Source organism: Boleophthalmus pectinirostris, unplaced genomic scaffold, assembly GCF_026225935.1.
Source record: "Boleophthalmus pectinirostris isolate CB_2022bp ecotype Guang Dong unplaced genomic scaffold, ASM2622593v1 HiC_scaffold_8, whole genome shotgun sequence".
NCBI lineage: Eukaryota > Metazoa > Chordata > Actinopteri > Gobiiformes > Gobiidae > Boleophthalmus > Boleophthalmus pectinirostris.
The window spans coordinates 8509673-8577017 of NW_026571515.1; the positions used below are offsets into that span (position 1 = coordinate 8509673).

A 67345-nucleotide genomic window follows, 5' to 3' on the forward strand; every position below is an offset into this window, starting at 1 on the left:
TCAAGAAATTTGTTTGCGAACTTCATAGGTGCAAAAGTGAATCAGATGTGTGTGACTGTAAACCTCTGTTCAAACTGTTTCCCTTCCCAACAGAATTGAGAAATAGTGAAAGGTGAAGGCGATGGGCAGGATTGATCCACAGAAAGGATGAAAAAGGAAACGTCTGACTGCCTAAAAAATAATCCTGAGTTTGCAGTGAACATTTTGTATGTGGAGCGCCAACAAAGCAAAATCCCGATCCCTCGCTCAACCTTGGTTACAAATTTAAAAAGTCAACGCCAAAGCGAAAGGCACCAGCTGTTCGCCAAGAAACACCTTCCACTGCAAAGAGACCAAGATGTGGTGTTGCTGTAAAACCACAAGAACAAGAAAATCCGAGCTCAGCCTGTTTGTCTTCTGCACCTCTCGCTTAACAAACGGGATTTTGCTTTGATGGAGCTCCACATACAAAATGTTCACTGCAAACTCAGGATTATTTTTTAGGCAGTCAGACGTTTCCTTTTTCATCCTTTCTGTGGATCAATCCTGCCCATCGCCTTCGCCTTTCACTATTTCTCAATTCTGTTGGGAAGGGAAACAATTTGAACAGAGGTTTACAGTCACACACATCTGATTCACTTTTGCATCTATGAAGTTCGCAAACAAATTTCTTGAGCTGTTTTCCGCTGTTAGGATCCAACAACCACACAATTAACGATGTCCGAATCCCAAAACTAAAATATGACAATATTAGAACCAGAAACAAAAGGGATATGATTCAAAAGACTAGAAAAGACCAGGTTTGTCATCCCACTGGGAAAACAAACATGGCAGTTTGATGCTCACTTTTTTGGAAAATCCTTCCCACTATGCATCGTGCAAAGACTGGAAATCTGAATTTTGTGATGCATGTATTGGCAGCTGGAAAGGGGCGTTGCTTATTATTTAAAAACCCTGTGAACCTTCTCCCTCACTTTCTCTCACTCCCTGTTGTCTCTGTCCTGGTCAGTAGGAAGCAGCTCACACTTTGCACTTATAATACTCACTGTAAATGTTAAAGAGGATGCTAATGTTGTTTTAACTGACTGTCTGTTACTCTCTCTCTCTCTCTCACACCCTGCTTGTGTCTCTGTCCAGACGAGGTCCCCGGGCAGTCTTAAGACGTGTCGGCCGCTCCGTGGGTGAAACTGGGGCACGCTGAGTCCATGGTGCAACACTAACTGTCGATTGCCCGCCACGGAGCCACTCTGACCCGACCAAATGCCCGGACCTCTGGACAAGCTCTTAACAACCTTTTTAACAAACTTGTTAACCAACTCCTTCACCCCTGGACATACAGAAACTGCTGAAATATTATAAATAAAACTCTTAAAGCTAAACTCTGCTGTCCATAGTTCTCTGGTGATCCACAATACCTGTTGTTTGAGGCAGTCGAGCCCTTAGGCGACATTACATTTATTTACTGACACTAAGGACGCATGTGCATGTTAACTTAAAGTGGAACTAAACTCCTTCTACAGCCACTTTGCAGCTTTGTTATTATGTGACTGTAAAACTACAAAATCAAAAAGATGCACAGTATATATGGAAAAAGAAAAAAAGGAAGCTAAAACAAAACATGTAAGTTATGTTTTAATGGACAACAAGTGTGGCATTTTCATTTTAATATGTTTTCTTCTTCCCTCTCTTTGTGTTCACTGACTTGCATGAAGTAGATAAATGAACTAAAATAAAACAAATGAACGAATCCGGGGCTAGGAAGTAAATGCATGAAAAATGAACATATCGGGAGCTCGTCACAGTCACCAAAATACAAAAATCAAAAGGAGAATACATATGGTTGAGAAGTAACAAACAACAAAATCTATTTCCTGCATTGAATGTTGTCATATACGGGATGGTCACTGGGTGCTGATGTCAGAGTGTAGATCACTGAAGCATAAACTGTACTGGCCCATTTGTGGCTGAAGTCCTCTTGTATCTCATACAGGCCGTCCACCTGCAATGTAAGACAAATGTAAGAAATCAAATCTCGCTTTTACAACATTGTGACAAACAAACCATACAAAAGCTAAACCAAACTAGATCTAGTGTTAAAGCTTATATATTACAGAAAATTGACTCTTGTGAGCTTTAAGCCATGTTATAATGTTGTTACCTCAGCAAAAGCAGACCTGGGGTTACTTTTTGTTTCATTCACACATGAGTAACCCTTTACTATTAGTCTGTCTATCTTCAAATCTCAAAATACTGTGTTCTACCTTGTGATGTCATATAGCGAGTTTCCAAGAGAACAGCTATCCTTTTTTTATTAACTCACTGGAGCACTTCCTGTATTACCAAATACCATCACAAGGTGGACCAGAGTGTTTTCTGTTTGAGAAAAGAACCGGTCTGTTTGTGATGAGGAAACAACAATATGACATAAATCAGAAAATAATGCATTATGGGCCCTTTAAAATTTATTGTTTTTGCTTTTAAGTCTTGCCCCATTTAATGAAATCACTTGTAGAGCAAACACAATGAAGTTAAAAGTTAAAATTGAACTCACTTCTGGTATTTGAATGTTGTTTGTATTTACAGGATTCTCTGTCCAAAACATAAAAAACATGAAGTTGTTAAAACATGAAGTTGTTAAAACAAAAGTACTTAAATATATTTTGTGTGTGTACCTTCTGTTCTGTTTCTGTTGCTTCTCATGTATAACAACAATAAAATCACAGATAAACCAACCACACAGACTAACATGGGAACAGCCACAAAGTACAACATCCCTGTGAACAAAGAACACAACACAAGTCACTATCTGTAACACGTTTATCACTTTAACAGAATTTGAACCTTTATAATTTCTTAAAGCCATAGTATGCAACTTTCTAGCCAAAAATAGATTTTTCATTACGGATGTTTTTGTTGCACTAAAAACGTTAAAAGTAAACAAACATTTATCCATGCCATGAGTGGGCTTGCATCTCCACAAACCTGACAGGCCCTTCTGCTTGTTTCCATGGAATTGTTGTTCCTTTGTCTATAAATTATCTCATAAAACCCATCTATCTACATGGAAAATGTTCCAGAGTATGGTTTTAACTCTCTCTTTCCATGCAGTGGACTTTCCACCTCCAGAGAGTAACATATTGTCTCTTTAATAAAAGTGCACTGTGTAACTTTTCTGTTGGTGGGGCTGCTGTCTGCATTTAGATGTTATTGTATTGCCTGGAATATTCCAGTCTTACCTTTTTTATTCAAGTTGCTTTTATTTTTCAATACTTAGAAAAGCATGTGTTTGTCTCTCCACAGATCTGACCTGTAAACTGGCTCAGTGACCTGCTCTTTTCCATCCAGATTGATAAGTTTAATGTTGTATTGTGGTAAACCACGGTAATGGTAAGCTATGCTACTAAAGTAGCATAGTGCTGAATTAAAGCCACACTATGTAACTTATCCTAAAAAAATAAAGATAAAATCATGTTTTGTTTTTTTTCATTATGAGTGTGTTTATTGCACTCTGAGCAGACTTGCATTTCCACAGACTTGACTTATATCTGACCTGGAGGAGAACCTCCTCTTGCTTGAAATGTTGTTCCTTTTGTTATAATCTTCTACAGAATGGTATCTATCTCACTCTCCATGTTCCGAAGTGTGGCTTTAACTTTCTATTTCCATGGAATCATGCAGCTGACTTTCCACATTCACAATCTCTTTAATTAAAAAATCACTAAAACATTAGGTACAAAAAAGTTATTTTATTTAAAATATCAAGTGTGAGTAGCTTTTTTTTAAGTCACCTCGACATGTTTCTGAATTGATAAGAGTTGTTAAGTCTAAAGAGTGCAGTACCTGCTGGTGCAGAAGGTGGCGCTGTTGAGGGCTGCAGAGGTGTTGTGTTTTCAGTTTGACTAGGCTCTGTGAATGTAGTGAGAGGAAGTGTCTGCAACTCAGTAGATCCACAGGAGGGCGAAGGTGTGACACTGGGTTTGAGAATAACTTTTGATTTTGGAACAAATTCTGTAAAAGATGAAGTGACGATGCATTAAAAGACCAATATTACACTGTTTTCCTGATCTTTGTTATAATGTGGTTTCCTCATCACAAACAGACCTGGAGTGGAGTTTTGTTTTATTCACACAAGTTTAACACACAAACCCTGTGTCCTTTACTCAAACAGAACAAAGTCTGTTCCACTTTGTGATGTCATGTGGTAATACAGGAAGTGCTTCACTATGTTTTTAAACACACAACCCAACTCCAGACATGTTTCTGATCAGGTAACTACATTATAACTTGACTTAAAGCTCCAAAATCCATTTTATATAATGTGGGATCTTTAAAGTTGTGTTTTGATCTGTATAATTGTCTGGTATATAAATATATATAAATATATTCACTTACCTTGAGTGACTTCAATTATAAATTCATAGTAACCATTTTGAATTGATCTTTCTAACACACACTGGTATTTTCCTGAATCCGACTTGGTCACATTTTTGATTGTCACATCCATTATATAAACTCTTTTTATCCAATATTCGATGCTGTATCTTTTATTCCAGTCTTGTATTCTTGAAGTCTGCACCAAAATGTCCTCTTTATTTTTACAGTCATTTTTGCAGAAAACTTTTTTGCTTCCAGGGAAATAAAACCAACAACTGACGGTGACGTCTTTTCCTTCAGTTACAGAAATTATGTGTCCTGTGGTGAGTTTTGGACCGTTCCATAAAACTGTTCAAAAACACAAAGGGTTCAATGACACTGACATTAAGTGCACAGGACTTGGTTTGGTGGAGTTTTATCTGTGGTAAATATCATAGTTTCACATGTTAAATGTCATTTCAAAAGTACCAAAACACAGGAAGTAGCAATGAGTTCTGCAATGGAATACCTCTGTCTGTCATTCTCACCAAACATTCCATCCAAAATTTAGAGATAATTTACTCACAAGGAGGGCATCTTCTGACAGACTAAATGTTGATTTGGCCCTTTTTAACACGAGGGCTGCAGTTATGGAATTACTTCTATGCACAGTCACAACCAGGGAGTAAAATTACTCACTTGAGCAAAATGGAAAAAAGTAAAAACTAGTCTAGATTCTTTATAATATCTTATAGATCGATATTGATGTTAAAGGTGCAATGCAGAACATTTGTGGTGGGGGGTCCTGCTTGTCTCCATGGAGATGTTATTGCTTTGCTTGGAATGTTCCATGGTATGACATTAAACATTTCCATTACATTTATTCATTACAGGTGTTTCTATTGCTCAAAAATACATACATTCCTCCACAGATCTGAACTGTAATGTAGCATAGAGCTGTAACCTGCTTGTCTCCCTTTGATAGATAAGTTTACTCTCGGCTGTGGAACATTCTAGACAAAGCAATAATTTGATTGCTCCACCAGAAAAGCTGCACACTGCACCTTTAACTAAGTTTTTGTGAAATGTGTAATCTAGTCATAGACTATTGTGTCATAACACACACATATGTACACAAAACACACAGTTTCTATAAATGTAGTAAACTCTTTTTTTATGTACTCACCAAAAATGAAGATAAAGATTTGACAGATTTTCATGTTGAGATGGTAAGTCTGAATTGTGCATCTCATTCAGGAAGTCAGCAACATTTCTTTTAAAGTCCAATGAACAAAGCAACACCTTTGCTAGACAAATGACCTCACAAAACCACAATATTCTTCTGCTTCCGGCCACTCCACAGGTGTTATAGAGTTACTGCTGCACAATGTCATAGTTTGTATTTGTATATTGTATTAAAATAGCAGAGAAATTATATTCATTTAATGTAGTTTACTTATATTTTACACAGTTTTTGACACTGATATTAAAACATTATAATAATTCCTCTGGTAGAAGTTGAATCTACTCAAATAAAGTAAAATATTCTTAATTTGACTCATTTTAACTAAGACATCTTGCTTTTTTGCAGTGAATATAAAAGCACATTTCCTAGCTGATTACCATTAAAATATGAATGTAAGTCACCTCCAGGATTCCATGGAAATAAAACTGGAAAATGGAAACAAGGAGGAGGAAGCCCTCCACCAGACCAAGTGAGAGTCAGGTCTGTGGACATGCAAGCCCACTGACAGTAAGGACACATGTTTTTCCACACTTTTCAATGCAATAAAACAGACAAAATAAGAAAACATGATTTTATTTCAGTCACTATATTATCTAGAAAGTTTCACAGTGGAGCTGTAAACAAATCTTATCATAACAACGTACCAGCCTGATATAATGACCTACCAAAAATGATCAAGCCATAACAGTGGAATAACAAAATGAATATAAAAATACCAAAATATACTATACTGTATCTTGTGCTTTGTACACGTGCAGGCTGTACAGCAGGCAGCCACTAGGGGTCAGTAAACTAGGCCCACACAATAGACTTACTCACTGTCTCTTGCCACACAGAGGCTTTGCTCAGGGCTGTTTACCCAGAACCTGGAGCAGAACCATTTTGACACACAACAACGTGAAAAAACAACTAAATTATTGCAGTAAAATACAACAGATTATGACTTATATGGTGTTTATAAGAAGTCACCTCTGCATTTGCGGAAGAGCAAAAAAAAAAAAAAAAAGTTTAAATTTAGAACTTTCTGCCACGACATGTCTCATAAGTTAAATGCAGAGTGGCTAGTACTGACACTCAGTGTTGTGGAGTAACAGATTACATGTACTGGAGTTACATAATCAGAGTACAAATTATGAGTAACTGTATTCAGTTACAGTTACTGTTTCAGTGAGTGGTAATTGGATTACAGTTACTTTGTTGAAATAAATGGATTACACGGCGGTATTTTCCTGTTTTTACATTTTGGGCTATACCCCCCCTTTTTTTTTTCTCAGTAATTCCACTCATTGCAGGAAACTAAACCAGGTCTAAACCAGGACTAAACTAGGACTAAGCCAGGACTAAACCAGGACTAAACCAGGACTAAACTAGGACTAAACCAGGACTAAACCAGGACTAAACTAGGACTAAAACCAGGTCTAAACTAGATCTAAACTAGATCTAAACCAGGACTAAAACCAGGTCTAAACTAGATCTAAACCAGATCTAAACCAGGTCTGAAACAGGTCTAAAATCAGATCTAAACCAGGACTAAACCAGGACTAAACCAGGACTAAAACAGGACTAAAACAGGACTACATTACATACCCCAAACTACATTTTGGGGTATGTAATCTGTAATCTGTAGGGGAATACATTTTAAGAGTAACCTTCCCAACACTGCTGACACTAGCACTGGCTGGTAAGAAGGTTCTGAGTTTGATTCCCAGGCCTTTATGTACAAAGTTTACAGGTTGTTCTCTTTTTGTCTGGGTGGGTTTCCTCTGGGCACTCCGGTTCGTGCCCCATAGGTATAATACTCCACACTAAAGTGTTTTTTTGTTGTTTTTTTTTGTGGCAAATGGAGAAATTCAATTTGTCAACTGGACAAAAAATTTGAAAAAAGGATGGCAGAGGCACTCTGATTTGCAGTGAATTTATTAATAGTCACGCCAACGTATTTCGAGTACTTAGTCTTCATCGGGGCTCTGGTCTGATGAGCACCTGTATGCGCAGGTTTTTTGATCCAGTGTAGTGCTCCAATTTTGTTATTTTTATGGACAAAAAATGATTTGGTTGAAGACGTTTCAGAGCTCATCCAAGCTGCTTTTTCAGTTCTGGTCAGACACTGGTTGACACTTCCTTATATCTGCCTGAAGGGAGGAGCTAACTACACTGAAACGATTCTGAAACTAACACATCTACTTGTTTACAGTTTCTGTTTGTTAGTTAGGTCCATTGATCTTGCACTGAGTGTGGGGTCATATTAACATAATCATTCAAGGCCATAATGGAGCTTTCAACTGTGGACGTGACCTGGTTACCCCTATTTATATTTCTTTGTTTTGATTTAGGTTTGAGGATAGAGTTGTAGATGGGAGACAGATGTTGCCTGAGTTCCCAGTTTCTATTCAAAGATGGATTCTCTTTCTTAACAAAACAGCTTCTTTAACTCCCCTGTCAGTCCAGTTCTTTGATGGAGATGTACAGCAGACTGAGGTCCACTGCTGCTCTCTCGTCTGTGTTGGTTCATCCTCTTCACGCTCACTGCAGTCTTCACTTCACTGACTGGAGCAGATCACATTGTTTTGTTTGTGGCTCGGTGTTTTGTCCTTTGGGTGGACCAGTTTCTGTCTTAAAGTGTTTGTAGGTTTATCGTTTTTCAGAAACACCAGCCATGTAAGGAATAGTTACAACCGTTCTCCAGGGTTTTCATTCTCTGTCGTCTTGTTTTTTGTTTTTTTTTTAGCTCTCTTTGTTTTATTGAAAGCCCATTTTGGATCTCCACAAACAGAGAGGGCTTTCTGCATGTGTTGTTCTTCTTTCTTCTTTCCCTCTGTGCTTATAGGAACCATTTGGACCCTGTGTTTTAATGTCAGAATAAGTCCAAGTTGGTGCTGCAGTGGGTGGTGTGAATCAAAAAGCAGCTGGTCCGTGTGTGGGCTTCCTGAAGACCTCAACCTGGGTCTTCTCCTGTCATTACTGCTCAGTCTAAGAAGGCCGATGTGTGCTCATTTGCATCTACATGAGTGAATTTGATATTCAGATCTACAGCATTAATATGTGCAGTAAAAGGTTTCAAATCTTGAGTTTTCATTTTAGAAAAGTTATCCTCCACATATCGATACAAATGTGCTGGTAGAGATTTTTGAGAATGAAATGCACTGACTTTATGAAAGAAAGTCAGCAATTAAAGGGTTAAAATATCTGAAAATAAAACATTTAAAATATAAATCATAAGGTGAGGTGTTGGTTGAGCAAATAAAAATAAAAATATTAATCCTCTGATTTTAATTTTTGTAGCCAAATGAAATTCACTGCACAAAAATTTGATCTAATAACGTATTTTTGTAAAGATTGAGGGTTAAATAAATATAATAATCAGAAAAACAACTTTTTGCAGGCAACTACTAATATTAACAGTGTTGTGGAGTAACAGATTACATGTACCGGAGTTATGTAATCAGAGTACAAATTATGAGTAACTGTATTCAGTTACAGTTACTGTTTCAGTGAGTGGTAATTGGATTACAGTTACTTTGTTGAAATAAATGGATTACACAGGCAGGTATTTTCCCGTTTTCACATTTCAGGCTATATTCCTTTTTTTTGTTTTTTTTGTTTTTTTTCCAGTAATTCCACTCACTGCCGGACACTAAACCAGGTCTAAAACCACGTCCAAACCAGGACTAAACCAGGTCTAAATCCAGGTCTAAACCAGGTCTAAATCCAGGTCTAAACCAGGTCTAAATCCAAGTCCAAACCAAGACTAAACCAGGTCTAAAACCAGGTCCAAACCGGGACTAAAACCAGGTCTAAACCAAGACTAAACCAGGACTAAACCAGGACTAAACCAGGTCTAAACCAGGTCTAAACCAGGTCAAAACCAGGTCCAAACTGGGACTAAAACCAGGTCTAAACCAAGACTAAACCAAGACTAAACCAGGACTAAACCAGGACTAAACCAGGTCTAAATCCAAGTCCAAACCAAGACTAAACCAGGTCTAAACCAGGTCTAAATCCAGGTCTAAACCAGGTCTAAATCCAAGTCCAAACCAAGACTAAACCAGGTCTAAACCAGGACTAAACCAGGTCTAATCCAGGACTAAACCAGGTCTAAACCAGGACTAAACCAGGTCTAAACCAGGTCTAAAACCAGGTCCAAACTGGGACTAAAACCAGGTCTAAACCAAGACTAAACCAGGACTAAACCAGGACTAAAACCAAGTCTAAACCAGGTCTAAACCAGGACTAAAACCAGGTCTAAACCAAGACTAAACCAGGACTAAAACAGGACTAAACCAGGTCTAAACCAGGTCTAAAACCAGGTCCAAACTGGGACTAAAACTAGGTCTAAACCAAGACTAAACCAGGACTAAACCAGGACTAAACCAGGTCTAAACCAGGACTAAAACCAGGTCTAAACCAAGACTAAACCAGGACTAAACCAGGACTAAACCAAGACTAAACCAGGACTAAACCAGGACTAAACCCGGACTAAACCAGGTCTAAACCAGGACTAAACCAGGTCTAAACCAGGACTAAAACCAGGACTAAAACCAGGTCTAAACCAAGACTAAACCAGGACTAAACCAGGACTAAACCAGGACTAAACCAGGTCTAAACCAGGTCTTAACCAGGTCTAAACCAGGTCTAAACCAGGATTTAACAGGACTAAACCATACTGCATGGACCTTGTCTCCTCTTCTTCTATCAATCATATTTTTAATTTGTTTAAGTAAAGTCGGGGCTTTTTATTTTCTTTTATCAGACAAAACTTCTTATGTTACGATTTCCTCGTCTTTGCTTCTCTACAGCAAATCAAGTAATCCAAAGTATTCAGATAACATTACTCCCTCTAAGTAATTTAATGGATTATGTTACAAACTACATTTTGGGGTATGTAATCTGTAATCTGTAGGGGAATACATTTTAAAAGTCACCTTCCCAACAATGAATATTAACTAGTAAGATATTATTGCAACAAGAAACGTTCACTGACTCGAGACTGAAAGGAATCTGAAGACTCACAGTGTTTATTACACATCCTACAGTAGGATACATGGTGAGTAGTTTTATTTACAGAACAGGGAACAGTTTATTATGAATAAGTTTGGGACAGATTCCTTTCATCTGGTGTGAGGAGTAATGTGAGACTGTCCCTGCGTGTCCTGTGGAGTTTGTCTTTGACTGAGGCCCGGGGTTTAGGGGACGCTCCTCACGTGTTTACAGCGGAGAGTTTAATAAATGTATTTAATTCTGTTCAAATTGTGTGTATGTGTGTGACTGTGTGTTTGTGTGTGCATGTATGTATGTGTGTGAGTATTTTTCTTTTTAGGTGAAAACCTAGTTGTCACTGACTGCAAAGAGCCCGACAGGAGAGGTGTGACTCTGCAGTACTCAGTTAGGCTCTGTAGGCTCGAGTCCTGCTCCTTTCAGCTCGTCATCGGCAGTGTTGGGAGTAACGCGTTATAAAAGTAACGAATTACAGTAATGCATTACTTTTTGCTGTAACGCAGTAATGTAAGGCATTACAGGGGAAAAAATAGTAATATTTTACTCGGTACAAATGTGAGTAACGCGCATTACAATGTTTTTTTTTAACCTGGATTGAAGTGGTGGGTTTTTCTTCATACAAATTCGCTAAAATCACCTCGATATCAGCAGCGGTGAAACGCCGGAGATGCGCCCTCGTAGACCTTCAGGTAACCGCGGGCGAAAGGACTGACAAAGAACTCCACGCTGTTTAGACCTGGTTTAGACCTGGGTCAGTTCTGGTTTAGACCTGGTTTAGACCTGGTTTAGACCTGGGTCAGTTCTGGTTTAGACCTGGTTTACACTCGTCCCTCCCTCTATCGCAGTTCACTTTTCGCTGTCTCGCAGATTTTTTATTTTTATTTTTTTTGTGCAATTTTGCATGCCCTGTTTTTTTTTTTACATTGTATGAATGCGTATTGCGTTCCTCCCGCTGCGTCCTGACTGGCCAAGGGACTCCTGTCTCCTGTACAGTACAGAATGTGTTCAGCTGCCAAATTTAAATACATGTTCAGTCTCTAGCAGTGTGATTCTGAAGTGCTGTACGGTTGCAAGTTTTCTCCCCGACGAAAACCCACAACGTCGACGAAACGTTCTGCACCGACAAAGGCTCCTGCGCTCGCACCCAAAAGACAGAGGAAGATGCAAACCATCACACAAAAAGTTGGACTTCTGGACACGCTGAAGGAAGGTAGAAGTTACGCGCTGTAACAGACTCTTGCACCGGCTCAGGTACCTGCAAATAGTTGCTGAAATCAGGGCCGCGAGCCCGAGCAGCAGGGTCCATAAAGAGCGATCGGGTGACAGCCGCTCTTACCTCCGTGAGGTGCGGAGCAGAGCCGCTCCTTTCTCCTGCGTCACCTTCGAGCCCGTCCCTACAGTGAGTCCTGTTTTAGTCCTAGTTCACTTCTGGTTTAGTCCTGGTTCAGCTCTGGTTTAGTCCTGGTTTAGACCTGGTTTAGTCCAGTTCATATACAGCGCAAAAGTTATTTTGGTGAGAGTAACTTAAAGTAATGCAATAGTAATGTAATGCCTTACATTTTAAATGCAGTAATATTGTAATGTAACGAATTACTTTGAAATGACAGTAATAGGTAATAAATAACGCATTACAGTTTCAAAGTAACTTGCCCAACAGTGGTCATCGGGGAGTAGAAACCGGGGCAAAAGGACCAAAGTTTCAATAAATCAACTGTTACTTTAACCCAAGTAACAAGTAGACGAATATCATTATCTTCAGTGTGCACACAATCAAAATAAACTAGCACCTGTGGCACTATAAACAATTACAACACATCAGTTCAACAGCAGGAAAATATTACAACAATATATTCAATTGTATTCACGTTTGGTATGAATAACAACTGTGTCGTTCAGCAAATAAAAAGCTTTGTAAACTACATTCAAGTCAAAAGTGCTTAGCTTAAACTTAGTAAAGGCATTTAAAAATACATAATGAATAATGGAACTAATTTAGACAGCTTCAAGTAGTCTAATTTTGTAACTTGTCTTTATAGTCCATTTTAAAATCCATTGGCATAAGAGTATTTTTGCGTGACACTCTTTTCTCGTCAGTAAACAAAGAAAGTAAGTACTAAGGATTGTCATGTGTCTTTTTTTAGTTATTAAGCTTGTTTAATTTCTCTTCTCACGTGCTATTACTGAAAATGTATGCCAGTAAATGACTTGGTAGAATGCAAAGTAATTATAGGTCAATAGGTTCCTCATACATGTGATTTTTCATTTCCTTGTAGGTCAGCTGTCATTGCTGAGATTTAGTCTGACCTGGCCCAGCCTGTTTATCCAGATGTTGTCAGAGCTCGCGGCCTGTCTCCAGCTCCGCATCGCCTGGCGCTCCCCGTTTGTTTTACCGCGTGTATCTTCCATATTTGCGTGTCCCGTGTGGTACCTGACATCTGACTGGTGGGCCGTGGTTCCGTCGCTGTGAGCTGGCTCCGACGTCAATTGTGCTGTGGTTGGAGGATCGACGTCCCGTTTCTCCAATCCCTTCCCTACACATCTATCGCCTCGACCAATAGAAGTGCTGTGTGCCTGTCCCTCCGGGCGGTTTCAGTTTGCCCCTCACACTAACAGACGTTCGCTTGTTACCTCTCTTTTGATATTGTAAAGTGTGTGTTAATAGGGGTTATTAACGACCTATAATTTTGGGGGATTTTTGGTAATTTTGTTGGGCAGTTGTTTTCTTGTTGATGTTAGCTACCCTAGTTTAGGAGTTGTTTATTTAACTTTGGAAATTCTGATTTATCAAATGTAAAACACTTTGTTTTTTTGTTATTGTACTTACTTACATTCACTTTATAAAAGCCGTTTACTTTACATCATATCTGGTTTGTGTTACTTTCCTTTGTCCCTAACACTGGGTTGTAACAATGTAGTTTCCACTGCTGATTATTAGTCCAAAGCCTTGAAGAAATAATGTAGAGTCAGTATACACTTCAAGCCAAATCTTAAAAGTATAACTTTTCTGGTGGAGGGTCCGTCACCTGCTTGTTTCGCTCTGCCTGGAATGTTGTGCAGTGTGACATTATTAAACAGTTCTACCTTACATTTATTCAATTACAGGTGGTTTTACAGCTCAAAAATACCTAAAAAAAAACAGACATTCTGACTGTGAGTGGGGTCGCCGCTCCACAGATCTGACCTGTAGCTTGGCCTGGTTTGGTTTACATGAAAATAGAAAGGTTTAATACCACACTGTGACACATTCCAGACAAAGCGATAACAAAGCATTTGACAGACCCTCCACCAGAAAAGTTACACAGTGCACCTTTAATTTCTTTACACATGGAAGACAATCAAATGTGTGACTCTTGACCTTCTACCTTGATGAAGTCTCCTGAAATGTTTTCATTTCACAGGTCAAGGGAGGGTACTCAAAAAAACAAAAAAAAAAAACTAAGACTATTATTATTACATTCCATACAAATGACTGTAACTCTATTAATTATTATGCTTCTTAAGGATGTGACAGTCATAAGCCGATGTGCTCTGTGACTGTTGTTATGCACTGTGAGATTTACAGGAAAAGGTCAGAGGAAGTCGCCTGTTTCTCTGATTAGTTTGAAGTCATTTATTTTTCTTTGTTTTAGATATTTTCTTAACATGTTCATCACATTTTTGTTCGGTGTTAAGAACCAGTCTAAGATATTTACATTCAAAACTGTATTTTATCATTTTGCAAAAGTACATAAAGGCACATAGCAACTGTTTTTTACCCTCTCAGACTCAAATTAAGTTTTAATAACAGGAAAAAGCTGATATTTGGGGAAAATGATCACACGGGGTAGTAATATACAATCCAGACTTTTTTTTGAGAGAGACTTTCACAGGCAGTGCATTCTGGGATGTTGCAGATTTGGTCCAGTGTGGTAAATTAACACTGAAGACTGAAAATTATATGAATGCTAATTTGTATACCACTTTTCATAACAATGAAAGCAAAAAGCACAGTGTAACGGTGCTTCACAGTGGCAGAACAACTTGGTATAGATCACTTTTTCGTGTGGTGTTCCAAGAAACAATTTTTATCCTTTGTAAAGCACAAAAGTACTTTGCACTTCTGGCAGGCCATTCGCGTGTAGCCACTCTTGCATCATCCACGTTTATCAGCATGGATGGGAAAAAAGGCTCCTGAGTAAAAAAAGCTAATAAAATATGGATTTGGAGTAAGTAGGTAATTGGCATTTAACTGTTGCAAATCTGCAACGCCTGCCTGGAGAGGGTTAATAAGAATAATATGGTGTATGAGGTAATGACTAAACATGGAAACAAGTGTGGAAACAGGTGTTGATGAAGACACCTTCTGATTTATATGATCATTTAATTTCAAGTCCTTGCTGCATGTTGCTGTTATTTTGTAATTCATAATTTGTAAGAACTGCTGGTAATGGATTCACTAAGGCTACGCTCAGACTGCAGAGCTGAATTCCGATTTTTTTGTAAAATCCGATGTTTTTGCGATGTTGTTCACATTTCCAATTAAATGTGACTTGTCTGTGAATCTCCAGTGTGAACGTTAAATGGCCCGAAAGTGTCCCGCATGTGCACTGGAGACACGATGACGTCAACCGCAGCGAGCGTGCTCTGTGTTTACAGAAGTTGTCCAAACATGGACGCAGCATCGAGCACCTGGAGATTTTAAAGTTCCTCTCATACCGGAGCCAGAACATGAACAACTTACTTGTTTTAAGGAGGAGATTGAGAAGGAGAAGGACGAGGTTTTTGGCCGTGGTGTTTTGTGGGACAGCGGCAGCGACGTCCGTTGAAAGGAACGTGTGGATGTGGAGACGGAGACAAGAGTGGTGAGTGGTGATGTGCTTCACTTCAGTGACACGTTTGTCGCTTGTTGATAACATGTAGGTGGGATTCATGCACTTTGACCGTTCAGACTGAAGTTGCATGTCAAAAGATCGGATATGTATCGGTTTCAGGACCATATTTCGAAGTGACCTGGGGTTGCATTTGAAAAAATTATATCTGTGTTGTTCAGACTGTCAATAAAAGATCAAAAGATCAGATACAGGTCACATAGGGGCCAAAAATCGGATTTGGGTCACTTCAAGCTGCAGTCTGAACTCAGCCTATGAGTGCAAAGGCAGGAGGTGCTAAAATATTCATATCAATATTTGACATATATTTGTGGAATTACAGGCTCCACTTCTCTTCATGGTGAACCAGAACAAATGGATCAATTGGTTCTGAACTTCTATAACATATTTTAAGGCTGTTATACAATCCTAAATTCCATGTGCAGTGGCTCGCTCATATATAATTACAAAACTCCTCCCATTGTTACTTTTTAAAAGTGAGACATTCCTCCATGTCTCCTTAATCCTGTGTGTTGATGTGCAGGTTAAACTGTAGTGAAAACTATGAAACAGGCATCTCTTGTCATGAACAGTCTCTTCAGGTGTGGGGTCTCAAGTCACTGGACCTTTTAGAGAGCTGCTGTCTTATCTTCGTAAATAAATCAAGTGAATTGTGTAACATTTTATTTTAAATGACTGGAAAAGACTAAGCGCTATTTACCTGAAGTAATGTGTTGTCTGTTCCTCAAAGGAGTAAAGTGAGAAATGAACTATTGAACTATGAACTATTCTTTATTTCATTTGTTTTCTGTGTCCAGTGGCATTGTTAGTTTATTTTGGTTTATTTGATTTATCATTATATTTAGTCGGTGAGCTCCACTCATTATGTCACACACAGCACCGACACAGACTTGGTCAGAGTGGTCAGTGATCTCAAAATAAACAGAGACAATGTAAATGGTCACATTTTTATACAGCTTTTCCACCTTCAAGGCACTTAAAGAGTTTTAAAAAGAACATTAAAGAAGCACTAACCCATTCACACACATTCATACACCAGTGTACACACACTCTGGGGCCAGGGGGGTTAAGTGTCTTATCGCCAAGGAGGTTATGTTTTTGCCGACATTTGTCTGTTTGTTTGTTTGTTTGTCTGTTTGTTTGTTTGTCTGTTTGTTTGTTTGTTTGTCTGTTAGCAACATAACTCAAAAAGTTATGGACCGATTTTGATGAAATTTTCAGGATTTGTTGGAAATGTGAAAAGGAAGAACTGATTTCATTTTGGGGGGTGATCCGGAAGAAATCCTGGATTCTGGATCACTTTGAAATTTTAGTTAACATTGTGGTAAATGGGGCCAAAAATTTTGTTTCTCAATATCTCGGTTAATTATTGACCAAACCCCATGAAACTTGACTCAGGGATGGACAATCGGATCCTCTTTCATATTCCAAATTGAAAGATACGAGACAAATATTTATGGAAAACACAATTAATATGAGGGGGACTGTAGTCCTTGGCGGCTTTTCTAGTTTGTCTTGTTTTATGTTTTAGACTGTTGGTCTGTGGAAGAAAATGTTACAAAATTTAAAATCCCTTTAAAATCCTTTTAAAACCCTGTAAAAATCAAATCTTCTGCTTAGTTGGATGAGAACCATGCGGAAAGAAGCATTAACAAATTCCTTTTCCAGTTATTTCTTTTAGGGTGTAATAATAGCCATCTTTATATGTGCAACGCTTTAGAAACTGTTTTGTTTATAAAATGTGCTATATAAAGAATTGAATTTATATTTGGCTTTGATTTTGAGCCAGCTTTTGTCCTCAGCTTGTCAAAACTGAAACGTGACCAAGCACAATAATCTTCTGTAAATGGACAATGGACAATTTAAATCTAATTATTGTGCTGTTTGGGAGGTCAGACTAGTTTGCCTCTCTTACAAAGAACAAAAGCAGGAGGTTCCGTAAATATTACCTTAATATTTATAGAGAGTACTTTGTAATTCAAGTTAATTTGTATAGCACAATTTGTACACAAAGTAATTTAAAGTGCTTTACAGAATAAGAAATACATTAAAATCACAATTAAAAACAAATCAAAACATAAATCATCATCATAAAATAAAAAAATAAAATAAAATAAATTAGAGCGAAGAGTGCGGAATGAAAAATTAAAACCTTTCAGTCGCATGCAGCTAAACAGAACAGTTTTGAGCCTGGATTTAAACAGCTTCAAAGTAGAGGCCTGTTCCACATGTTCAGGAAGACTCTTGCAGGTTTTAGCTGCATGAACCTGAAACTCTGACTCCCCTTGTTTAGTCGTGACTCTGGGCACCAGCAGGAGGCCGGTCCGTGAGCTCCTCAGAGTGTGAGATGGTTCATATGACACTAACATGTTACAGATGGACTTTGGTGCTCGGCCATGGAGACACTTGTACAAGCAGAGCTGCTTTAAAGTTTATTCTCTGAGGCACAGGAGCCAGTGCAGAGACCTGAGCACAGGACTTATGTGCTCGTACTTCCTAGTTCGAGTCAGGACCTGAACTGCAGCGTTCTGGATGTTCTGCAGCGTCTCACAGCTCGTTTGGAGAGACCAGTGAGCAGATCATTACAGTATCTAACCTACTGGAGACAAACGCATGGATAAGTCTCTCCAAGTCTGATTTAGACAGTAAACCTTTGATTTTTGCTATGTTTTTTAGATGGTAAAAGGCTGCAGATGTCATTGATTTGATGTGGCTGATAAAGTTCAAGTCTGAGTCCATTATTACCCCGAGATTTCTTGCCTGATTTGAGGGTTTTAGAGAGAGAGAGACTGGAGGTGACTGCTCTGTGTTTCTGTGGACCAAACACTATGACTTCAGTCTTGTCAGAGTTTAGCTGGAGAAAGTTGATTTACATCCACACACTGATCTGTTGGTCCACTGGTCCATTATTTCCTGCTGCCAGTGAGACATAGATCTGAGCTTCGTCTACATAATTGTGGTAGGACACGTTATTGCTGCTTATTAACTGGCCTGTAGGGGGCAGCATGTAGAGATTGAACAACAGGGGGCCCAGGATCGACCCCTGGGGCACCCCACAGGTCAGGGCCATGTGATCTGAGACACAGTTTCCAATTTCAACAAAATACTTCCTGTCTTCTAGATAGGACTTGAACCAGTTTAGTACAGTACCAGAGATGCCCACCCAGTCCTCTAGTCTCTGTAAGAGGATCCCATGATCGACAGTGTCAAAAGCAGCACTCAGATCTAACAGGATCAAGACTGAGACTTTGCCTGCATCAGTGTTCAGGCGGATGTCATTTGTCACCTTGATAAGAGCAGTCTCAGTGCTGTGGTGGGCTCTAAAACCTGACTGGAAAACATCAAAGGAGTTGTTCATTTGGAGAAAGTTCGTAAGCTGTTGGTAAACAGCTTTTTCAAGGACTTTGCCAAAAACGGCAGATTTGAGATGGGTCGGAAATTGTTCAGTACTGTGGCAATAAGACTGCTCTTCTTTAGGAGAGGCTTAATGACCGCAGTTTTCAATGCGTTTGGGAATGTTCCAGATTGAAGTGACATGTTAACTATGTGAGTGAGTGGTGAAAGTAAACTGTTGAGGATGGACTTTAGAAATCTAGTGGGTAACATGTCCAGGCAGCAAGTAGATGAACTCAGACTGGTAAAGATCTCTAAAACAGTTTTGTCAGTTACAGGTGCAAAGTGCCTCAGCTCTAAGTGTCTCTGTGGCTGCATGCTTGTTATTTGTGTTGTGGAACTGATGCATTTTTGATGCCCTGAACTTTGTCATTAAAGAAAACTGCAAACTCATTACATTTAGATGTGGAAATTAGTTCTAACAGCAGTGGAGGTGGAGGGTTTGTTAATCTGTTCACTGTTGCAAACAGGACATGAGAGTTGTTACTGTAATTTCCAATAATTTCCAAAAAGTACCTCTCTCTTGTTCTACCCAGACTATTGTTATGCATGTGCATCTTTTGTCTGTAAATCTCATAATGAACCTGAAGATTTGACTTGTACCATTTCCGCGCTGCCCTCCTGCCTCCCCTTTTCTGTGCCCTGACCAAGACATCATTCCTCCACGGAGCTTTTTGCTTATCTTTAACTATTTTATCCTTCATCGGGGCAAGGGCAGAACATTCAAAACACTTGAAGAGTTCAAGAAATCATCAACATTAGAACATGAGGCAATTTCAAAGTGTATCATTTCCATGAACAGTGCATCTGTGTTCTCATTTATGTGTCTCCTTCGAACAACTGTAGGAGCAGTCGGTGGTTTGTGAATAACAGAAAGGTCAAAGAGGACACAGAAATAATCAGACAGAGCATCATCAACCACAGTGACATTTGAAATATTTACACCCTTTGTAATAAGTCGGACCAAATTTTTCAAGGACAACACTGGGCTCTTTTTTGTCACACACATTATCCACCCGTACATTAATATCACCTGCAACGACTAAACCATCAAAGTCTGTGCATAAAAATGTACAATCTTTGACTTATATTTGTGAAATGACAGGCTTCACATCTTTTTGTGGTGGACCAGAACAAATGGAACAACTGAGATCTTTGTTGACATACTTTAAGGCTGTTGTATAAGGCGTGACTATTGAGGCAGTGACTCTAACATTTTAATTACAGTACCTCTCCCTACTAATTCAATTATGACCTAATTACACGTTCAAGTAAATTATTATATTAACTTTTTAAAATCGACATTTCATTGCTAAAACATGTAAAATTTCGGAGAATTTTAAAGGTGTAAGTAAGTTTTCAGGTCGAGGGTCTGCCACATACTTGCCTCCATGGAGATTGCATTGGATGGCATTCAGGTGGCATTTTTAGGCCAGATCTGTGGAGAAGTAAGATTTATTATGACACCTGCCACTAGAAAAGTTACACAGTGCACCATTAAGTAAGATTTACCTAAAAAATATTGACAGTAAAAGCTATGGTACAGGAAGAAATGAATAAAGGGCTCCATCACTTTCAGAATCTGATGTCATCATTACTGCAGACACCTGTACAACAAGTACGGGAAGCTGGTTAACAATAATTACTTCATAACAATACAACTGGTTGATACTGCTTATTATTTCTAATCGGGTACGTCATTACTTAGTCATTCCTGATTTATTATATAAAGGCTTCCTCAGCAGGTCTACTGAGTTCTTTGAATCCTCAGCAACAGTAAGTCACGGTCACCCAGTAAATTCTGAATTATAACATTTTTAATCAGGATTTTGTCTTCTTCAGATGGCAGCGCTCTGGGCTCAGATCCTCTTCCTCAGTTTTACCTGTGGACTTTTGGCTGGAGCTGTAAGTACAACACTGTTTTAATATAACAATATACTTCATGTCGTGTTTACAGGCTTCAGTGTAGGACAATGGTAAGGATTTTTATTTCTATATTTCTTTTTCAGAACGCAGCCCTTAAAGACAGATGTCCTAGTTTCACGACTCCCCCTCCTACTCCTCCTACTAATACTACTACTCGTACTACTGCTACTACTTCTCCATTACACACGAGATGTACACCACAAATTAATACAACCACAAGTACTAATACTACTACTACCACTCCTACTCCTACTACTGTTACTACTTCTCCATTACACACGAGATGTACACCAAGATTTAATCCAACCACAAGTACTACTACTATTACTACTACTCCTGCTCCTACTACTACTCCTCCTCCTCCTACTACTACTACTACTCCTACTACTGTTACTACTTCTCCATTACACACGAGATGTACACCAAGATTTAATACAACCACAAGTCCTCCTACTACTGCTACTACTACTCCTGCTCCTACTACTACTCCTCCTCCTACTACTACTACTACTACTCCTACTACTGCTACTACTACCCCCCGTCCTGACCCCACAACTACTACTACTCGCAGCTGTTCCAGAATAAAGAAGTTTTTAGAAAAATACTGGCGAAAATGTTTCACCCCACCAGGTAATTTCTCATCTTTTTTGCTTGTGTTTTTCACTAAAACTTGTTTCTTTGGCTGTAATATTCCATAGTATGGCATGAATCTTATCTTTGACCATAGAGAATGTTCCAAAGTATTTTTTTTTAACTTTCTATTTCCATGGACTCATGCAGGTGATGAGTTACATGGTGTTACTTTAAATGACATTTTTACTATTGAGCTTTATAAATGATGCCCTAGTAACACTTAACACATTTATTAACACAACATGACTGTATATTAATAATAAATCAATTGTTAATAATAGTTCAAAGTGTGTAGATGTGTGTCACTTTAAAGATTGGAGTTCAAGATTAGATTATGTTTCATTAAAATCCTCTGAACCGAGTTTTAAAAAATAAATATTTGCACTTAATGGACATCTTGGTTAATTTAACATTCAACAGTGTTAATCGATACTTGTTCATTATTTACTGAAAGTTTAGTGGCACACAGTTTAAATTATTAAAATGTATTAGTAATGTCCCATTATGTACCATTTGATGATAACTACACCTTACTTAACCTTAGCAAAGACTTGATCAATTAATGCATAATGAGGAAATAACCAGGAGAAAGGGTGTGACTATTCCTTAGGTGGGTGCTGTTTTGAAAAGCCGCAGAAGATTTCCAGACAACATGAAATCTATTTCAAACCAACAAACACTTAAGACAGAAACTGGTCCATCCAAAAGACAAAACACAGAGACACAAACAGAAATGTGGCCCACTTCATTTACCCCATTCAGTGTTTCATTCTAAAGCACTTACATAAAATTACACACACTATTACTGTCACAAACTTGTATAAATAATGAGTTACTTAATGAATTCAATGTTGCTGTGCTTGTGTTTGGTTGTTTTTAGCAAAAGGATGTTGTCCTGAAGGATGGACTCGCTTTCAGTCCCGTTGCTTCATGTTCTTCCACGGCCCAAAGACATGGATCGACGCAGAGGTATTCACATTTTGTTGCTTATCTCAAAATATGTCCTCTGTTCTTTTTTTTTTCTTTTTTATTTCTTCCGATTTTGACATTAAAAGTGCATCGCGCAACCTTCCTGGTGGGGGTCCGTCACCTGCTTGACTTCGTGGAGAAGTTATTGTTTTAGAATGTGAATCCACAGTACAGATTAAAGCTATTTATGTCAAGGAATACAGCTATAGGCAGTGTTGGGGAGTAATAGATTACATGTACCGGCGTTACGTAATCAGAGTACAAATTATGAATTATACTGTTTCGGTGAGTGGTAATTGGATTACAGTTACTTTGTTGAAATAAATGGATTACACAGCGGTATTTTCCTGTTTTCACATTTTGAGCTAAACCAGAACTAAAACCAGGACTAAACCAGGCCCTAAACCAGGACTAAACCAGGACTAAACCAGGACTAAAACCAGGACTAAAACCAGGACTAAACCAGGACTAAACCAGGACTAAACCAGGACTAAAACCAGGACTAAACCAGGACTAAACCAGGACTAAACCAGGACTAAACCAGGACTAAAAGGACTAAACCAGGACTAAACCAGGACTAAACCAGGACTAAACCAGGACTAAACCAGGACTAAACCAGGACTAAACCAGGACTAAACCAGGACTAAACCAGGACTAAAACCAGGACTAAACCAGGACTAAACCAGGACTAAACCAGGACTAAACCAGGACTAAACCAGGACTAAACCAGGACTAAAACCAGGACTAAACCAGGACTAAACCAGGATAAACCAGGACTAAACCAGGACTAAAACCAGGACTAAACCAGGACTAAACCAGTAAACCAGGACTAAACCAGGACTAAACCAGGACTAAACCAGGACTAAACCAGGACTAAACCACCAGGACTAAACCAGGACTAAACCAGGACTAAACCAGGACTAAACCAGGACTAAACCACCAGGACTAAACCAGGACTAAACCAGGACTAAACCAAGGACTAAACCAGGACTAAACCCACCAGGACTAAACCAGGACTAAACCAGGACTAAACCAGGACTAAAACCAGGACTAAACCAGGCCCTAAATCAGGACTAAACCAGGACTAAACCAGGACCTAAACCAGGACTAAAACCAGGACTAAAACAGGACTAAACCAGGACTAAACCAGGACTAAACCAGGACTAAAACCAGGACCTAAAACCAGGACTAAAACCAGAACTAAAACCAGGTCTAAACATTATGACACTTGAAGGCAGCAGTGATCTCATATAAACATTTCTCTATCAATAATATTTGAATATGGTTAAGGAAAGTCTGGGCTTTTTATTTTCTTTTAGCAGACAAAACATCTTAGGTTAAGATCCAAGTTTTTGCTTCTCTACAGCAAACAACTGAATTTTCAGGATGTGGTTGCTACATTCATGTAGTTTTAAAAAAAACATGACAAAATCAAGTAATCCAAAATATTCAGATTACGTTACTCACTTTAAGTAATTTAATGGATTATGTTACAAACTACATTTTGGGGTATGTAATCTGTAATCTGTAGGGGAATACATTTTAAAAGTAACCTTCCCAACACTGTCTATAGTCTACATTACAGGTCAGATCTGTGGAGCAACAACCCATTCACAGAGAGAATTATTGTATTTTTGAGCAATAAAAACACCCGTAATGAATAAAAGTTAGAAAGAGATGTTTAATGTCGTACTATGAAACAATACAGGTAAACATCCCCATGTAGACAAGCAGGTGATGGACCTTTCACCAGAAAAGTTGCGCAATGCACCTTTAAATACCAACACTTAAAAACAAAGACAGACAAAAAAACTAAACAAAAACCCTCCCACTCCCGTCTCCACACTCAATATACACATAAAACTACACACACACACATACATACACACAAAAAAAACATACACAAACATAAATAAAAACACTAGGTTTACAATCATCACATGTGTTATGTCCTCTTTTGTATATCAAACTGCGCATTTCACTAATCGTCATGACAGCTCTAAATTTGCATGTTGTTTGAAATGATAAATATGTGGCACTACTTGTATTGCAATCGGCCTTTAAAGGTGCGCTGTGTAACTTTTTGGTCGGGGGACCGTGCATGTTTCTATGGAAATGTCATTGCTCAGCCTGGAATGTTCCACAGTACACTGAAAAAAAAAAAGGTTGCTGGATTTGCAAAAAAGTTAACACGGTTGCACGCAATAAATTACTTTGAAACTTTTCGATCCTCTACACATTTAACATGAACATCACTTTTCATGTTGATGAAATTTGAACAAATCATGCTGAATATGCATATTTATCTTATGGTACTTATCATGAAATGTATAAGTATGTATAATTTAATTTAATTGATCAATTCTGTAAAAGAATACAAAAACAGTCTTTAGTTTTCCACAGTTCTGATTGTCTTAAACAGAATCAAACACAAAGAGACATCTGACAGTGTGTTTATTCCAGTGAGAAGCTCACAAGAATAACACATGATGATCACATTCTGATGATCTACTCTGTACATGTTTAACACTTATAGCATTTTACTACAATATGTCCAGCATTTGTATCTGCATCTTGTAGTGGACAGTCAAACAATGAAGACATTAACTCTAATTTCAAATAGAACAATGTTCTAGTAATAAAATCTTGAAAAGTCTCACCTAGATAGCTCCATAATTCCTGCTCCAACTGTGTGTCTCATCTGTCCTGTGTCCTGTTACATTTGAATTTTCAAAGTTTTGGGAATTCAGAAGCACTTAAATAAGCATGTTTCTCATGATTAAACATGCAACATCGCAATCAAGAAAGATTTAAACATGCTTGACAGACAAAAAAGTGATGTTATTGTTGTCTCAATTTGAGCATCGGACCGTTTTTTCAGTGTAGGACATTAAACAGTTCTACCTTACATTTATTTTCTCAAAATCACCAAAAATACCTAGAAAAACAGGCATTCTGACTGTGAGCAGGGTCGCCTCTCCACCGATCTGACCTGTAACTTGGTCCGGTTTGGTCTCCATGAAGATAAAAAGGTTTAATGCCATAATTTGAAACATTCCAGACAAAGCACTAACATCTCCATGAAGAAAAGCATCTGACAGACCCTCCACCAGAAAAATTACGCAATGCACCTTGAATACTCTTGAATACATTTACCTCGGCATCTCATGTTTCAGAAAATAAAATAATGGAAATTTAAAAAGCACACATTATTCCACAACTTCAGTGCTCCCCATACTGGCATCTACTGGCAAGAGAGGGAATTACCATGAGGTAGTTGCAAAAATGTAACTAGGTCATGAGTAACAAACCATGACAAACCATTTAATGATGGCACTGATTTAAGGATTTATAACAAGGGTGAGCAATTATTTTTTTCTTAGGGCCACGTGAGAAACAGAAAATATTTTGGAGGGCCAGGCCAAAAGGCTTAAAGGTTGTATGGAGGATTTTTTTTTGTTTCAAGTTGTCAATGATAGCATTATAGAGGTGCAGTAGCCTTGTAATTATGATGACCAAAAAAAAGAGAATAAAAAATTCATCAACTCTGGACGTGGTGGGGCTAAACATTTGCCAATAGATAACGACACTGCCTCGTTATCTGTGAGCTGACAGGCTGTCAATCAAACTCCCTACGTTTCTAGCGTAACTGACTTGCCTGCGCGCCGCCGGTACGTGGTTTACGTACGACTGTCACGCAGTCCACAGACGCAAGACGCACAGACGCTGTTTACTCCACCAACGCAACAGTTCTTAGCGGCTTTTTTTGACCTATATCTTCCTCGCAGTTCACACAAAGTTTGTTGCAATGGCGACAAGAATCCAGGAGCAGTTCGCCGCAAAAGAAAGTCCGTTTTTGAGGTCGCTGAAAGAAGAAGACAAGGGGAAAAGCAGCGAAGCCAAACTAAGGTGATTCTTGAAGATTCATTCCAGCGATGGCGCGACTGAAGCAGACGCAGGGTCTAAAGACTGACGCACTGGTCCACAAATTACTCCTGGACAGGTCACTTCTGCTTATTATGAAAACGTACTTTATTTCCAAGAGCTAGACAAACGTTTTTCAGGACACGAAAGCGATATCCTATGTCTGAAAACGTAATTTTCAAGGCAAAGAAAGAGTCCGCTTGCTGCTGCGTGTTGTAGCTAGTTCATTCGCACGGAATCTCCGCGCAACCTTCTCTGCACCCCTTTCCTGCTCCTGTCCCCGCTGCCCGATCCGCTCTTCCCCCTGCTCCTCACTTCTCCGGGCACGGAATCTCCGCGCACCGCTCCCCTCTCCTCTCTCCTCTCTCCTCTCCCTGCTCTCCTCTCTCCCTGCTCCTCACTTCTCGTCCGCGAACGAAATGTCCGCACACCCGCTCCCCCCGCTCCTCACTTCTCCGTCTTGCCTAACCAACACTGTAGTTAGTTGTTTACAAGTCATGTGCAGTGCACCGGCTGTAAACAAACCTGTTTCTGGCGTAAGGAGGAGGCGGGAGGAGGCGTTTCTACGTAGGAGCTGTAGGGGAGGGGGGGTGGTTTCACGCATGCGCAACATTTGAAAAAGGACAAACAGTCGCTGGATTTCTCGTTCCTTGGAAAATCCTCTATACAACCTTTAAGTCAATTCTGCATAATATTAATTGTATTTCTTTATAAAAAGCAGTGAATAGCATTGTCCTGACAAACTGATGAGACTGGTAAGAGTTTATGTTATGACTAAGCAGTGAAAAAGTGAGGTTGCCTTACAAAAACTCTTTGTGGGAGGAGAAAGTGCTGAGCAAAGCCAAGTGTCTCCTGGCTCAAGCCCCTCCATCCTCTGGCTCCTGATTTTATCCTGATGCCTTCGGTTCGTCGGTTTTACGCTCCGATACGAAAGACAAACCGCTTCTCAAATTCTTTTGCGCCCTCTGCTATTAAGTTGTTAAATTCTAAGGGTACAGTTTTCTGAATGTCGTGCACTGTTAATTTGTAGTTTATTATCGAGTTCCACTGGTGAACTGTAATGGACCGACCCACTGTGTGTGTTTATGTTTGTGTGCGTGAGAAATGAGAACTGCTCTGAGATGCTGCTAATGAATTGCCTTATGGGACCAATAAAGTTTTCTGAATCTGAATCTGAAAAACTTAAAAAAAAAAAAAAAAAAAAACACCCCTAAAATAAAACCAAAGCAGCATGAGGTAAACCACAAGGCTGTACGTGGCCCAGGAGCTTTACAAGGCCCAGGTCTGATTTATAAACTACACATGAGTTTCTACCTGTGATGCGACAATCCTGAGAAAATTAAAATTTTGTGTTTTCTGAAACTCAGAGGCAAAGGACTATTAATGAGGATGAATGAAACCGGCATGAATGAACCTAAATACACGATAAAGGAAGAATATTATAACAGGATAAAAAGAAAATATATCTATACATATTGCAAAATGTGTGTTCTTTAAAACTTAAACCTTTTGCTCAAAATGTTAGTACCAAAAATTATTATCTGTTTCTATCTCCAAAGCTCAAAATGCTCTGTTCCACCTTGTGATGTCATGAAAAGGTCTAGTTTTCATGTTAACAGAAGAATTCAGAAGAGATTGACAGTTCCAGGGCTGAAATTATCCAAATGATCTAGTGAGAGTGGATAGAGTTTAAAAACACAGTGGAGCATTTCCTGTATTACCACATGACATCACAAGGTGGATCAGAGTGAGAGTGTGAAGAACATGTGTGAATGAAACACAACTCCAGGTCTGTTTTTGATAAGAAAACAACATTATAACATGATCAGAAAATAACGTGATATATGAAGATGAAATTAGAAAACTGAAAACTCTCTGGTCTGGAACATATATTTGGAACAGTGTAAAATTTTAATCTTGTAACATCTGCTTTTCTCCAGCTCTCCTGCATTGAGATCGGTGGAAACCTGGTCGCTGTCCACGACAATGAAGAGCATGAGTTCCTCCGAGACCTGGTGCTGCGCGTGACTGGAACGTACCCGATGACTTGGATCGGTGGACATGATGCAGTTCAGGTAACATAGCTTCTTGTAGTAGTGTCTTTATACGTGTAACTTTTTGGTTGGGGGTCCGTCACCTTCTTGTTTCAATCGATACGTCACTACTCTGCCTTGGAATGTTCCACAGTATGACATTAAACATCTCTACCTCACATTTATTCAATCACAGGTGGTTTTATAGCTCAAAAATACAAAGAAAAACAGGGATTCTGACTGTGAGCAGGGTCGCCTCTCCACAGATCTGACTTGTAAATTGGTCTGATTTGGTCTCCAAGATAGAAAAGTTTAATGCCACACTGTGAAACATTCCAGACACTGCAATAAAAGCATCTGATGGACCCTCTACCAGAAAAGTTACACAAAGCACATTTAAAGTGCTTAAACACAGTTGAGATCATTCATCATGTTTTTAGATTTTTGCAAAATCATTCATGCTTATTTTTTGGCGTTGTTTTAGATTTAAAATTAAACACATGCTAGGGCAGGCATGTCCAAACTAAGGCCCGTGGGCCAAATGCGGCCCTCAGACAAATTTTTCTTGGCCCTCAGGCTTCCAGGTGAATTGGCCCAAATTACTTTGCATCAATTAAAAATGAACTTTTTAGTGCAAGTTTTTTGAAAATCTACCCTGATAAAATTAAGTATTAAATATTAGTGTGTAGTTTTAAGGATCTTAGCATGAATAAAGATTCATGTCTCATTCTAACGTGTTTAAACATGCACATATTTCAATTATTCACTGTATTGAGCACCAGTCTACAGCCCTCGATCGGCCCTCTGCTTCGTAAGTGTTTAGACATGTGGCCCTTGATGCAAAAGGTTTGAACACCCCTGTGGTAGGGATCCCATAACTGTTACTATATTACTGTTCAAAACACCTCTAATGTACACACATTTTATTATCTGACGAATAGTATCAAAACATTTTTCAACTATTCATCACAAACTGCTTCTTGATTGGTCTAAAACCATAATTATTTACATATTAATAATAATAATAATAATATTTACAATAGTTATAATGGAATGGCATTTTTCCTATTTATTTATTGAAAACAAGACTTGGTAGGTCAACAGACAACAGACAACATTAGAACCCATTCAGAAAAAGATTAAACATTAAACATCTACTTGACTTTGTTTGGTGTTTTCGTGGTAAATCCAGGAGGCGGTGTGGCAGTGGAGTGACGGGACAGCATTTGACTTTAATCTCTGGGCCTCTGGAGAACCTGATAATCTCAACGGAAATGAACACTGCCTCCACATAAACCATAAAGGTAAGCAACATGTTCTATAAGTCATATTGTTGGGTTTCAGATGGCATCACAACATTCTACAGGCCAATGTTACTTAATACAGACTGGGGCAATTATGTTGTAATACAGTGAGTAATTCGGTTTAGTCAATAACTGAAAATACCAGGTTCAACATTTGTGAATTTACCCTTTGGATATTTCATGGCAAAAGATTTCATGGAACTCTACCCTTGCCCCCATCTGGGAGTATGAATGTGATGATACTGTACTTCCAAATAGGATCTGGGTGTGAGAGGAGACAGTTTTTCCATTTGATTACATTGTACCCATGAAATGTTGGAAAGGTATTTCCCAAATATGGATCCTGATCATTTCTATAAACTTTAACTTAGACTTAAACATAGACTTCAACAAACCTTTTTGATCCACAAGGGAAATTACTTGGACTCAGTAGCTCACACATCACATTATATCACAATAACAAGTAAATAAAGAGTAAAAAAAATATAAAAATGGTAATAATACATTCTAAATAAGTAGCAATAAAAATGGCAAGAGACTGGCACAATTATATAAATGTATATGTACAAGTAAAGTAAAAAAAATGTAAATATAGTAATACAAATACAGTATATCCAGTGTTGGGAAGGTGACTTTTAAAATGTATTCCCCTACAGATTACAGATTACGTACCCCAAAATGTAGTCTGTAACGTAATCCATTAAATTAATTAAAGTGAGTAACATAATCTGAATACTTTGGATTACTTGATTTGCTGCAGAGAAGCAAAGACTAGGATATCGTAACATAAGATGTTTTGTTTGCTAAAAGAAAATAAAAAGCCCAGACTTTACTTAGCTGTATTAAAAATATTATTGATAGAAGAGGAGGAGACAAGGTCCATGCAGCATGGTTTAGTCCCGTTTTAGTCCCGGTTTAGATCTAGTTTAGACCTGGTTTAGTTTCCGGCAATGAGTGGAATTACCGAAAAAAAGAAAAAAAAAAGGGGGGGATATAGCCCAAAATGTGAAAACAGGAAAACAGGAAAATACCGCCATGTAATCCATTTATTTCAACAAAGTAACTGTAATTACCACTCACTGAAACAGTAACTGTAACTGAATACAGCTACTCATAATTTGTACTCTTGTATTACGTAACTCTGGTACATGTAATCTGTTACTCCCCAACACTGAGTATATCTCATCTATATACGGGGGGTCAAAAGGAAAACAGTGCAAAGATGATATGATCGTTGACATGACATAGGTTTATGTGTTACATAAAGGAGTTGTTGTACAGTTGTGTGAAGTATTATTGACTAGACCCAAGGCCATGCCATATTACAACAGAAATCATTTTACCTGCCCACATCTGTATTAAATAATATTGACCTACAAAATTCTGCGATGTCGTCTGAAACCAACAATTGGCCAATTTAAGCTTTATCGTCTTTTGTAAATGGTAAATTGTCCATTCTCTATCCACAGAACATCACTTGTGGAATGACCGTCCATGCTCGCTTAAAATGCCCTATGTGTGCGCCAGACGCCAAGTTGCAGAGAGTGAAAGTAATGACAATAGTGACAGTAACGAGAGTCATGACAGTAACGAGAGTAATTACAGTAATATGGGCCGTGACAGCAGTGAAAGTCGTGGCAGCAGTGAAAGTCGAAGCAGCAGCGAAAGTCGAAGCAGCAGCGAAAGTCGAAGCAGCAGCGAAAGTCGAAGCAGCAGCGAAAGTCGAAGCAGCAGCGAAAGTCGAAGCAGCAGTGAGAGCAGCAATAAGAATCGTGGCAGGCATGGGAAAAGATACTTAAAGCTGCCAATTTAATTTAATTTAATTTAAGATATTTGTTATGGAAGGCTTTTCTATTTACTGTAAACTATATTCTCAAATCAAATCATAAGAGATGTAATTTTTGTGGACACTTATCATACAAAAATAAAGACTTGGAAAGGCTACTTTTGTTATTCCTACTGTTGTCATTGAGTAAAAATAAATGAACCCTGAAAATGAACACGCAGGGTGACTTTCAGTAGGGTGCTTTCCAGTAAAATCAACACAATATACACTGCAAAAACTATAATCCAGCCAAGTTAAGATGACTTGAATTAAGAAAGTTTTATCATGATTTGAGTAAATGTCAGTAGTGTAATTATCTACCAATGGAACAAAACTTAAAATATGAAACTATAGCGTTCTTCACTTAAGATTAACAAACAACAAGTCTTTGCCTGTAAAATAAGAAGAAAAATCTGATGTTGCTTGAATTAAGAAAAACACACTTATTACATTGGTAGATAATTTTACTTGTCAAGTTGAATCTACTAAAGTCAAGTAAAATGCTCTGAATTTAGGTTATTTTAATTTAACTAAATGTTGTTTGTTGCAGTGATGATAGATGAGTTTTGAGCCTGAATGTAAACAGGCCAAAGTCTGTGATAATGCGCATATGAAAGCCTAAGATTTGGAGCTAATCTTCATCTCAGCCACTTCACACTCGGCTGCAAACTGCCCCAGTGCACGCTGCAGGTGCGGGTTTGATGGAGCCATTAGGGCAACATCATGTGTGAACAGCAGAGATGAGATCCTGTGGTCCCCAAACTGGACCCCTCTGGCCCCTGACTGCACCTAGAAATTATGTCCATAAATACAATGAACAAAACTGGTGACAAAGGGCAGCCCTGGCAGAGTCCAAAATGCACAGTGAACAGGTCTGACTAACTGCCAGCAATGCGAACACAGCTCCTGCTCTGATCATATAGGGACCAGACAACCCTTAGCAATTCCTAATTCTTGCACCATCTGACAACATCCCCACTTGAGGTCAGCAGCTCTCCACCCACATTCTAAACGGTGTTGGTGAAGAACTGCTTCCCCCTCCTGAGGTGTAGAACAGTTCGCCAGAATTTCTTTGAGGCCTAACGATAGTCCTCCTCTGTGGCCTCCCTAACCTCCTCCCAACCCTGAGTTTTTGCCTCTGCGACCGCTTGGGCTGCAGCATGCTTGGCCCGCTGGTACCCATAAGCTGCCTCAGGAGTCTCACAAGCCAGAAAGGCCTGATAGGACTCCTTCAGCCTGATGGCATCCCTCACTTCCAGTGTCCACCCTACTGGGTTCGGAGATTGCCCACTCAGACTCCATGACTCCAGCCTCCTCGGGATCCAGTTGTTGAGGCCCCAGCCTTTCACTGCCACTCAGATCTCACTTTGCACCAGCCCCTTATGGGTCCTCCTGTGGGCGGCGTGTCCATGGGAGGACGGCAACACATCACTTGTCCAGGCCGTGCCCATCTGGATCCTGTGGGGGGAGGTCTGGCCACCAGATGCTTGCTGCCCACCGCAGGTCTGGCTCCAGGGTAGGGCCCCGGTGACGCCAATCTGGCCTCTGTGCAGTTCTCATCATGAGGGGCTTCTGAACCGCTCTTAGTTTGATTCATCCCTCAGGACCTGTTTGCCTTGGGTGACACTACCAGGGGCATAAAGCCCCGACAACAGAGCTCCTGAGATCATTCAGGCACTCAAACCCCTCCACCACGTTAAGGTGGTGGTTCAACTGTAAACTACAATTTACAGTACAGTATGTTTAGCTTGACAGTAATTTGTTAGTTTAACAGTACAGTAACTACAGTATGTTACGTTTAATCATGAAAACTCATAACTAAATAAAATGTAATTTGATTTATTAAATTGTCAAATTACTGGCTTAAATATGGCTTATAGTCCTTAAGCTTTAAGCCTTTTTATAATGTTACCTCTTCCAAAACAAACCCTATAATTTCAAAATTATAATAATGAATATGGTTTTATTGTCGTGTAAATTTCCAGACATCTTTTTGTTATGTTTTGCTTTTCACAATTAGTAACATTGCTTTATATTGGTGTGTTTGTCCTACTGACTGGTGAGGCGACTCCGCCGGGAGCACAGAGCTCCACTAGGCTCAACACTGCCCTCTGGTGGCAGACAGGCAGGTTGGACGGTGTCAGGGAAGGTGACGGGTCTCTCCAGTTTCCAGAGAGATTTCAATGTTATAAGACAATTACTGTAAGACAATTATTTTAATCAACATACAAGAGTCCATAAAGGTGCATTGTGTAACTTTTCTGGTGGAGGGTTGTCAAATGTTTTTCTTCATGGAGATGTTATTGCTTTGTCTGGAATGTTTCACAGTATGGCATTATACCTTTCTATCTTCATGGAGACCAATTCAGACCAAGTTACAGGTTAGATCTGTGGAGAGGCGACCAAGTTCACAGTCAGAATGCCTGTTTTTCTAGATATTTGAACTATTAACTATAAAACTTCCTGTAATTGAATAAATGTATACATGTAATGTATTCCAGGCAGAGCAATGACATATCCATAAAAACAAGCAGGTGACAGACCCTCAACCAAAAAGTTATATAGAGCAAGATAACTTTATTGTGATGTTAACTTTCTGTTTAGTTTTAGATAGTAGTGGAGGACGCTGCCTGTATGTCTTTATATGTATAATAATACCACAAATTATATATATATATATATATATATATATATATAATATATATAATATATATATATATAAAATGCTTTGCAATAAATAAATAAATAAATAAATGTTTATGTGATTAATTGAGTTCTTTTTGTAAATGGACAGCACTAAGATACAGTATAAATAGAGATTCAATAGCAAGGATCAGAGCACAACAATAGTATATGATTAAGATATTTATTGATGTTATGGATAAATGTGGTGGCCAGTATAAAGAGGGGCTTCTGGGTAATGGAAGGTGAGGTTGAGTTGAGCTTTGATTCGATGGAGAGGAGCAGAGAGAGTTTGAGGCATGGTCCTGAATCTCAGTCAATCATATTATAACATGTTTAATGGTTATTTTGATTATAGACGTGAAGGGTATGTCACTATTCGTTGATATGCTTCTTGAACTGAACTACTGTCGCCCAATTAACAGTTTCCACATGTATTGATATTCAAATGACCCATGTACGTCTGTAACAATGTGTGTATATATTTATTTTATTTTTAGGTGAAAATCTGACAGTCCCTGACAGAGATTAAATAGATCAAATGTGTGCGTGTGTGTATGTGTGTGTGTGTGTGTGTGTGTGTGAGTATTTTTCTTCTTAGGTGAAAATCTATTTGACACTGACTGAAAAGAGCCCCCTACTGGCCGGACAGGAGAGGTGTGACTCTGCAGTACTCAGGTAGGCTCTGTATCTGGGGTGGGCAAACTTTTTGACTCATGGGCCACAAAGGGTTCTAAAATATGAAGGAAGGGCCGGACCAGGAGCAGATGGATGGAGCTTTATGGTAATCAGCCTCATAAGAGAAAAAAATAACATAGAATATGTAGAAAATATGTCCCATGTTATTGAAATATCCCATAATTGGAAATCATTACAACAAAATATCTGTCTTTCAAGTCCCACGGTTTTTACTATTTATTGAAATGACTTTGAAAAACACTGAAAATTATTATTATTATTGTTCTTCAAGTTTGGCGGGCCGGATTAAAAAGATTAGTTTGCCCACCCCTGCTCTACAGGCTGGAGTCCTGCTCCTTTCATTTCGTCATCGGGGAATAGAAACCTGGTCTGGGCAGCAGGAGCAAAGTTTCAATAAATCAACTGTTACTTTAACCCAAGTAACAAGTAGTAATATCCTTATCTTCAGCGTGCACATGTAACAGATTCCGGCTCGGAGCCTGTTGGGCAGATTAAATGTTTCCTGTAAATCAGAGGGAAAGAATGAGACAGGCGACCGCGAAGTTTCTCTTTGCCTCACTTCTGCAATATTACAGACGAGGACCTCAGACCTCACAACAAATCTACTCAAATTAGACTTTCCCAATATATACAAAAATAAAACATAATGTAAATACACATTACTGAGTGTTACACACACAGCAAAGGTAAACTAGCACTAGTGGCACTTTAAACAATTACAATGCATCAGTTCAACAGTTAGAAAATATTACAACAATTGTATTCATGTTTGCAAAAGCTTTATAAACTACATTCAAGCAAAAAGTGCTTAGCTTAAGTGCTCAGGTAGTTACAACAGTCAACACTGGTTAGTAAAAACACTAGTACACATAAAACAAATAATGGAGCAAATATAATCCCATACATCATAAGATTTAGACAGCTTCAAGTGGTCTCATCTTTATAGTCCATTTATATATTATTTGCCTAGTCATTTCTACGTAAACAAAGAAGGACGTACCAAGAATTTCAAATATTTTAATAGTGAAGTTTGTTTAGAAAAGTCCTCCTCTTCTCGCTAACGAAAATGAGTGCTGATAAATTACATGGTGGCATGCAAAGTAATTATAGTCCTGGTGTCATTATGGTACATGTTCCAACAGGTGGATTTTTATTTCCTTGTACGTAAATTGCCGGTGTTGAGATTTGGATTGATCTGAATTGGCCTGTTTTTCCACTTGATTGATTGGCAGTTGATTGATCTCAAGCCATAAATTTTTTCGATCAATCTATAAATAAATACTCTACAGTATGTTGCCTGTTTACTCTACCAGACAAAACTTAAAAGGAGAGTCCGTCACCTGCTTGTTTCTATGGATATGTCATTGCTCTGCCTGGAATGTTCCACAGTGTGACATTAAACAGCTCTGCCTTACATTTATTCACTTACAGATGGTTTTATTTATAGCTCAAAAATACCTCAAAAAACAGACATTCTGACTGTGAGCGGGGTTGTCTCTCCACAGATCTGACCTGTAACTTGGTCTGGTTTGGTCATTTCTTTACACATGGATGACAATCAAATATGTGCCAAAATGTATGGAATTATGTAGCAAAGTAAAACTCATTTTAAATACAAATCCTCAAAATAGCCACCATTTGTTTTGTTGACAGAGCCGCAAACCCTTGACCTTATGTCTTGATGAAGTTTCCTGAAATGGTTTCACTATCTAAAACTATTATTACATTCCACACGCTTCATACAAATTGCCGAAACTCTCTTAATAAGTATATTTCTTAAAGTTGTGAGAGTCAGTGTGTCCAAACCTTTGACTGTAGTGTACAGTGGACAGTGTCAGCAGTCACCTCCAGTCTCTCTCTCTAAAACCTTCAAATCAGGCAAGAAATCTCGGGGTAATAATGAACTCAGACTTGAACTTTAACAGCCACATCAAATCAATAACATCTGCAGTCTTTTACCATCTAAAAAACATAGCAACAATCAAAGGTTTACTGTCTAAAGCAGACTTGGAGAAACTTATCCATGCGTTTGTCTCCAGTAGGTTAGATACTGTAATGTTCTGCTCACTGGTCTCTCCAAACGAGCTGTGAGACGCTGCAACATCCAGAACGCTGCAGCTCGGGTCCTGACTCGAACTAGGAAGTACGAGCACATAAGTCCTGTGCTCAGGTCCAGTGTTGTGCATGAACGAGTTCAAAAGAACTCGTTCATTGAACACGTTCATTTTCAGTGAACTTTGAACTGAACGCAACACTTTTGTAAATCAAGAACTTGAACGTGAATTTGTTCAAATTATGTGTGATGAACGACGTACGTCACTGTTGGGGTTCAGTTAAACGTCGGAATTTGTTTTCACCTGACATGAACATGAACAGGATGGAAGAGGGAGACAAGATTAAAGGCTGACGATCTGCTCGCACTTCACCTCACGAAACCACAGCCGCGTGTCAACGCGACGGCGACTCCACCGGCAGCTTTAACGGAACGTACGGGCTCTTGTGTCTCTCAATGGGAAGTCAATCAAACTTGACTGGGCGCGTTTAGCTGCTTGTATTTACCTTCTGTGCAGTCTGACCACGGCAAACGCAAGGATTTCAAAAGTTAATTTCAAAGCACTAATTAACAGTGTATGTGGATCTGGGCTCTTTCACATGATACACAACTGCCCAGGGAGCACAATGTGCTGATGGTAAATGCACAAATACAACAATAGATACATGCTCTCTGTGTATTTTGACGGGGATACGCGCCTACGCTCGTGTAGAGCGTCAAAAAATAGGATGGATCCTATTTTCTGAAATCTACACGCACAGGACGTGCTGCTCCACGCGCGTATTATTTTACTTGGTACATATGTCAGTAACGCGCGTCACAATGCTTTTTTAACCTGGATTGAAATGGTGGGTTTTTCTTTTTTCTTCATACAAATTTGCTAAAATCACCGCGATATCAGCAGCGGTGAAACGCCGGAGGTGCGCCCGCGTAGACCGTGATCCCGAGCGAAAGGACCTGGTTCAGTCCATATATGGCGCAAAAGTTCAGTATCTTAACAGTTCTTTTGGTGAGAGTAAATTAAAAGTGCTGCAATAGTCGTGTAATGTTTTACATTTTAAATACAGTAATATTGTAATGTAACAAATGACTTTGGAATGACAGTAAGTCATAAATAACACATTACAATTTTAAAGTCACTTGTCCAACAGTGTATCTTGTAAAGTTGTTGTAAACTAGAAGTCAGTTTGAAAAATAAATGCAGCCTTTCATTTACAGATCTCACCTAAATATAAAATGAACTGAACTTTGAACTAGTTCAAAATTAAAACTGTGAACTATGAACGTGAACTATTCACTTTGAACAAGTGTGAACTGAACTTTGAACTAGTTCATGAAAAGTGTGAACTTGCACAACACTGCTCAGGTCTCTGCACTGGCTCCTGTGCCTCAGAGAATAGAGTTTAAAGCAGCTCTGCTTGTACAAGTGTCTCCATGGCCGAGCACCAAAGTCCATCTGTGACATGTTAGTGTCATATGAACCATCTCACACTCTGAGGAGCTCAGGGACCAACCTCCTGCTGGTGCCCAGAGTCACGACTAAACAAGGGGAGTCAGAGTTTCAGGTTCATGCAGCTAAAACCTGGAACAGTCTGAACATGTGAGACAGACTCTTCTGTGACGCTGTTTAAATCCAGGCTCAAAACATTTCTGTTTATCTGTGCATATAACTGAAAGGTTTTCATTCCTTATTCTTCTCTCCAATTTATGTCTCTCTTTTTTAATTTTATTCTTCATGATTATTTATGTTTTTGATTAGTTTTTATTATGATTTTAATGTATTTCTTATTCTATAAAGCACTTTGAATTACTTTGTGTACTAATTGTGCTATACAAATAAACTTGCCTTGCCTAGTGTACGAGGTAATGACTAAAGGAGGACATGGAAACAAGTGTGTCTCTCTCTGGCCAACACAGAGACGCTGATGCATGCTTTTATCACCAGTCGAATAGACTACTGTAATGCCCTGCTCTCTGGTCTTCCCAAAAAGAGTATTTCAGGTTTGCAATTATCATAAAATTCAGCTGCACGTGTCCTGACGAGGACCAAAGGGCGGGATCACATCACACCGGTTTTAAAATCACTGCCTTGGCTCCCCGTGAGTTTCGGGATCGATTTTAAAGTTCTTTTACTGGTTTTTAAATGTCTTAATGACCCTGCGCTCCTCCGGCAGCAGCAAGCTCACGGTCATTCCCAAAGTCAGGACACACACTCACGGAGAGGCGTCTTTTCAGGACTATGGCCCCCGTTTATGGAACTGCAGCCGGAGGAGCTCAGGGCCAAAGAGAACGTCCATGTTTTTAAGAGCAGGCTCAAGACCCACCTTTTTAGCTTAGCTTTTGAATGAAATCTTATACTTTTACTTGTTTTATTGTACACATTTTAATTATATTTATTTATTTTAGGCATATTTTTAGGATTTCCAGTGTTTCCTCTGTAGGAGCCTCTGCATCAGGAGCGGAGGTCGGAGGTCGGCCTGGTGGAAGGGTGTTGCCTGGGCTTCATCTCTGTGGTGGACGTCTCTCTGCTCCTGGTGTAGACGGCTCCTCTGATGGTGCTTTCTCAACTGGTTCGCCTGTATTCAGCCTCACATTTTACTATAGGTAGTTTTATGTATTTTAGCATGTGAGTGAGTGTGTGTGTGTGTGTGTGTGTGTGTGTGTGTGTGTGTGTGTGTCTGGGTTGTTTGGTTGTGTGGAGCCGGGCAACTTTGGGGTTGGGTAAGTGGGTGGGTGGAAGGAAATGTGGGATTGTTTTTAATCACTGTAAAGCACTTTATGTTAGATTTTTGTATGAAAATCACTTTATAAATAAAGTTTGATTGATTGGTTTTATTGAAGTGTGGAAACAGGTATCGATGAAGCTTCTGATTTATATGATCTTTCCATTTCATTTCAAGTCCATGCTGCTGTTATTCTGTTCATAATTCGTAAGAACTGCTGGTGAAACTATAGTCAAAAAGTTTTTGCCTCTTCTAACTATGAAGCGCTAAGAGTGCAAATGTAGGAGGTGCTAAAAATGTGAACTTCATATGAATATTTGACAAACTGTATATTTGCGAAATCACAGGCTCCACTTCTCTTCGTGGTAGACCAGAACAAATTAATTAATTGGAATATGCAGTTATATAACATATTTTAAGGCTGTTATGCAATGGTAATTTCTGAACAGTGACGCTGATATAATTACAGAATTCTTCCCTATTGTTACGTTTTAAAACTGGTACATTCCTCCAACACTCATTAAGCCTGTGTTGATGTTTAGTTTTCCTTGGAGACGTAGGACTTCTGTCTCCAGGTTAAACTGTACCGAAAACTACCAGACGTTTCTCTTCAGGCGTGGGGTGTGAAGTCACCGGGGATTTTAGAGAGCTGCTGTCTTATCTTCATATATAAATCAAGTGAATTGTTGAATTATTGAAACATTTTATTTTAAATGACTGGAAAAGACTGAACAGTATTTAACTGAACTTATATGTTAACTTTTCCTCAAAGGAGTAAAGTGAGAAATGAACTCTTGAACTATGAACTATTCTTTATTTCATTTCGTTTTCTGTGCCCAGTGGCATTGTTAGTTTATTTTGGTTTATTTGATTTATCATTATATTTAGTCGGTGAGCTCCACTCATTATGTCACACACAGCACCGACACAGACTTGGTCAGAGTGGTCAGTGATCTCAAAATAAACAGACAATGTAAATGGTCATATTTTTATACAGCTTTTCCACCTTCAAGGCGCTTAAAGAGTTTTAAAAAGAACATTAAAGAAGCACTCACCCATTCACACACACACATTCATACACCAGTGTACACACACTCGGGGCCAGGGGGGTTAAGTGTCTTATTTGTCTTGTTTTATGTTTTAGACTGTTGGTCTGTGGAAGAAATGGAAATGTTACAAAATTTAAAATCCTTCTAAAATCCCTTTAAAACCCTTTTCAAATCAAATCTTCTGCTTAGTTGGATGAGAGTCGTGTGGAAAGGGCGTTAACAAATTCCTTTTCCAGTTGTTTTTTTTAAGGGTGTAATAATATCTATGTTTATATGCACAACACTTTACAAACTGTTTTGTTTATAAAATGTGCTATCTAAAGAATTGGATTTGTATTTGTCTTTGATTTTGAACTAGCTTTTGTCCTCGGCTCATCAAAACTGAAACATGACCAAGCACAATAATCTTCTGCAAATGGACAATGGGCAATTTAAATCAAATTACTGTGCTGTTCGGGAGGTCAGACTGGTTTTCTCTTGTGCGTCGAGGTGTCGAGAGAACAAAAGTAGCAGGGTCGACAAATATTACCCCAATATTAATACAGAATACGAAGTAAAATGGCAAATATTTGACTTTAATTTGCGAATTTAACTTCTTTTCAGGGTGGATTAGTGTGGGTGTGCTGCTATGTGTGGTTTACCTAGTTGGACATTTTAATTACATTTTCAATCATGACCTATTTAAACACATTCCTGACCTACATAGAAACCACAGTAAAAGTATTAATTAACTGTTTTTGAAGTAAATCCAACATTCAGAGTGAGGGTAAAGACGGCGCGTCCAAAATTTCACCGCTAAAGCTCGTAAAATATCGGGGCGTTATAGGATTTTAAAGGTGTATGTAAGTTTTCAGGTCGAGGGTCTGCGACGCACTTGCACAGATTGTATATTGTATTAAATTAAAGATTGTAGTCGACAGCGTTAGGCCAGATCTGTGGAGAGGTAAGTCAGATGATAAGTTTGATGAGTTCAATGATGATGAATTGGTATTGGTATTTTGGTATTGGACGAAATGAAAGGGCTGTGTAAAATTCAAACCCAATATTAATGCCATTATTAGTACAAACAGTTAATGCCATTATTAGTGCACAGTACACTAAGTATGGAAACTGATTGACGATAATTACTTCATAATTATACATTCGCCCGCCTATTATTTCTAATGGTGCACGTCATTACTTAGTCATCGCACATTCCAGATTTGCAATATAAAGCCTTCATCAACAGGTTTTACCGAGTTCTTTACCGAGTTTTTTAAATCCTCAGCGACAGTAAGTCACGGTCACTTAGCAAATCTGAATCATAACGTTTTTTTGTTTTTTTTTTAATCAGGATTATTTTGTCTTCTTCAGATGGCTGCGCTCTGGGCTCGGATCCTCTTCCTCGGTCTTACCTGTGGAATTTTGGCTACAGCTGTAAGTTTAGTTTATTTAACATTAAGCATTAAACAAATAAAGATAAAATGTGCACAAGACGACGCAAAATTTGTGGGCTAATTCATTTAAAGAGCTAATTTCCATCTAGTCCCTGAGACGGACAAAAGGTAGAATACCAAAATAAAAAACAAAACAATGAAATGTCTATACAAACAATTCAAACAAATGCAATGAAAATAAACATCAATTATCCCATTCACACCCTGCTGCCTGCGCGTGCCCTTAATCCGTTAATGTTGGTCAAAAATATATTCTTAATTCGGAAGTAAACTTTTTGGAGTCTTTGCATAGTTTTAAAAGTACTGCTAATTTGTTCCATTCTGTTTTAGCGTTAAGTCAAAAGTGACTCTTGATCATGTTGATGGATTGTTGGATCGGCTTGTTAACTTTATTGTCTGGTTTGCTGATTTTGTCTTACCCAAAGTTCCAGAAAAAAAAAAAACATTTACATAAAAAAATCTATTTCTAGCAAATACATATCTCATATCTCCAAAATATTACAAGATGCTACCACAGAAAACACACTACATATTAAGGAGAAATGGGAAGTAGAAATTAACAGTTTGGGGATCAAAATTATATTAGAGCCATGTATTGTGCTGTTGGGAATTTTTTCAAATGACTTAAGAGCAAATAGTCATTTTCATTTGCTGAAAATTTTACTCTTAATTGCCAAAAAAATTATAACGGTCTCCTGGATCAGGCCTCTGCCCCCCACAATTACCCAGTGGAAAAATAAAATAAAGGAGGTATATCTTATGAAGCAAATAAGTGCAAGGTTACAACAAATCATTCGTTTTTCAATATAAAACCAAAAATAAGAAAACGAAAAAACAACTTCTTCATTATTTGTTTCCAAAACTAAAATGAAAAATGTTTAAATGAATAATGGAAAAAAAAAACAGACTGAACCAGGACTCAACCAGGACTAAACCAGGTCCGGGACCATACCGGAAGTGAGACCAGGACTGAGACCCGGACCAGGACCGGGACTGAGACCGGGAACGATAGCGGGAATGAGAGCAGGACTGAGACCGGGACTGAGACCGGGAACAGGACTGGGAACAGGACTGGGAACAGGACCGGGAACGAGACCGGGAACAGGACCGGGAACGAGACCGGGAACAGGACCGGGAACGAGACCGGGAACGAGACCGAGAACAGGACCGGGAATGAAACCAGGAACAGGAAAGGGAACGAGACCGAGAACAGGACCGGGAACAAGACCGGGAACAGGACCGGGAACGAGACCGAGAACAGGACCGGGAACGAGACCGGGAACGAGACCGAGAACAGGACCGGGAATGAGACCGGGAACAGGAAAGGGAACGAGACCGAGAACAGGACCGGGAACGAGACCGGGAACGGAACCAGACCAGGACTGAAAACGATTTAGTCCTGGTTCAGTGACAGTCCGTATGCGGCGTAAAAGTCCGGCTTCACAATTTAAGTCACGGTACCATATCAATTTTTTCCATTTTTTATTTAAACACAAACACGAAAACCAAAAAAAACTAATCGTTATCCGTTTTTTCATTTTGATTTTGGATACAAATAATGAAGAAACTAGTTGTTTTTTTCGTTTTCGGTTTTATATTGAAAAACAAATGAACGAATGATACTCGTATTATGGACAAATGGTCTTCAATTCAGGCCTATATTTCAAAAGGATGACTATCTTTTGAAATATAGGCCTGAATTTATTTTTTATTTTTTCTGTTTTGTTGTAGTGTGTGTATTGTATATTATGAAGGATAAATGAGGAGACAATGTGTATGACTGTATCTACACTGTAACTTTACACTGTCATTTTACTTGTATAGCATTTTTACTGCTGTTTCATAATTATGTGACATGCACCAAAATGATTGAATAAAAATAAAAATATTTACGTTAGCAGCAGTACAACTTTGTTTTAAAATAATGATATATTTCACGTTTTCTTTACAGGTTTCAGTGTATGACAATGGTGAGGATTTTTATTTGTATATTTATTTTTCAGAACACCATCCTGGATGGACCTTTGGGTGTTTTACCGAAGCCCATAACGGCAGAATTAAGTCTAAACGTGACGACAAAGAATACAACAAAGAGTCCAACAACGAGTCCAACAACGAGGCCAACAACGAGGCCAACAACGAGTCCAACAAAGTCCAACACAACTGCAACAAAAACTGTTACCAAAACGAGACATCACTGTAATCATACCAAACGCACAACTACTCCTGCTGCTCCAACTACTACTACGAGTCCACCAACGACTACAAAAAGGACTACATGGGGTCCGATAATGACTAAAACACAAGCTATTACCAAAACTAAACCTCATCGCTGCCGTAATCATACCAAAACTACTACTCCTCCAACTACTACTACTACTACTACTACTATTACTACTACTACTACGAGTCCAACAACGACTACAAAAAGGACTACATCGAGTCCAATAACGGCTAAACCAAAAGCTATTACCAAAACTAAACCTCGTCGCTGCCGTAATCATACCACAACTACTCCTCCTCCTACTACTACTCCTCCAACTACTACTACTACTACTACTACTATACTCGTCCTCCTACTACTACTACAACCACTACTACTTCTCCTCCTACTACTACTACAACCACTACTACTCCTCCTCCTACTACTACTACTACAACCACAACTACTCCTCCTCCTACTACTACTACAACCACAACTACTCCTCCTCCTACTACTACTACAACCACTACTACTCCTCCTCCTACTACTACTACAACTACTACTACACTACTACTACTACCACTACTACTACTACTAACTACAACTACTACTCCTACTCTACTACTACTACTACTACTACTACTAACCACTACTACTCCTCCTCGTACTACTACTACAACCACAACTACTCCTCCTCCTCTACTACTACTACTAAACTACAACTACTACTCCTCCTCCTACTACTACTACAACCACTACTACTCCTCCTCCTACTACTACTACAACCACTACTACTCCTCCTCCTACTACTACTACTACTACTACTACTACTACTACTACTACTACTACTACTACTACTACTACTACTACTACTACTACTACTACTACTACTACAACTACTACTACTACTACGAGTCCAACAACGACTACAAAAAGGACTACATGGAGTCCAATAACGGATAAAACAAAACCTATTACCAAAACTAAACCTCATCGCTGCCGTAATCGTACCACAACTACTCCTCCTCTACTACTACCTACACTACTACTACTACTCCTCCTACTACTACAACCACTACTCCTCCTCCTCCTACTACTACTACACACTACTACTTCCTCCTACCTACTACTACACCACTACTACTCCTCCTACTACTACTACTACTACTCCTCCTCCTACTACTACACTACTCCTCCTCCTACTACTACTACTACTACTACTCCTCCTCTTACTACTACTACAACACTACTACTACTCCTCCTACTACTACTACTAACTACTACTACTCTCCTCTACTACTACTACTACTACTAACTACACTACCTCCTCCTACTACTACACCACTACTACTCTCCTACTACTACTACTACAACCACTACTACTCCTCCTTCTACTACTACAACACTACTACTACTACTACTACTACCTACTACTCCTCCTCCTACTACTACTACAACACACTACTCCTCCTCCTACTACTACTACTAACTACAACCACTACTACTCCTCCCTACACTACACTACTACTACACTACCACAACCACTACTACTCCTCCTACTACTACTACAACCACTACTACTACTACCTCCTACCTACTACTACTACAACCTACTACTACCTCCTACTACTACTACTACAACTACTACTCCTCCTCCTACTACTACTACAACCACTACTACTCCTCCTCTACTACTACAACCACTACTACTCCTCCTCCTACTACTACTACTACTCCTCCTACTACTACTACCCTACCTCCCTCCTACTACTACAACCACTACTACTCCTCCTCCTACTACTACTACTACTACTCCTCCAACTACTACAACCACTACTACTCCTCCTACTACTACTACTACTACTACTACACCACTAACTACTTCCTTACTACTCCTCCTACTACTACTACACCACAACTACTACCTCCTCTCTACTACAACTACTACTCCTCCTCCTACTACTACTACAACCTACTACTCCTCCTCCTACTACTACTACAACCACTACTACTCCTCCTCCTACTACTACTACAACCACTACTACTCCTCCTCCTACTACTACTACTACTACTACTACTAACTACTACTACTACTACTACTACTACTACTACTCTACTACTACTACTCCTCCTCTACTAACTACTACATACTCACTACTACTCTCCTCCTACTACTACTACTACAACCACTACTACTCCTCCTCCTACTACTACTACAACCACTACTACTCCTCCTCCTACTACTACTACAACCACTACTACTCCTCCTACTACTACTCCTACTACTACTACTACAACTACACTACTACTACTCCTCCTCCTACTACTACTACTACACTACTACTACTACCTAACCACTACTACTACTACTAACTACTACTACTACTACTACTCTCCTACTACTACTACTACTACTCCTACTACTACTACTACTACTACTCCAACTACTACTACTACTACTACTACTACTACTCCTACTACTTCTACTACAACTACTACTACTACTACGAGTCCAACAACGACTACAAAAAGGACTACATCGAGTCCAATAACGGATAAAACAAAACCTATTACCAAAACTAAACCTCATCGCTGCCGTAATCGTACCACAACTACTCCTCCTCCTACTACTACTACAACCACTACTACTCCTCCTCCTACTACTACTACAACCACTACTACTCCTCCTCCTACTACTACTACTACAACCACTACTACTCCTCCTCCTACTACTACTACTACACCACTACTACTCCTCCTCCTACTACTACTACTACTACTACTACACCACTACTACTCCTCCTACTACTACTACAACCACTACTACTACTCCTCCTCCTACTACTACTACTACTACCACTACTACTCCTACTCTACTCCTAACTACTACTACTACTAACTACTACTCTCCTCCTACTACTACTACTAACACTACTACTACTCTCCTCCTACTACTACTACAACCACACTACTCCTCCTTCCTACTACTACTACACCACTACTACTCCTCTCCTCCTACTACTACTACAACCACTACTCCCTCCTACTACTACTACAACCACTACTACTCCTCCTCCTACTACTACTACTACTACTACAACCACTACTACTACTCTACCTACTACTACTACAACCAACTACTACTACTACTACCTACCTACTACTACTACAACCACAACTACTCCTCCTCCTACTACTACTACAACTACTACTACTACTACGAGTCCAACAACGACTACAAAAAGGACTACATGGAGTCCAATAACGGCTAAAACAAACCTATGACCAAAACTAAACTCATCGCTGCGTAATCTACCACAACTACTCCTCCTCCTACTTACTACTACTACTCCTCAACTACTACTACTCCTCCTACTACTACTACTACAACCACTACTACTCCTCCTCCTACTACTACTACAACCACTACTACTCCTCCTACTACTACTACTACTACTACTCCTCCAACTACTACTACTACTACTCCTACTACTACTACTACTACTACTACTACTAATACTACTACTACTCCTCCTACTTCTACTACTACTACTACTACCACTACTACTACTCCTCCTCCTACTACTACTACAACCACTACTACTCCTCCTCCTACTACTACTACTACTACTACTACTACACTACTACTACTCTCCACTACTACTACTACTCACTACCTCCTCTCCTACTACTACTACAACCACACTACTACTCCTCCTACTACTACTACTAACCACAACTACTCCTCTCCTACTACTACTACTACAACCACTACTACTCCTCCTACTACTACTACAACCACTACTACTACTCCTCCTCCTACTACTACTACACTACCTACTACTACTCCTCCTCCTACTACTACTACTACACTACTACAACTACTACTCTCCTCCTACTACTACTACAACCTACTACTACTACTACTACTCCTACAACCTACTACACCACTACTACTACTACTACTACTACTACTACTACTACTACTACTACTACTACCTACTACTACTACTACTACTACTACTACTACCTACTACTACTACTACTACTACTCCTCCTACTACTACTACTACTACAACTACTACTACTACTACGAGTCCAACAACGACTACAAAAAGGACTACATGGAGTCCAATAACGGCTAAAACAAAACCTATTACCAAAACTAAACCTCATCGCTGCCGTAATCGTACCACAACTACTCCTCCTCCTCCTACTACTACTACAACTACACTACTACTCCTCCTCCTACTACTACTACAACCACAACTACTCCTCCTCCTACTACTACTACACTACTCCTCCTCCTACTACTACTACAACCACAACTACTCCTCCTCCTACTACTACTACAACCACTACTCCTCCTCCTACTACTACTACTACAACCACTACTACTCCTCCTCCTACTACTACTACACCACTACAACTACTCCTCCTCCTACTACTACTACAACCACTACTACTCCTCCTCCTACTACTACTACAACCACTACTACTACTACTACTACTACTCCTCCTACTACTACTACACCACTACTACTACTACCTCCTACTACTACTACTACAACCTACTACTACTCCTCCTACCTACTACTACTACTACTACTACTACTACTACTACTACCTACCTCCTACTACTACTACACTACTACTACTACTACTACTCCTCCTACTACTACTACAACTACTACACTACTCCTCCTACTACTACTACTACTACTACTACTACTACTAACCACTACTACCTCCTACTACTACTACTACTAACTACTACTCCTCAACTACTACTACTACTACTCCTACTACTACTACTACTACTACTACTACTACTACTACTACCTACTACTACTACTACTACTCCTCCTACTACTACTACTACTACTACTACCTCCTCCTACTACTACTACTACTACTACTACTACTACTACTCCTCCTCCTACTACTACTACAACCACTACTACTCCTCCTACTACTACTACTACTACTACTACTACTACTACTACTCCTCCTCCTACTACTACTACAACCACTACTACTCCTCCTCCTACTACTACTACAACCACTACTACTACTACTCCTCCTCCTACTACTACTACACTACTACTCCTCCTCCTACTACTACTACTACTACTACTACTACTACTCCTCCTCTACTACTACTACTACTACTACCACTACTACTACTCCTCTCCTACTACTACTACTACTACTACACTACTACTACCTCCTCCTACTACTACTAAACTACTACTCCTCCTCTACTACTACTACTACTACTACTCCTCCTCCTACTACTACTACTACTACTACTCCTCCTCCTACTACTACTACTACTACTCCTACTACTACTACTACCACTACTACTCCTCCTACTACTACTACTACTACTACTACTACTACTACTCCTCCTACTACTACTACTACTACTACTACTACCTCCTCCTACTACTACTACTACTACTACTACTCCTACTACTACTACTACTACTACTACTACCTACTACTACTACTACTCCTACTACTACTACTAACCACTACTACTACCTCCTCCTCTACTACTACTACAACTACACTACTACTCCTCCTCCTACTACTACTACTACTACTACTCACTACTACTCCTCCTACTACTACTACTACTACTCTACTACTACTACCTCCTCCTACTACTACTACTAACTACTACTACTACTCCTCCTACTACTACTACTACTACTACTACTACTACTACACTACTCCTCCTCCTACTACTACTACTACTACTACTACTCCAACTACTACTACTACTACTCCAACTACTACTACTACTACTACTACTACTACTACTACTACTACTACTACTACTACTACTACTACTACTACTACTACAACTACTACTACTACTACTACGAGTCCAACAACGACTACAAAAAGGACTACATTCTCCAATAACGGCTAAAACAAAACCTACCTACTCCTAAACTCCCTCCTAATACTACTACAACTCCTCCTCCTACTACTACTACTACTACTACTACTACTACTCTACTACTACTACCTCCTCCTACTACTACTACTACTACTACTACTACTACTACTCTCTCCTACTACTACTACTACTACTACTCTACTACTACTACCTCCTCCTACCTACTACTACTACTACTACTACTCCTCCTCCTACTACTACAACTACTACACTACTCCTCCTCCTACTACTACTACTACTCCTATTAATACTACTACTCCTCCTCCTACTACTACTACTAACTACTACTACTACTCTACTACTACTACCTACTACTACTACTACTACTACTACTACTACCTCCTCCTACTACTACTACTACTACTACTACTACTACTACTACTACTACTACTACTACCTACTACTACTACTACTCCAACACGACTACAAAAAGGACTACATCGAGTCCAATAACGGCTAAAACAAAACCTATTACCAAAACTAAACCTCATTGCCGTAATCGTACCACAACTACTCCTCCTACTACTACTACTACCTCCTACTACTACTACTACTACTACTACTCCTCCTCTACTACTACTACTACTACTACTACTACTACTACTACTCCTCCTCCTACTACTACTACTACTACTACTACTACTACTACTACTACTACTACTACTACTACTACCTCCTCCTACTACTACTACTACTACTACTACTACTACTACTACTACTCCTCCTCCTACTACTACCTACCTACTACTACTACTCCTCCTACTACTACTCCTCCTCCTACTACTACTACTACTACTACTACTACTCCTACTACTACTACTACTCTACTACTACTACTACTACTACTACTACTACTACTACTACCTCCTCCTACTACTACTACTACTACTCCTCCTACTACTACTCCTACTACTACTACTACTACTACTACTACTACTACTCCAACTAACTAAAACTACTCCTACTAAACTACTCACTACCTAACTACTACTCACTACTACTACTCCTCCTCCTACTACTACTACTACTACTACTACTACTCTACTACTCTACTACTACTACTACTACTACTACTACTACTACTACTACTACTCCTCCTCCTCCTACTACTACTACTCCTCCTACTACTACTACTACTACTACTCTCCTCCTACTACTACTACTACTACTACTACTACTACTACTACTACTACTACTCCTCCTACTACTACTACTACTACTACTACTACTACTCTCCTCCTACTACTACTACTACTACTACTACTACTACTCCTACTACTACTACTACTACTACTACTACTACTACTACTACTACTCCTACTACTACTACTCCTACTACTACTACTACTACTACTACTACTACTACTCCTCCTACTACTACTACTCTACTACTACTACTACTCTCTCTACTACTACTACTCCTACTACTCTACTACTACTACTACCTCTACTACTACTCTACTAACTACTCCTCCTACTACTACTACTCCTCCTACTACTACTACTACTCCTACCTACTACTCCTCCTCCTACTACTACTACTACTACTACTACTACTACTCCTCCTACTACTACTACTACTACTCCTCCTACTACTACTACTACTACTACTACTACTCTACTACTACTACTACTACTCCTCCTACTACTACTACTACTACTCCTACTACTACTACTCCTCCTCCTACTACTACTACTACTACTACTACTACTCTACTACTACTACTCCTACTACTACTACTACTACTACTACTACTACTCCTACTACTACTACTACTACTACTACTACTACTACTACTACTACTACTACCTCCTACTACTACTACTACTACTACTACTCCTACTACTACTACTACTACTACTACTACTACTCCTCCTACTACTACTACTACTACTACTACTACTACTACAACCACTACTACTCCTCCTACTACTACTACTACTACACTACTACCTACTACCTACTACTACTACTACTACTACTACTCCTACTACTACTACTACTACTACTACTACTACTACTACTCTACTCCTCCTACTACTACTACTACTACTACTACTACTACTACTACTACTACTACTCCTACTACTACTACTACTACTACTACTACTACTCCTCCTACTACTACTACTACTACTACTACTACTACCACTACTACTCCTACTACTACTACTACTCCAACTACTACTACTACTACACCTACTACTTCACCTCACCCCACAACTACTCCTCGGAAATGTTCTTGGATAAAGAAGTATTATGGAAAATATTGGGAAAAATGTTTCACCCCACCAGGTAAGTTCTAATGTTCTTTTTTATTTATTTTTTTCTTCTCTAAAACTTGTTTCTTTGGCTATAATATTACACAGTATGGTTTTAACTTCCTTTTTCCATGGAATCCTGCAGGTGATGAGTTACATGGTGTTGCTTTAAATTACATTTTTACTATTGAGGTTTATAAATGATGACCTAGTAATACTTCAGAGTAAGACATAAGCATTTATTAACACAAAATGACATATGTGTATATGTATGATGTATATTAATAATAAATCAATTGTTAATAATGGTTTAAAGTGTGTAGATGTGTGTAACTTTAAAGATGTTTGATGTTTTATTAAAATCCTCTGCACCGAGCTTGAAAAATAAATATTTGCACTTAATGGACATCTTAATTGAAAGTTCAACTGTGTTAAATGATACTTAAAATGTATTAGTAATGTTCTATTATGTACCACTTGATAATAACTACACCTTAATTAACCTTGAGCAATTAATGCATAATGAGGAAATAACCAGGAGAAAGGTTGTGACTATTTCTTACGTGGGTGCTGTTTTGAAAAGCTGCAGAAGATTTTCAGACACCATGAAATCTATTTCAAACCAACAAACACTTAAGACAGAAACTGGTCCACCCAAAATACAAAACACAGAGACACAAACAGAAATGTGGCCCACTTCATTTACCCCATTCAGTGTTTCATTCTAATGTTTTGCCTCTTGAAAAATGATATATATGTAGAGTCTACATAAAACTACAAATTATTTACTGTCACAAACTTGTATAAATAATGAGTTACTTAATTAATTCAATGTTGTTGTGCTTGTGTTTGGTTGTTTTTAGCAAAAGCATGTTGTCCTGAAGGATGGACTCGCTTTCAGTCTCGTTGCTTCATGTTCTTCCACGGCCCAAAGAAATGGATCGACGCAGAGGTATTCACATTTTGTTATCCCAAAAGCTTGATAGAGATGTTTAATGAACCAATAAACCATGAAAAAATCCAGGTAAACATCTCCATGGAAACAAGCAGGTAACAGAACCTCCACCTGAAACGTTGCGCAATGCACCTTTAAATACAAACAATAAAAACAAAGACAGACAAAAAATGCCATACTGTGAAACATTCCAGACAAAGCAATAACATCTTCATGAAGAAAAGCATTTGACGGGCCTTCCACCAGAAAAGTTACACCATCTCACCATCTCATGTTTTAGAAGATAAAATAATGGAAATTAAAGAAGCACACATTATTCCACAACTTCAGTGCTCCCCATAGTGGCATCTGGTGCAGCTCACCAGCTACTGCCAAGAGAGGGAATTACCATGAGGTAGTTACAAAAATGTAACTAAGTCATAAGTAACAAACCGTGACACTTTAATGATGGCAAGAATTTAAGGATTTATAAACTGCACATGGGTTTATACCTGTGATGCAACAATCCTGAGAGATTTCAATTCTTGTGTTTTCATATTTCTTATTTTTTCTTATTTATTTATTTGTAAAGGGACAACACATATTAATGAACATTAATGTAAATATGTAAAGATTATAGCCAGTGTTAATAGCTAGGTAATTTCCATCTTCAGTCACCTGTCAGGTTGATGTGAAATCATCAACTGGATAGGGAAAAGTACAGCAACAATCACACAAAAGTACATAACACCAGGACACTCACGATACATACAACACACTCACGATACATACAACACACTCACTATACATACAACACACTCACTATACATACAACACACTCACTATACATACAACACACTCACGATACATACAACACACTCACTATACATACAACACACTCACTGTACAATCACTATACATACAATTCATTTCAAACATTTCATTTGAAGTTCGAAGTCAAGAGTTAAAAAGCTAAACAATTGTGAATGTTACAGCCATCTCTGACATAACAACTGACAGGTCCTCTGCAGTTTGCAGTTTGTTTTTAAAATGAACATACAAAACTGCATGGTCAGTGTACATCTGACTGACTACATTACACATACATTTGGGGCAAGACATTAATGTACATGCCAAACAGCAATGGACCCAGTATCGAGCCTTGAGGCACACCAAGATTGTTTTGAGATGTTGGAGATTTCACATTATGCGCACAGACACATGGCCAGATACGATTGTCGCCAGTTTAAGGTTATTTTTGATAGACTGAAATAAGTGAGCTTTTGTAGTAGCATGGGATGGTTCAAAGTGTCGAATGGCTATGTTAAGTCGATAACAAACTTAACAAAGGCTTTCAAAACTGCCTCTGAAACTCAGAGGCAAAGGACTTTTTACAGAGGATGAATAAAACCGGCATGAATGAACTTCTAAATACACGATGAAGGAAGAATATTATAACAGGATGAAAAGAAAAAAATATATATATACATAATGCAAAATGTGTGTTCTTTAAAACTTAAACCTTTTGCTCAAAATGTTAGGGCCTATATTGCGTAAAAGGGACTCATCATCAAAAACACAAGTTGTGTTTTGTTTCATTCACACATGTTTGAGTAATCCATTATTATTAGTCTATCTACATCTCCAAAGCTCAAAATGCTCTTTTCCACCTTGTGATGTCATGAAAAGGTATAATTTTCAAGTTAACAGCTCCTTTTACCTTGAGTTCAGAAGAGACTGACAATTCCAGAGCTGAAATTATCCAAATGATTCTAGTGAGAGTGGATAGAGTTTAAAAACACAGTGCAGCACTCCCTGTATAACCACATGACATCACAAGGTGGAACAGAGTGTTTTCTGTTTGAGAGAAGAACTCAGCCTAAATATGGAGGGTTTGTGTGTTCAATATGTGTGAATGAAAAATGACTTCAGGTCTGTTTTTGATGAGAAAACAACATTATATTATAACTTGATCAGAAAATAACGTGATATATAAATACAAAATTTGTGAAAACTGAAAACTCTGGTCTGAAACGTATGTTTGGAACAGTGTAAAATTGTAATCTTGCATCTGCTTTTCTCCAGCTCTCCTGCCATGAGGTCGGTGGAAACCTGGCCTCTGTCCACAACAACGGCGAGTATCAGTTCCTCCGAGACCTCGTGCTGCATGTGACCAAAGAAAACTCGTACGCTTGGATTGGTGGACATGATGCAGTTGAGGTAAGATAGCTTCTGATATTACTAATGTCGTAACATCTTTGTAAGTGTAACTTTTTGGTTGGGGGTCCGTCACATTCTTGTTTCTATGGATGTTACTACTCTGCCTGGAATGTTCCACAGTACAACATTAAACAGCTCTACCTTACATTTATTCATTTACAGGTGCGTTTATAGCTCAAAAATACCTAGAACAACAGGGATTCTGACACTAAGTCTGATTTGGTCTCCATGAAGTTAGAAAGGTTTAATGCCACACTATGAAACATTCCAGACAATGCAACATCATCTCCATGGAGAAAAGTTTTTGATGGACCCTCCACCAGAAAAAGTACCTTTAAAGTGCCTTAGACATTTTACCAAAACACAGTTAAGATAATTATGTTTTTAGATTCTTGCAAAATCATTCAGACTTATTTTTATTTAAGTTTAAAATTCAACTTCCTCTAAACACACATTATTATCTGACAAATAGTATCAGTAACAACGGAAAATCTGATTTTTCTTGTGGATAAATTGTACCGGACTTGTAGACAGAATTCTCCCTACTGCGAGGTCGTCAGTGTGTTAGAACTCTGTAATTTTCAACATATTTTTCAACTATTCTTCACAAAGTTCTTCTTAATTGGTCTAAAACTATAATTTATATTTACAATAGTTTTAATGCAATGACATTTTTCCTATTTATGTATTGAAAAAAAGACTTGGTAGGACACAACATTAGAAATCATTCCTGAATTATAACATCAGAAAAAACTCAAACATGCCCATTAATGCCAGTAGCGAAGTATACACATGTACTTGACTTTGTTTCGTGTTTTCGTGGTAAATCCAGGAGGCGGTGTGGCAGTGGAGTGACGGGACAGCATTTGACTTTAATCTCTGGGCCTCTGGAGAACCTGATAATCTCAATGGAAATGAACACTGCCTCCACATAAACCATAAAGGTAAGCAACATGTTCTGTAAGTCATTTTGTTGGGTTTCAGATGGCATCACAGCATTCTACAGGCCAATGTTACTTAATACAGACGGGGGCAGCTACAAGGAATATTGTTAAAATTATGTAAAACAGTGAGTAATTGGGTTTAATCAATAACTGAAAATACACAGAGTTGTACAGACTATTATTGACTACACCCAAGGCCATGCCATATTACAAAAGAAATCATTTTACCTGCCCACATCTGTATTCAATAATATTTGCCTATTGAATGCTGTGATGTCGTCTGAAACCAGCAATTGGCTTTGCATATTTTAAAGCATTATTTTCTATTGTAACTGATAAATTGTCCATTTTCTATCCACAGAACATCACTTGTGGAATGACCATCCATGCTCACGTACAATGTCCTACGTGTGCGCCAGACGCCAAAATGTCAAGACTTACAGTAGTGAGTGCAGTGACAGTAACGAGAGTTCTCACAGTAGTGAAAGTCGTGGCAGCAGTGAAAGTCATGGCAGCAGTGAAAGTCGTGGCAGCAATGAAAGTCGTGGCAGCAATGAAGGTCGTGGCAGCAATGAAAGTCGTGGCAGCAATGTCGTGCAGCAATGAAGGTCGTGGCAGCAATGAAGTCATGGCAGCAATGAAAGTCAGTGAAGGTCGTGGCAGCAGTGAAAGTCATGGCAGCAATAAAGTCATGGCAGCAATGGCAGCAATGAAAGTCATGGCAGCAGTGAAAGTCATGGCAGCAATGAAGTCATGGCAGCAGTGAAGGTCGTGGCAGCAATGAAGGTCGTGGCAGCAATGAAGGTCATGGCAGCAATGAAGGTCGTGGCAGCAATGAAGGTCGTGGCAGCAATGAAGGTCATGGCAGCAGTGAAGGTCGTGGCAGCAATGAAGGTCATGGCAGCAGTGAAGGTCGTGGCAGCAATGAAGGTCGTGGCAGCAATGAAACTCGTGGCAGCAATGAAGGTCATGGCAGCAATGAAGGTCGTGGCAGCAGTGAAGGTCGTGGCAGCAGTGAAGGTCGTGGCAGCAATGAAGGTCGCGGCAACAATAAAAGTCATGGCAGCAATGAAGGTCGTGGCAGCAGTGAAGGTCGTGGCAACAATAAAAGTCATGGCAGCAATGAAGGTCGTGGCAGCAATGAAGGTCATGGCAGCAGTGAAGGTCGTGGCAGCAATGAAGGTCATGGCAGCAATGAAGGTCGTGGCAGCAGTGAAGGTCGTGGCAGCAATGAAGGTCATGGCAGCAGTGAAGGTCGTGGCAGCAGTGAAGGTCGTGGCAGCAGTGAAGGTCGTGGCAGCAATGAAGGTCATGGCAGCAATGAAGGTCGTGCAGCAGTGAAGGTCGTGGCAGCAATAAAGTCATGGCAGCAGTGAAGGTCGTGGCAGCAATGAAGTCGTGGCAGCAATGAAGGTCGTGGCAGCAGTGAAGGTCGTGGCAAGCAATAAAAGTCATGGCAGCAATGAAGGTCGTGGCAGGCAGCATGAAGGTCGTGGCAGCAATGAAGGTCATGGCAGCAGTGAAGGTCGTGGCAGCAATGAAGGTCGTGGCAGCAATGAAGGTCGCAATGAAGTCATGGCAGCAATGAAGGTCGTGGCAGCAGTGAAGGTCGTGGCAGCAATGAAGGTCGCGGCAACAATAAAAGTCATGGCAGCAATGAAAGTCGTGGCAGCAATGAAGGTCGTGGCAGCAATGAAGGTCGTGGCAGCAATGAAAGTCGTGGCAACAATGAAAGTCGCGGCAACAATAAAAGTCATGGCAGCAATGAAAGTCGTGGCAGCAATGAAGGTCGTGGCAACAGTGAAAGTCGCGGCAACAGTGAAAATCGCGGCAATAATGAAAATCGCGGCAATAATGAAAATCGCGGCAATAATGAAAATAGCGGCAGTAATGAAAATCATGGCAATAATGGAAATCATGGCAATAATGAAAGTCGCGGCAACAATGAAAGTCGCGGCAATAATGAAAATCGCGGCAGTAATGAAAATCATGGCAATAATGAAAGTCGCGGCAACAATGAAAGTCGCGGCAACAATGAAAGTCGCGGCAACAATGAAAGTCGCGGCAGCAAAAAGAGTGGTGGCAGCAAAAAGAGTCGTGGCAGTAATGAAAGCAGACATTGAGGCTGCCAGGGAAAATGCCTTTATTAATTCAGTTGAATCCAAAATATCTGTCATATTATTTTATTCTATTTAATGTAAACTATGTTGTTAGATCAAATTAAAAAAAAGATGTGTTTCTATTTTTACATTCATCATGCAAAAATAAAGATTCTTTTATTATTCTTACTGTTCTATACTGGTCATTGAGTAAAAATAAATGAACCCTGACACATGACACACAAATGACAAATGGGAGTGGGTTTATCAATCAAACTTTATTTATAGAGCCCTTTACAACACTCAGGGTGAGCAAAGTGCTTTCCAATAAAATCAACACCACGATGGAAATGGTCTGGTGCCTTCTCTAGATCCACGAAAGCACTTGTGGACTGGTTGGGCAAACTTCCATGAACACTTGAGCACCTGATGGAGAGTGTACAGAGCTGGTCCAGTGTTCCGCGGCTGAAACGAAAAACACACTACTCCTCTTGAATCCGAGGTTCGAGTATCAGTCAGATTCTCCTCTCCAGTACCCTGGAACAGAGACGGGGGAGCTAGACTACTGTGGGGAAGAGTCTGAAAGACTGGTGATTCACTCCTGGAGTCCATGGACTGCACAGTCGTTCCAGAGGGACCACCACCCCGGTCTGCCAGTCCAGAGTCCGACCACCATGCGATGTTGCAGAGACGTGTCAGCCAAGACAGCCCCACATCATCCAGAGACATAAGATACTCAAACTACGTGATGATGGAATTGAGGAGATCTTAAAAGTATTCCTTCCACTGTCCAGCAACATCCCCAGTCGAGGTCAACAGCCTCGACTGACAGTCCATGTTTGTCTAAGATTAGAAATGTGATAAAACATACCTGTAAATGTTGCGGTTAATACAGAAGCCAAGAGGGGTCACAACAAACGCAAAAGACGCAACAAAAAATGCAAATGCAACAACACAACAAAAAGCCACAACAAACCAAAAGAAGCCACAACACACCAAAAAAAAAGCCACAATGGAAATGACCGCGGGATTTAATTCCTATTTTAATGCAAACGCCGCAACAAATACAAATGCCACAACACAAACGCAAAAACCGCAACACATTAAAAAGCCACAACACATCAAAAAGCCACAACGGAAGTGACCGTGGGACTCTATTTTCCGACGGACCGATCAAGCGGCAATTGAAGAAGAAGAACTACAACGTGAAACGAATAATGATAAAACAATAAATTTCTTTTACTTACGTTTCCAACTTCTCCGTTCCTTTACTTTTCACATTGTAGTTCTTCTTCTTCACTTGGCGCTTGATCGGTCTGTCGGAAAATAGAGTCTCGTGGTCACTTCCGTTGTGGCTTTTTAATGTGTTGTGGTTTCTTAATGTGTTGCGGCATTTGCATTTGTTGTGGCGTTTGTATTTGTTGCGGTGTTGCATTAAAATGAGTCCCGCGGTCATTTCCGTTGTGGCTTTTTTTGGTTTGTGTGGCTTTTTGTTGTGTTTGTCGCATTTGTATTTGTTGCGGCGTTTGCGTTTGTTGTGACCCCTCTCGGCTTCCGTAGGTTAAGGTTTAAAGACGTTGCAAAATTGACTTGACTTTCGGAGCTTTAGAGCCTGATGTTTTGTCCTCATTATCTTGTTCAAACTGTATTTTGTTTTTTTGAGTGATGAGGTGCTCACAAAATTTCTGAACATTTTGTAATTAAAAATCAATTTCTTGCTATAATGTGGGAGTACTGTCCATGATAAGTAGGTTAGAACTTGCATTTGGAGACCACTGAGAATGCCAAGTGCCACGCGGGACAGCAGAGGCTTTAATGCATACTGCTGTTGTACACTTGCCTGGTATGCTTGTAGAGTGTGTGTGTGAGTGTTGGTGGTTGTTTGTTGTTTTCAGATATAAACAATATAATCAGTATTCTAACTTTTCATATCCTCAAAACTTAAACAAACAAAAAAAATCTGTGATATACAAATGTGAATGTATTGCTTAATGTAATTGTACAAGTCTTTTCATTTCTTTCATGTGTCTTTGCAAAGTGGTAATATTTCGCATACAGGTACACACATAGTTATTTTAAAGGGGCAGTATGTCACTTTTTGGTCAACTGCTTGTTTCTATGGATATGTCACTGCTCTGTTTGGAATATTCTGCAGTATGGCATTAAACAGCTCTGCCTTACATTTATTCAATTACAGGTAGTGTTGTAGTTCAAATACCTTGAAAAACACTTGCTTCTCCACAGATCTGACCTGTAACTTTGGTCTGGTTTGGTCTCCATGAAGATAGAAAGGTTTAATGCCATACTCTGAAACATTCCAGGCAAAGCAATGACATCTCCATGAAGAAAAATATGATGATGGACCTTCCACCAGAAAAGTGACACAATGCACTTTTAAGGACTGTTGTATGTTGATTAAATATCTTACAGTAATTGTCTTATGACATTGAAATCTCTCTGACAGAAATGACATTGCTCTGCTGAAACTGGAGAGACCTGTCACCTTCTCTGACACTGTCCAACCTGCCTGTCTGCCACCAGAGGGCACTGTTCTGCACCAGTCACTAAGACAAACACACCCATATACAGCAATGTTATTAACTGTAGAAACAAAACATAACAACATGTCTGGAAATTTACACGACAATAAAACCAAATTCATTATTATTTAGAAATTATATGGTATGTTTTTGAGGAGGTAACAACATTATAACATGGCTTAAGGCTCACAAGAGTCAGTTGGACGTGATATAGGATCTTAAGCCATGTTATTGTCTTGCCTTTACCTGATTAGTTCAACAATTTAATATATCTAATCTTTTTTTTTTTTTTTTTTTTTTTTTTTTTTTTTTTTAGACTTTTCAGACTTTGGCCTGTTTACATCTAGGCTCAAAACTCATCTTTTCTGAGACTGGCTTTGAACACTCAGTAATGCAGTGACACTTTACATAATTCATTTTACTTTATTGCCATGGCCACCAAAGTCCATCTGCGACATGTTAGTGTCATATGAACATCTCACACTCTGAGGACCTCAGGGACCGACCTCCTGCTGGTGCCCAGAGTCACGACTAAACAAGGGGAGTCAGAGTTTCAGGTTCATGCAGCTAAAACCTGGAACAGTCTGAACATGTGAGACAGACTCTTCTGTGACGCTGTTTAAATCCAGGCTCAAAACATTTCTGTTTAACTGTGCATATGACTGAAAGGTTTTCATTCTGCACTCTTCTCTCCAATTTATGTCTCTCTTTTTTAATTTTAATCTTCATAATTATTTTTGTTTTGATTTGTTTTTATTATGATTTTAATGTATTTCTTATTCTGTAAAGCACTTTGAATTACTTTGTGTACGAATTGTGCTGTACAAATAAACTTGCCTTGCCTTGCCTATTATATAATATTTTGTGTGTTTTTACGTTACAAAAAGCAATATTTAGTTAAGTTAAAATGACTTAAGTTAAGAGCATTTTACTTGATTTGAGTAGATTCAACTTGATGTAAAATTATCTACCAATGGAATAAGTGTTTTTCTTAAATCAAGCAGCATTGAGATTTGTTTTTTATTTAAGTTCGAGTTATGTTTTGTTTTTGTTTTAATCTTAAGTGAAGTACGCTATATTTTCATATTTTAAGTACAGAAAGTTCCATTGGTAGATAATGATACTCGTCCAGTGAAATTTATTCAAATCATGATAAAACTTCGTTAATTCAAGTCATTTTAACTTGACTGGATTATAGTTTTTCAAGTGTATATTGTGTTTTGGTCACTTTGGTCACCCTGAAGTGTCGTAAAAGGCTCTATAAATAAAGTTTGATTGATAAACCCACTCCCATTTGTTATTTGCGTGTCACGTTCAGTTATTTTTACTCAGTGATCAGTACAGAACAAAAAGAATAACCAGATAAAATCTTTAAATCTTTATTTTTGTTTGCTGAGTGTCAATACAAATAACATGTCTTTTAATTTGGTCTAAGAACATAGTTTACATTAAATAGAATAGAATAACAAATATTTTAAATAAAATTAAATAAAATTAAATAAAATTAAATTAGAAAAGTTTTGTTTTTTTTATAATTTTTTTTTTTTTTCCCCTGGCAGCCTTCAGTGTCCACTCTTATTCTTGCCACGACTCTCATTCTTGCCAGGACTTTCGTTGCTGTCACGACTCAATTTCTTGCCACGACTCTCATTCTTGCCACGACTCTTATTGCTGTCACGACTTTCGTTGCTGTCACGGCTCAATTTCTTGCCACGACTCCCATTCTTGCCGCGACTCTCATTGCTGTCACGACTTTCGTTGCTGTCACGGCTCTCTTTCTTGCCGCGACTCTCATTGCTGTCACGACTTTTGTTGCTGTCACGACTCTCATTCTTGCCGCGACTCTCATTGCTGTCACGACTTTCGTTGCTGTCACGGCTCTCTTTCTTGCCACGACTCTCATTGCTGTCACGACTTTCGTTGCTGTCACGGCTCTCATTCTTGCCACGACTCTCATTCTTGCCGCGACTCTCATTGCTGTCACGACTTTCGTTGCTGTCACGGCTCTTATTACCGTGCTTACTCTTGTTACTGTCACGACTCTCGTTGCTGTGACTTCTCTCGCTGCTGTCGTGACTTTCATCACTGTGATTACTCTCGTTACTGTCACTACTCTCATTGCTCTCACTACCCTTGTTGTGACTGCCACAACTATCGCTACCGTGAGGGTTGTTAACTTGGCGGATGGCGCACACATAGGGCAATGTAAGTGAGCATGGACGGTCATTCCACAATTGATGTTCTGTGGAAAGAGAATGGACATTTTACCATTTACAATAAAAAAAAGAAAATGGACAATTTATCAGTTACAATAGACTATAATACTTTAAATTATGCAAGGCCACTTGTTGGTTTCAGACGACATCACAGCATTCAAAAGGTCAGTATTATTTAATATAGATGTGGGCAGGTAAAGTGATTTATGTTGTAATATGGCATGTTCTTGGGTCTAGTCAATAATACTTCACACAACTGCACAACAACTCCTTTATGTAACACATAAACCTATGTCATGTCAATCATCATATCAAGTTTGCACTGTTTTCCTTATGACCTCCCATATATAGCTGAGATATACTGTATTTATATTACTATATTTCTGTTTTTTACTTTACTTGTACATATACATTTATATAATTGTGCCTTATTTGACACTAGTCTCTTGCCATTTTGATTGCTACTTATTTAGAATGTATTATTACCATTTTTATATTTTTTATTACTCTTTGTTATTGTGATATAATGTGATGTGTGAGCCTCTGTGTATGTAATTTCCCTTGTGGATCAATAAGGTTTGTCCAAGTAAGTTAATAGAAATGATCAGGATTTATTTGGGAATTTACCTTTCCAATATTTCATGGAAACGTACAACGTAACGAACAGGAAAAAGTTGATAAAAACCTGAAATCTGAAAACCACCAATAAGTAGTTTTCACAATGATGTCATACTCCCATTGTACTTTACCAATTACTCACTGTATTACAACATAATTTTGCATTTTAACAATATTCCTTGTAGCTGCCCCCGTCTGTATTAAGTAACATTGGCCTGTAGAATGCTGTGATGCCATCTGAAACCCAACAATATGACTTATAGAACATGTTGCTTACCTTTATGGTTTATGTGGAGGCAGTGTTCATTTCCATTGAGATTATCAGGTTCTCCAGAGGCCCAGAGATTAAAGTCAAATGCTGTCCCGTCACTCCACTGCCACACCGCCTCCTGGATTTACCACGAAAACACGAAACAAAGTCAAGTACATGTGTATACTTCGCTACTGGCATTAATGGGCATGTTTGATCTTTTTCTGACGTTATAATTCAGGAATGATTTCTAATGTTGTGTCTTGTTTTCAATAAATAAATAGGAAAAATTTACATCGCATTATAACTATTGTAAATATAAATTATAGTTTTAGACCAATCAAGAAGAAGTTTGTGAAGAATAGTTGAAAAATTCTAAACACACTGACAATGTCGCACTAGGGGAGAATTCTGTCTAAAAGTCTGGTACAATTTACACACAAGAAATGTCTGATTTTCTGTTTTTACTGATATAATTTGTCAAATAATAATGATGGGGTACATTAGATTAGTTTTGGACCACTGCTCTACGGAGAGGCAATTCTGCTCACAGTCAGAATCCCTGTTTTTCTAGGTATTTTTGAGCTATAAACCCACATGCAATTGAATAAATGTAAGCTAGGGCTGTTTAATGTCATACTGTGGAACATTCCAGGCAAAGCAATGACATATCCATAGAAATAAGAAGGTGACGGACCCCCAACCAAAACGTTACACTTATAATGACACTACGACACGGAAGCTATCTTACCTGAATTGCATCATGTCCACCGATCCAAGTGTACGGGTTTGTTCCAGTCTTGCGCCGCACGAGGTCTTGGAGGAACTGATACCCGTCGTTGTTGTGAACAGAGGCCAGATTTCCACCAAGCTCAGTGCAGGAGAGCTGGAGAAAAGCAGATGTTACAAGATTAAAATTTTACATCGTTCCAAAAATGTGTTCCAGAGCAGAGAATTTTCAAAGACCCCATATTATGCTATTCTCTGATCTATGTTATAATGTTGTTTTCGCATCAAAAACATACCCTACTCGTAGTTGGGTTTTGTTTCATTCACACATGTTTAACACACAAACCCTGTATATTTAGGTTTTCTGTCTAGAGTTCTCTCAACCATAAAACACCCTGATCCACCTTGTGATGTCATGTGGTAATACACGAGGTGCTGCACTGTGTTTTTAAACTCTATCCACCTTCACTAGAATCGTGTGGATCATTTCAGCTTTGGAATTGTCAATCTCTTCTGAACTCAGGACAAAAAGGAGCCGTTAACATGAAAACTAGACCTTTTCACGACATCACGAGGTGGAACAGAGCATTTTAAGCTTTAGAGATGTAGACAGACTAATAATAACGAATTACTCAAACATGTGTGAATGAAAACATAACTTTGGACACGCTACAACATCTAGCTTTTATTCATTACGGGTGTTTCTATTGCTCAAAAATACAATAATTCTCTCTGTGAATGGGTTGCTCCTCCACAGATCTGACCTGTAATGTAGCCTATAGCTGTATTCCTTGAGCTAGATAGGTTTAATCTGTAGCGTGTATTCACATTCTAGACAAGGCAATAACATAACAGGTAGGTGACGATAAAAGACGAAAATTTGAAAAAAGAGAAAAAAAGGAAAGAGGGTGTATTTTAGGATAAGGAAAAAAAAAAGAAAAGTGAATACCTCTGCATTGATCCATGTCTTTGGGTCGTGGAAAAACCTGAAGCAATGAGACTGAAAGCGAGTCCATCCATCAGGACAACATCCGTCTGCTAAAAACAACCAAACACAAGCACAACAACACTGAATTAACCATTATTTATACAAGTTTGTGACAGTAATAAACAGTAAATAATGTGTATTTTTGTTCTATTGAAAACCCATTTTTTGGCCAATAATTGTGCAGTTAATGGCCTAAACTTCATTAGTTTCTTCATTAGTTATGATAAAATGGTTCCTAATGGGAGATATAATATTACAGTATTAGGTTCTGTGCCTCTGAACCTTTAGTAAAAAATAAAAATATTTAAGAGGATTTTAGTGAAACATAATCTAATCTTGAATCCCAGTCTTTAAAGTGACACACATCTACACACTTTGAACCATTATTAACAATTGATTCATTATTAATATACAGTCATTTTGTGTTAAGAAATGCTTATGTCTTACTCTGAAGTATTACTAGGGCATCATTTATAAACCTCTAGAGTAAAAATGTAATTTAAAGCAATGTCATGTAACTCATCGCCTGCATGATTTCATGGAAATAGAAAGTTAAAACCATACATTGGAACATTCTCTGTGGTCATAGATAAGATTTGTGCAATAATATGGAATATTATAGCCAAAGAAACAAGTTTTAGTGAAAAAAAAAAAAAACTTACCTGGCTGGGTGAAACATTGTTGCCAGTATTTTCCAATATACTTCTTGATCCAAGAACATCTGCGAGTAGTAGTAGTTGTGGTAACAGGATGGCGGTGAGTAGTAGCAGGAGTAGTAGTAGTAGTGGGAGTAGTAGTAGGAGTATCGCGGTGAGTAAGGAGTATAGTAGTAGAGTATGCGGTGAGTAGTTGTAGGAGTAGTAGTAGTAGTAGTGCTATGCGTAGTAGTAGGAGTAGTAGTATCAGAATTAGAAGTAGGAGTAGGAGTAGTAGTATGGTGGGGAGTAGTAGAAGTACTTGTGGTTTCAGTAGGTTGCGGTGTAGTCGTGGAAAAATTTGTGCATCTCAGTCGAAGGCTGGTGGTTAAAGGTTGTTGTGTATTTGTTGTAGTATCAGTTTCAAAGTTGTTATTTTGAGTGGTAGTAGCTTCTTTTGTACTCGTGGTATCAGTTTCAAAGGCACTGGTTTGGGTGGTAGTTGCTTCTGTTGTACTCCCTGTGGTGGTAACAGTTTCAAAGGTGCTCGTTGGGGTGGTAATAGCTTCAGTTGTAGTCGGGGTATCAGTTACCAAGGTGCTTTCCATGCTATTAGATTCAGAGCTGCTCCCTGTGGTGGAAATAG

The 67345-nt window shown here is 38.9% G+C and overlaps 3 protein-coding genes across 5 annotated transcripts; 2 read left to right on the top strand and 1 right to left on the bottom strand.

Moving 5' to 3' along the window:
* Nucleotides 1–1843: 1843 nt before the first annotated feature.
* On the bottom strand, nucleotides 1844–5596 carry LOC129412391 (uncharacterized). 3 transcript variants are annotated; one of them, XM_055166166.1, is made up of 6 exons: nucleotides 5519–5596; nucleotides 4372–4701; nucleotides 3820–3987; nucleotides 2652–2753; nucleotides 2531–2568; nucleotides 1844–1978 (listed from the first exon to the last, which is right to left on the bottom strand). In XM_055166166.1, the coding sequence occupies exons 1-6, from the start codon at nucleotides 5583–5585 to the stop codon at nucleotides 1844–1846; spliced, it is 840 nt and encodes a 279-aa protein (XP_055022141.1). In that variant the 5' UTR covers nucleotides 5586–5596. The 3 variants fall into 3 exon arrangements, with proteins under 3 accessions (XP_055022141.1, XP_055022143.1, XP_055022142.1); XM_055166168.1 differs by lacking the exon at nucleotides 4372–4701 and having other exon boundaries at nucleotides 5519–5595; XM_055166167.1 differs by lacking the exon at nucleotides 5519–5596 and having other exon boundaries at nucleotides 4372–4996.
* A 15001-nt stretch (nucleotides 5597–20597) lies between these two features.
* LOC110165856 (aggrecan core protein-like) lies at nucleotides 20598–31520 on the top strand. Its single transcript, XM_020931044.2, has 7 exons — nucleotides 20598–20610; nucleotides 20677–20739; nucleotides 20844–21390; nucleotides 22274–22362; nucleotides 28227–28361; nucleotides 29512–29623; nucleotides 31093–31520. Exons 2-7 carry the CDS (start codon nucleotides 20677–20679, stop codon nucleotides 31434–31436), a joined length of 1290 nt encoding a protein of 429 aa, XP_020786703.2. The 5' UTR covers nucleotides 20598–20610; the 3' UTR covers nucleotides 31437–31520.
* A 20929-nt stretch (nucleotides 31521–52449) lies between these two features.
* LOC129412305 (galactose-specific lectin nattectin-like) lies at nucleotides 52450–57230 on the top strand. Its single transcript, XM_055165666.1, has 5 exons — nucleotides 52450–52560; nucleotides 53390–53478; nucleotides 55546–55680; nucleotides 56513–56624; nucleotides 56986–57230. The coding sequence occupies exons 2-5, from the start codon at nucleotides 53440–53442 to the stop codon at nucleotides 57228–57230; spliced, it is 531 nt and encodes a 176-aa protein (XP_055021641.1). The 5' UTR covers nucleotides 52450–52560; nucleotides 53390–53439.
* Nucleotides 57231–67345: the final 10115 nt, after the last annotated feature.

Bases quoted from the DNA above. Each gene is read 5' to 3' on its own strand.
- LOC129412391 (XM_055166166.1), bottom strand. From the start codon at position 5,585: ATGAGATGCACAATTCAGACTTACCATCTCAACATGAAAATCTGTCAA. The intron at 4,702-5,518 runs GTGAGTACATAA...GTTTTTGAACAG, and splicing joins AATCTTTATCTTCATTTTTG to TTTTATGGAACGGTCCAAAA. The intron at 3,988-4,371 runs GTAAGTGAATAT...CATCTTTTACAG, and splicing joins TATAATTGAAGTCACTCAAG to AATTTGTTCCAAAATCAAAA.
- LOC110165856 (XM_020931044.2), top strand. From the start codon at position 20,677: ATGGCAGCGCTCTGGGCTCAGATCCTCTTCCTCAGTTTTACCTGTGGA. The intron at 28,362-29,511 runs GTAACATAGCTT...TGGTAAATCCAG, and splicing joins GTGGACATGATGCAGTTCAG to GAGGCGGTGTGGCAGTGGAG. The intron at 29,624-31,092 runs GTAAGCAACATG...CTCTATCCACAG, and splicing joins CCTCCACATAAACCATAAAG to AACATCACTTGTGGAATGAC.
- LOC129412305 (XM_055165666.1), top strand. From the start codon at position 53,440: ATGTTCTTCCACGGCCCAAAGAAATGGATCGACGCAGAG. The intron at 53,479-55,545 runs GTATTCACATTT...GCTTTTCTCCAG, and splicing joins AGAAATGGATCGACGCAGAG to CTCTCCTGCCATGAGGTCGG. The intron at 56,625-56,985 runs GTAAGCAACATG...TTCTATCCACAG, and splicing joins CCTCCACATAAACCATAAAG to AACATCACTTGTGGAATGAC.